General features: G+C 38.4%; 1 pseudogene; it reads right to left on the bottom strand.

The window, feature by feature from the left end:
- Positions 1–43,146: 43,146 nt before the first annotated feature.
- Positions 43,147–43,246, bottom strand: LOC138809424 (U6 spliceosomal RNA; annotated as a pseudogene).
- Between the last annotated feature and the right edge of the window lie 28,843 nt (positions 43,247–72,089).

Raw genomic sequence — 72,089 nt, 5'->3', positions numbered from 1 at the left:
CTTCACTTGTGGGAAGAATGTTAATTAGTCATTGTTTGAAGAGGCTGAGAAAAGCCTGACACTGGTGTAACTCTAACAAGTGTTTTAGGTTTCCTCCCATTGCTGGCATTTCCTGGAATATATGAAGTGGTTTTGCTGCTCACTTTTCTGTTGAATGTGTACATTCTGCCTCCGAGTCCTGTAGGCCTGGTCTCTGCACCTAGCCTGGCTTTTGAAACTGTTTTCTGTCCTTCAATTACAGTGTTACACTGGAGTTCTTTCTGCTAACGGGGCTAGGGTTTGGAGCCTGAGAACTTCATGTGAACCCAAGATGGGTCAATGTTTCTTTCCTGCTTCTATAGATCAAGAATTCTAAGAACATTTAGACTGCAAGTACTTCTCATCACCAAGGGAAACACAGGAAGCTCTTGAACATCTGACCTTTCAGAAGTGGAAGTCAGAGTCTCATAGACTTTCCTGCCCTGGCTGGCTTCACCTTGTGATCCTCAGACCTCAGTCTCCTGAGCTAGGTGACAAGCTTGAACTACTGGTACTCTGCTAGGCTCAGAGCTGTAATGACCTTGACAGTACAAGTCAAGTCAACTGCTATCACAATGGGCTTGGGGAGCATATTAAGCCTTTCAACATTGGACCTTTCAGAACCCTGTAGGACACAAGATTACTATGCTAGAGTCTGAGAGGCTGGGCATATGGATGTGTTACACTTGAACCTTAATCTCTGACTCCAATTCTGGTATGCATCAGTGTTATGAGATCATAATTAGCAAATAGGAAAAGTACCTGGATTAACCCTCACTTTTTTCCCAATAGTGTGTCTTGAACTCAAGCCTGGGCACTGTCCCTTAGCCCCTGAGGTCAAGACAAAAACTCTACCACGTGAGTAATAGCACCACATGGGGTCTTTGGGTGGTTCACTGGAGATAAGAGTCTAACAGGGTTTCCTTGGCTAGGCTGTCTTTGAACTCTGGTCTTCAGCTCTCAGCCTCCTGAGAAGCTAGAGTTCCATGTGTGAGACACTGGCATCTGGTATAATGTTTTTGTTAGTCCTAGGGCTTGATCTTAGGGCCTAGGTACTCTCTCTGAGCTCCTTTTTCTCAAGGCTAGCCACTTGAGCCACTCCACAGTTTCTACCTTTTTCTGAGTATGTGGCACTGAGGATTTAAACCCTGGCATTCATGCATGCTAAGCCAGCTCTTTACCACTAAGCCACATTTCTAGCTCCATCCTTTCAATTTTATCCCTCACTTGCCTATCCTAAGGAAAAGGTTTCTGACTATAAATCATCTAAAGAAATCCCAATAGGAAGAAGTCCAAAGATTGGACAAAGCTCATACTTGGAAAAGACTCTAAACATGTGAAGACTGTAACAAATGCATCCATTTAATTATGTATTATGTTTCAACACTTAATAAAATATTAATGAAAAATGAGTCAATGTCCTAAATTGTTGCATAGAATTTTATTATAAGTGTGCAAAATGTAATAAATAGTATGTGTATAATATGCTAAATACAATTATTGTATTTAGCATATTATATGAATGAATCAAAGAAAAATAAAATACAAAATCAATAATAAAATCATAATATGAAATTAACATACATAAGTGTATATCATATGTTACACATGTATAGAAATATTTTTTCAATTGCAGGGCCTTCATTCACGCCCTGGGAACTCTAGCCTGAATTTCTTTTCCTCAAAGACAGTGACCTTCGCCTTCACCCATAGTGTAAGAGTTACCTGGATGGTGAGCTCAAATCCTAGCAATGGCAGAAATACTGGCCCCAGTTTCGACAGTGACTTACTTTTTTTTAATGGAAGCAATCATGTTTACTCAGTTCCATAATGAACATTTAAAAAAAGCAGTGTAGAATTTTGTACAGCTATTCAGACATCCTTTCCTTACCTCTAAAGTGCTTCTCTGAGAACTATATTGTTTCTCTTTTTTGTATTTTTTTATTGCAAAAACGTTTTACAGAGGGGTTACAGTTACAGGAGCAAGGTAATGGGTACATTTCCACTTGAGCATTGTTGACTCCTCCTTTGTTTTCTCCATACCATCCCTTGCCTCCCATTTCCACAACTACTTCACCCTGCCGAGGTCAGTGACTTAGTTTTTCACTTTTGGTTGGCACTGGGTTTGAACTCTAGCAGTGGCAACTCTTCCCTCACATTGCTACAAGTTTACCTAGACCCTGAGTTCAAATCCCAGGCTAGGAAAGAAAACTGGCAGAAATTCCAAACCACGGAGCTTTATATTTTTTTTAATTTACTTAAATAATGTTTTTTCTTTATTCTTATTTTTTACAACCATGGGGCTTGAACTCAGTTCATTTAAACTCTGCCTCAGCTTGGATCTCCCATAGCCGACCCTGAGATCCTAGGCCCAGAGTTCTTGCAAGTAGAAAAAAAAAAACCTAGAAAGCACAAAACGTGGCAAGCTGTAGAGGGCTGGGGTTTTATGATTTTTTCTTTGGACGGTAACCATCCTGGGTCTGAATGATATGGCTGCAATGTGGACCTGACCTGCCCTTGCTGATGGCTGGTGGGCTATCAGTGAAGCCATAGGCCAACCTGTCAACATATGCCCTGGGTTAAAATCCCAGTCCTGATACCAATGGCAGGAGATCACAAGCAACTCATTCCTATGCATAGGGATACTGATTAAAAGAGTAGTTCATGCATCGGTCTTGTCTAAAATTGGATGCAATACTCCTCTAATGCTGATTGGTCTTAATGTTATTAAGCATGAAAAGAATAATATTCCTTCAATGTTGGGATAGTAAATACCTAAGAATTGGGAGGAAAGTAGTAATTGTCATTCAATCATAGATAGACGGCTCTGGCACTCTTTACCAATATATATTTATTTGTATACCACCATCTGCCTATTCATGTATTGCTATTTTGGCCAAACCTGGGGGTTGATCTCAGTGCTGGGCAAACACCTGACAGCTTTATTGTCTAAAGGCTTCCATGCTGAAACTCACCCATTCATGAATTGGGCCGGCTAGACACCGAGTTCATATCCTCACACTGCCAGACATGATGGAGAACACATCTAAAATCTAGATTCTATGTGGTAGGATGTAAGCAATGTAATAAATGGTATAGGTGTCATCAGAGTCAATAAAAAAAGGTAAACAAATGAATAAAACAAGAAATAAAATGAATAACCACACCAAACACAATATGGACTGAACATCTGTATGGAAGTATAAATCCCATCGTTAAAATGTATATAAGGAGTACCTTTTCCAGGCATGAGGCTTGAATTCAGCCCCCCTACGAAGAGGTAATGGCGGGAGATCCTGAGATACTCATTTCTGGACCTAAAAAGAGTCATAGAATGAAATCGATCTCATCTTTGAATGAGTACTTCGTGCATGATGCAAGTAGGAAATGATAGGCAAGACTCATGGGGTATAGATTATTTGTAAAAGAGAGTTGATGAAGCGTGACAATAATCACAGTCATGAAATGGAGGCATCAGGAAAGATCCAAGAATCAGTAGTCACAAAGATTGGATTCCATCACAGGTCACTATCAATCAATCCTACTCTATACAAATATATACTTATTTGCATACTACCTTCAGTTTATGAATGGGTCACTATTGTGCTTGCCACTCTCCCCCCAGGGGGGCTCAAACTCAGGTACTGGGAAGGCTTAGCTCCTTCATTGCTAACAGGCTGGTGTGCTAATGTGGAACCATTCACCAATGGTGCTTGCTAGGCCTGAGTTCAGATCCCAGCCCTGCCAAAAGATTCATCTTGATGCCAGAAGCCAATCGTTGCACCTGTTTCATTTCCTGTGCAAGTACTGGGTCCCAGCTAGGATGGCGAATGCATGGGCCACCCTGTAGTCATAGGAATGAGTTGTTATCCATGTCAGCCGCGTTATACCTGTCATCATATACTCAAGAAAATACATAATACATTTATGAATAGCATACAAATTAAAGACAATAAGTACACTCAGTGCATGATGCAGTCCACACACGGATGTGAATATACATCCTATGTTTCAATGATGCATTGAGGACTATTTTGGCCTCCCTAGGACTCGATCTCAGTTCCTGGGAACAACCCAACTCCTTACTGGCTCACAGTCTAGTGTGATCACATGGACCCACTGTGCAGTTGGGCCTCTTAAGCCCCGAGTTCGAGTCGCAGCCCTGCCAAAAATTCACCCTGATGTGAGAAGACAGTTGTTGCACCTGTTTTAAAATTAAATTACTGCACTGAATGAAATCTAGTCAACATATGTTTATAAATATAAATCATATATGTAAATTGTACATGAATAAGATGTTTTCTAGTGGTGGGGATCTATTTCAGGACTAAGGAACAGACTTGAATTTCTTGACTTCAAGGAAACCAGCTTTCCCTTCCCACATAGTGCATCAGAGTTACAAAGACCTTGAGTTCCTAAACCAGTCTTGGCAGAAAAATGGCACCTTTTTAGTATGTGAGACCCAATTCTTAGTTATTTCATTATGCCTCCATTTTATTAATGTGATTGTTTAAATGCTCAATAAAATATTAACTAACATTGATCAGTGTCCTATAATAAAATTGTGTATAATTTTATACTGGAATCATCCAAGAACTGCTCATTCAATCATGACACACATCACATTCCGTTGGTAATCATATGGATAGGAGTAACTTTCTTAGGATCTCCCGCCATTTGGAGGTGGCAGGACCAGGATTTGAACTGTGGGCTACAGCTCCCACCACTTAAACCCAAGGATAGGGAACTCACCTGGCTGTCCAAGAACATCAGCAAGACCAATGATTAAGCAGGCACCTGTGGCTCTCAGCAGTCCTCCTTGATACTTACAAGGCTGTGATTGGAGGACCATGGTTGAAGTCATCCTAGGCAGGAAAGTCCTTGATACCCCTTTCCAACTTCAGTGACAACAAAGCCAGAAGCGCTGTGGCTCCAGTTTGGAGGGCCAGCCTTGAGCAAAAGTAGTTCACAGACTGTGCTCAGATCCTGAGTTCAAGGTCCAGGACTGGCAACAAACAGACATACACAATAATCTGTGCAGCCATCCGGTTAAAGCTGGTCACCCTCTTGTCTCCAACTGAATTGACATTCTTCCCTGGGAAAAGGGCTGGGGAGATGCTAACTTCTTGACTCTGACCATGCTGCTTGCATCACAGGATTCCGGCCACACCCCCATTCTTTCATGGTTCTTTCAGACCAATGGGATACAAGAATGGTGGCCACACCCACTTCCATGCTGCCTGGTAGCACTGGGATTCCCAATGTTAGTTTACACCACTACCAGCAGTTGAGGAAGGTGAGGTGTTTGAGCGGTGAGGAAGAGACTCAAGGTGACTTGGGAGTATAGTAGGAAATTGAGAAGCCTGCCCACGACCCAGCCACTTTCTCCCTTGCCCAAGTTTTGAGATTTCAAATATCAGGCAATGGCGAGCTGCCATCCCGATTAAAGCCCCAACCTGATCCCTGGACCTGGTTCTCTACTTTGGCCCCATTTGTCCACAACACCACTGCCATCACTGCTCATCCCACCTGGAAGAGCCTCCAGCAGCTTCTTCCAGCAGTACAGGTGAGTGGCTGCCCCCAAACCACCCCTACTGAGGTCAGCCACCCCCTTGGGGCACCATGAACCCTGTTTGTTTCCTTTCCCTGGCTCTGGGGAGCCAACTTTCTGTCTTGGGCATTTCTGAAACAGAGACTCAATATATGCTCTGGCTGGGCTGGATCGAGGTCCTCCTATCTGTGACAGGTATGCTCCTCCAGGCCTGGTCCTCTGTAGTTGGGATGGTAGACATATAGCAACATGCACAGTCATCAATTTAGATGGATTATCCCCAACTTTTAGTCCACAGCAGCTGATTCTTGACCATAGGTGAAGCTCTGGGTAGGGCCGCAACCATCAGACCTCATTTTCCTCACAGGACAGTTGTTAGAAAACAAGGGATTTATGCAGAGGGATCTCTGGAACATGGCTAGCACAGAGCGAGCAGCCTTCAGATAAGGTTCTCTACAGGTCTGTGAGCAAATGATAAGAAGATACCCGGAAAGGGCTCAGATGGAGCCTTTTATCAATCATGCAACAGATGTGGGATTATGAAACAAAACATGGCTCTCTTTCATCATTACCCTATCCCCGTATGGTAGGGGATCCTTCATTCTGTGGAATTTTGCAGCTGGGGAAACCGAGGCTCAGAGAAGCCAGGTGACCTACTTATGACTTCAACTTCACAGGAAGCTCAGCCTGACTTCACTACCATGTTCCCTAAGACAATGGTTGTTGTTCAGTAGACTTCTGGTGGTAGGAAGTCCACTTCTTGTCAGTCGTGGGGCTTGAACTCTTGGTCTGGGCACTGTTCCCAAGCTCCTCAGCAAAAGGCTAGCACTCTACCACTTGATCCCACAGCACCATTTCCAGTTTTCTGGTGGTTCTTTGGATATAAGAGTCTCACAGAAGTTCCTGCCGGGGCTGGCTATGAACCATGATCCTCGTATCTCAGGCTCTTGTTTAGTTAGGATTAGAGTTCTAAGCCACCAGCAACCTTCTTAATTGTAATTGTGACTTTTTTCTCTCCCTCTTTCACAAGAACTGGTTGAATGGGTGCTGGAGGTGGGGGTTCAGCATCCCCATGTGGCTAGAACCCAAGGTGGCCCTCTCATTCTGGAGGTGGGCTGTAGGTCAGGTGCTGTCTTCCTCAGCCTGTTGAAACAGCTACATGAGATAAGCCCCTCTGTGCCCTGGCTAGACCATGACAGTTCTTCATTGTCCATCCAGCCTTACTGGACTTATTGTATTGTATTGCTTTCGACATCATTTCTAGCACCTGGCCAAAATTATGATACACAGTTACTGAATAAAAATGTAATGCCATCTTAAGAAAGTCATTTATGGCTCTGGAAATGTGGCTTCATGGTACGGTGATTGCCTATCATGCATGAAACCCTGGGTTCAATTCCTCAGTACACATAAAAAGAAAAATTCTGGAAGTGGTACTGTGCCTCCAGTGGTAGAGTGCTAGCTGTGAGCAAAAAAAGAAAAAGAAAAAAAGAAAAAAAGAAAAAAAAACTCAGGAATAATTTCTTACCCCTGAGTTTAAACCCCTGGACTGGCAAAACAAAAACAAAACAAAACAAAACAAAAAGATTTAGTTAGTAAATGCATAATAAAGAACCCATACTTGTAATATATAATTGCTCCTTCCATAATGACACTTGACAATAGTCACTAATTCATGTACTTATATTAGGATACTGTGTTGAAAAAAGTTTTGTTCATTAAGTCACAGAGATTAATGCCAGGAATGTGCTTAGATGTCAGGGGAAGATTAATTCTGGAAATTCGATTCCAGGATTTTGTGTCATCACTGTTAATCACAAAGAGAAGGGTAGTCTAAGTGTGATTTTGAAACCTTTTGGTCAGTAATGGAACCAAAAAGGCAGAGGCTAATTAAGTGTTGTGATAGAAGATAAAGAATAACTGCAGATGTAAGGAATAAATGATAGTAACTAAGGTATACCAGAAACTGTTATAGAGAACCATTTTTGGTTATTGAAGAACTTGTCAACTAGGCTTGTCCTCATTGTCTTTAGCATTCTAAATCTCTTAGGCTAGTTCTTAATCTCTGTGTGATGAATGTATCTCCTCCTATGCTGTTCTTTCATAGGTGATCTCCTTTGCTTTCTAAAAATCAGTATTTCTATATTTCTCTATGAACATTTCCTGATACTAAATTCACCTATACATATGTCAGAGGATGCTAATGTAAGGGTCCCATAGCTCATGAGTCATTAATGTAACAAAATGGAAATGGAGTATATTTATTGCTATCTCAATTTTTCTGAAAAGTTGCAATGTCATCATTTGGTTAAAATTTCCATTCTTTGTCTACACAGTGTCATTAAGTGCACATAAATGCAAATATGAGCCAGGTGCTGGTTGTTTACACTTGTAATCCTAGCCACTTAGGAGGTTGAGACCAGAGGATTGTGGTTCAAAGTCAGCCTGCTCAGGAAGGTCCATGAGACCCTAATCTTCAGTTTACCACCAGAAACCCAGAAGTGGTGCTGTAACTAAAGTGGTAGTGCACTCAAGTTGAACTGAAGAGCTGAGGGACAGCACCCAGGATCAGAGTACAAACCCCACAGCCAACAAAAAAGGTGAAATATGACTTTAAGTTTCCCCAAAAGGAACGAAAAGACCAATAATCTTCCCAAGCAATACAAATAATTCCAAAATGATTCAGTGCACCCAATTTTGCTGAGTAATGTTATGCATTATTTGCTGGACATATTCTCTAAAAACAAATCGTTTATCTAGGGATACAGTTTGACCCATTGCAACAATGAGAGGTACAAGACGTAACGTCGAAAAAAGAACTTTACAACTTTGGTGGTGGGGGGCGAGGACCTGGAGGGGGGAGGGTTGTAGTACGAGAAGGGATGGGATGGGAAAACAAAGTGGAAGAAAAAATGCTTGATTAGAAATGTACTTGTTATCTTGGCAATGTAATTGTAACTCCTCTGTATGGTATTCTCACAATAAAAAAAAGAAAAAATTGTCAAATATTAGCTTTAAAATAAACTTCATCTAATATTTCATGTTTGAAAAGAGAAGTCTATACAGCTGATGTCACTTGGCTTTCTTATTATCTTACTTCAAAGTCCCCCAGGCAAGAGAGTCTGTCAAACTCATCTGTAATTACACAGCAAAAAAGCCAGAAGGGGAGTTTTGGTTCAAGCATTGAATAGTAGATTTGAGGGCTGATGGGCAGGAAAGAAAACTGTTCAGGGACAGGGTCCGGGTTCAAGCCCCAGAACCAACACAAACTAAAGAAACAAGCAAATAAAAAAACAGATATTTCATTGGAACCCTCCTTAAAGGAGTACTGTTCTGAGAAGAGGCTCCTTTTCCTGATCATACTGGAGGCTTCTTTGGAATCGTTCTTGCTCTGGAGAACTCAGGACTAAATTAAAGGAATTGATAACTGACTCCTGCAACAAGAGAATCATTTCAGGGGTGAAATATACATCCATAAGGCATTTTAAAACCTCCATGTCTTTGTTTCTTTGCAGTAGAACTTTCTTTGGGTGGGGGGAGGGTTCAGTCATGGGCCTGAATTCTAGCCCTGGGTACTGTCCCTCAGCTCTTCGACTCAAGGCTAGCCCTCTAACAATTGAGCCACAGCACCACTTCTGGCTTATTTTTGCTTATGTGGTGTTGAGGAATCGAACCCGGGCCTCATGCATGCAAGGCAAGTGCTCTACCACTGAGCCACCTTCCCAGTCCCTGGAGTAGAATATGTTTAAAACAAAATTATTTCCTTTTGTTTTATGCTGGCCTTCAAATGGCACGGTATTACTTTTTTTAATTTCTTTTTTATTGTGAAAATACTGTACAGAGGGGTTAAAATTACATGGGCAAGATAATGAGTACATTTCTTAGCAAGCATTACAGCCTCCTCTTTGTTTACCCTTCACATCCCTTCCCAGCCTCCCCTCACCCCCCCAACCTCCCCACCCCACCAAAGTTGTAAAGTTCGTTTTCCACATGACAACTTGAACTTCTCAATGTTGCAATGGGTCCACCTGTATCTTTATTTAAACGACTTTTTTTCCCTTTCCCATCCACAAATTATACCGACATCAAAAACAGTGAAACCAGGATTTATACTGAGAGGGAGGGACATAAAAAGCAACAAATCCTATAAATGCGTTAGAAGCAAATGCATTAAAGAAAAAAACATTTAAATACATATTTAAGGGTTCATTTTCCTAACATCACGTTATCTGACCTTTTCTGCTTGACTCATACTTACACTAAATATTGCAAATAAGGAAATCCATGGGACCTATGTTTCTTTGGGCTTGGCTTACTTCACTTTATATAAATTTTTCCAAGTCTTTCCATTTCCTAACAAATGGGGCAATGTCATTCTTTCTGATGGAGGATAGAATTCCATTGTGTATACATACCTCATTTTCTTGATCCATTCATCCACTGAGGGGCATCTAGGTTGGTTCCATATCTTGGCTATGGTAAATAATGCTGCAATAAACATAGTTGTGCTGGTAACATTAGTGTGGTCCTGTTTGTAAATATTTGGGTAAATGCCCAAAATTGCGATTGCTTAGTCATAGGGGAGCTCTATGTGAAGTCTTTTGAGGAACCTCCATACTGCTCTCCAAAGTGGTTGAACAAGTTTAGACTCCCACATCGATGAAGTAAGGTTCCCTTCTGTCCAAATCCCCTCCATTATCTGTTGTTATTAGAGTTCTTGATTTTTGCCATTCTAACTCGGGTGAGGTGGTATCTCAATGTTGTTTTGATTTGTATTTCATTTATGGCTAGGGAAGTTGAGCATTTCTTCTTGTGTATATTGGCAATCCTTCTTTCTTCTTCAGAGAAGTTTCTCTTTAAACCTATGTCCCACTAATTTATAGGGCAGTTGTTTCTTTGAGGATTTGTTGTTGGGGGATTTAATTTTTTGAGTTCCAAGTATATTTCAGATTTGAGACCCTTGTCCGTTGTATGGCTAGTGAAAATTTTCTCCCAATCCATGGGCTTTCTATTGATCTTGCTAGCTATGTCCTTTGCCATGCAGAAGCTCAGCAACTTCATGCAATCCCATTTGTCCAACCATTCTTTGATTTGTTGTGTTTCCGGGTCTCTATTAAGAAATTTTTGGCCTGCGCAAAGGAGACCTAGGGTTTCTCCTACTCCATCCTGTAATGTTTTCAGAGTGTCTGCTTTGACTCTGAGGTCTTTGATCCATTTGGAATTGATTCTGGTGCAGGGTGATATATAAGGATCTAGATTTAGTTTTCTACAAGTAGTTAACCAATTTTGCCAGCACCATTTACGAAAGAGTCTGTATTTCTTCCATTCTATTTTTTTAGCTCCCTTATCGAAGATTAGATGGCTATAGGTCTGTAGGTTCATTTCTGGGTTTTCAGTTCTATTCCATTGGTCCTGAAGTCTGTTCTTTTGCCAGTACCAAGCTGTTTTGATTACTATGGCTTTATTGTAGAGTTTGAAATTTGGTATTGATATTCCTCCAGCAGCGTTCTTTCTGTTGATGAGCGTTTTTGCTATTCGGGGTCTTTTATTGTTCCATATAAATTTTGGATTACCTCTTCTATTTCCTTGAAGAATGATTTAAAGAGAGACCTCTCTGAAGAAGAAATATGAATGACCAATGGACACATGAAGAAATATGGAACATTTCTGGTCATAAAAGAAGTCCAACTCAAAGCAAAATTGAGATTCCACCTCACCCCAGTTAGAAGGACAATTATGAAGAAAATTATTAATAACAGAAGCTGGGCTGGTTGGGAATGGGGCCAAAATGGAACATTACTGGCCTGGTGGGGAATGTGGCCAAAAAGGAACATTACTGCACTATTGGTGGAAATGTAAACTTCTTCAAATACTTTGTAAAGAAGTACAGATGTTCCTCAATAGAGTTCTCCTATCACCCAACAATGATGGATCAAGAAAATGTCATATATATTCACAACATAAATCTCTGTTTCCACCAGATGAATGACATTGCCCCATTTGTAAGGAAATGGAATAATTTGGAAACATAACAAGTCAAACAAGCCAGACACAAAAAATCATAGGCTACATATTTTCACTCATTTGGAAAAACTAGAATATGTCTAGGATATTCACAATAGCTCAATAGTAACATGCATATCACCATCTAAAATGTTGCTTATAGAAATGAGCTCCAAGAAATGGATACAAGATGATGGTATAGAGAACTGTTTTTAGTTGTTTCTATTTAGATTTACCCTTTGGCTTATTCCCTCTAGTCACTGTTTTTGATTTATGCACCCTTTGTTTTATACATGTTAATCTGATTTGGGGAAGAGGAGGGAAATCACCGAAATAGTGGGACAAAGATTAACCAAAGCAACAATGATATACACTAGACCCTATGTTACAAATGAACTTTACAACTTGTGGGAGTGGGATGTCCGGTTTGGGGGAAGCAGGCAAAAATGAACAAGGGGTAACACTGTTAAAAGTGTACTCATTACTTATGTAACTGTAACCCACCCCTCTGTATATCACCTTCATAATAAAAAAATACCCAAAGCAATAAGAGAACTCATCCAAATAGAGAAAATTAAAGACAAATATGAGACCAAACGACAGATATAAGCAAAATAGAGAATGATATAAGAGAGAACTTTGAAAACCTCATGCCAATCTCCTCGAGAATCCTGGAGAAATTGATGCTTTCCTATACTCGATCTGAACCAAGGAGTAACACATAAGAAGAAATGAAAATGAAATGTCAATAAACCACATCCCATTCAAGAAAAATCTAAGACTCAATGAATGTACCATGAAATTAATGCCTGCAAAGAACTTACAATACACAGAAATAAGTCTTTAATGGAATAGAGAGGGAAATGGAATTATCAAACACATTCTATGAAGCTAGAATTAGATCTTCGCCAAATCACATAGGGACTCACCAAAAAAAGAAAACTATGAAACCAACTCTTTGACAAGCAATGATGCATAACTTCTTAATAGAATTCTCACCAACCAATTTCAGCAACTAACAGAAAAGTTATATTGTATAATCAAATAGGATTCTTCCTAAGATACAATTGGATTCAATATTCTTGTCAATAAACATCATACAAACCATCAGCAGAAGGAGGGACAAGAAACACATGATTGTCTGTAGGGATGTAGAAATAGCTTTTAACAAGCTCCAATACATCTTTATGATTAAAAGATCTGAGAAGCTAGAAATACATGGAACATTCCTCGATATAATACATAGTATATATAGGGCAGAGATAATTAGCATTTACCTAATGGTGGAAGCATGAAGACATTAAAATCAGGAATGAGAAAAGGATGTGCACTCTCTCAATGTGCACTCCAATATGGTAGTGGAATTTATAGCAAGAGCAATAGGCAAGAGAAAAACATAAGTATTCAAATATTTTTTTTCCTTTCTTGCAATTGTTTCTAACATATTTATAGGATGATTTTTTCTTGCTTTGTATGTCCCTCCCCCATGGTAAAACCCATGCTTTAACTGTATTTGATGTTGGTATAATTTGTGGAGGGGAAGGGAAAAAAGAAATTGTTTAACTAGGGATGCAGGTGGACCCATTGCAAAATGAGATGTACAAGTCGTTATGTCGAAAATTGAATTTTACAACTTTGGTGAGGAGTGGGGTGAGGTTTGGGTGGGGTGGCGGGAGTATGGGAAGGTATGGGAAGGGGAGACATAGAGGAGGCAACAATGCTTGATAAGAAATGTATATGTTATCTTTGCCCATGTAATTGTAACTCTTCTGTACGGTATTCTCACAATAAAAATATAAATAAGTAAATAAAAAGAAAAACATAAAGGGGATCCAAATAGGGAAGAAGTAAACCTATCCCTTTTTACAGATGAAATGATACTGCATTTAAAGGACCTGATAACTTATTTCAACAATCTCCGATGAGTTAATTGCTTTCAGAAATATTCGTTTGTGCCATGAAATACAGATATCCTTTGATTTTAATTAAAGTCGGCTATTAGGACTCCCACAGAAACCAAAATCAGAGGATGCTAATTAATCTGATAAAATGCATAATAAATTTTTATAATTAATATAACATGAAGAATTTAATATTAATAACATTAAAAATAATTGTATTCACATTACATAATGTATTGAAATCCTTTAGTTTCATCAATTTTTAGAATGTTTATAACTAAATGTAAATTATTTGCAAATGTTATTTGATGATGTATAAAAAATGAGGAAAAGATTTACATACATATTACTACAGATGCAAACAGATTCACCTGGTTCTTTATGATCCTTCATTTGTTGGTTTCATTCATGCATGGAGAACATGCAAAGAAGTGAAAATTGCAAACTTGACTTTACTAAAGGATTAATTACATGGAGGTTATGTAGGGCTAAATAGATTTTATGAATTAAATTGTTTTGACCCATCCTTTCTCCCTCCCTTCCTTCCTTCCTTTCTTCTTTGCTTCCTCTTTCCTTCCATCCATCCCTACCTCTTTCTCATTCTCTCCTTCCTTTCTTCCTTTCTTCCTTTCTTTCTTTCTTTCTTTCTTTCTTTCTCTTTCTTTCTTTCTTTCTCTCTCTCTGTCTCTCTTTCTTTCTTTCTTTCTTCTTTCTTCCTATATTCCTCTCTTCCTTTTACTCAGAATATCTCTTATGGCTATAGAAAAATCCCAACTGTTGTACTCTAAATTATTATGAGTAATTATAAATAATAACTAGATTAAGATTAATGTTAATAACCTATGTTATATCTTAAGACAAATTATACTAAAATCAACTTCTCAAATGTTCCAAGATAAGTAACAAATTTACTTTTCATGATATTGTTTATTTCTTCAAACTAAAATAAGCATTTAGACATAATATTGTGTGTGTGTGTGTGTGTGTGTATGTGTGTTTTGTTCTTGTGATTTTAACTCAAGAACTATCTCTTAGTTGTTGCTGTTTTTTTCCTCAAGGATATTGCTCTATCATTTGAGTCACCATTCTATTTCTGGCTTTGTGTGTGTGTGTGTGTGTGTGTGTGTGTGTGTGTGTGTGTGTGTGTGTGTTTGTGTTGTGATGTGTGTGTTTGATTAATTGAGATGTGTCTCACAAACTTTCTTGGCAAGGCTGACTTTGAACCCCAGCTTCCTGAGTAGCAAGGATTACAAGCTTGAGACACCCATATTTAGCACAGATTTAATATATGTAAGAATAAAATAAATTGTATTTTTTGAATTCTAGAGTCTCAATTTAACAAATTAACATTTAGATATTTATTGTTATTAAACCTGAACTTGCATTGTGAAAAATATTTTTCATTTTTATGAAAAAATATGCACTCTAAGGTTTAAATGGCAGAATCTTTAAACAAATTGAAATATTCTATTATTCAAAAGCAAAAAAGTGATCATTAAAAATTTCTCATGTAAGCTTAAAACAAAAGGCTCTGTAAGGCTGAATAAAGCATTTTTTCATTAAATTAAATATTATATACTGTGGTCACATGATTTTATGTTCTTTTAAACCTAATCTTTTTTAGCTTTTGTAGATTCATACATTTTGTGAGTATATAAATATCTTTGTTACTAGTCATATATTTTTGAGGTTTGATTACCAAGTCATTTCAGAGAAACACTGAATTTCATGTATTTTATGTCAACAGTGATTTTTAGAAATTGAATCAACCTCAGTATAAGATAACTAAATCAAGATATTTAATCACTTATCCAATTATTCCTATAGACTTGAAGATAACAAATTTTTGAATGATAGGAAATTCATATTATACCTACTCTTTAAAGAATAATTCTGATAAATGATCGTGATAGTATTTATTTTTCCTTCAACTTGAAGTAAAGAACCTCACTATCGATGACAAATACTTGATGGAAATGCCATAAATTATGAAAAATTCAAGTCATTATGAGTTAGATAAATAGTCATTTTTGAGTGATCACCAAATGAAACCTCTAGGAGCTTCCTTATCTGTTAAATAAAATGTATTTAAGCTCAAAATATTTCATTCATCTCTCCAGCAATGGTATAAGCAAACCAACTCTATGCCAAATAGCATCACAATTGTATAGAAAGATCTACCCAGAAATTAAATCTGAAATAATAAAGGATTGGGATTAATAATTAGGTTTCACTATGTTGTCATAAAGAGGTGAATCCTTTCAAATGGGCATAGTTATAGAGATTAGGTCACTGAGAACTTGTGATCAAAGAAGATTTAAGATCAAAGTCCTTTCTTCCTCTTCCTTCGTTTACTTCTCTGTCTCCTTCTACTTTTCCTTCTTCCTCTCCTTCATCCCCTCCTCCCTTTTCTCCCTATCCTACTCCTATTCTTCTTTTTCTTTACTTCCTAACTTCCATGAATACACATACTCCATCACATGTTCCTGATATGTGGTTCTGTACCACCACCAACCAAAAGCAATGAAGATAAGAAATGTAAATTGAAATGTATAAAATCAGAAACCAAGATTAATGTTTTGTCCTTTGAAGTTAATTTTATAAAGTATTTTGTCATATTAATAGGAGACTGACACAGCATGTTCTCATTTATTATAAGGGATAAGATTTACTGGAAATAAATCTGGCCAACATTGTCCTAATGAAATAATTGATTAACCTAATATTATATTTGGACAAATCTACATTAAAATATCAGATATACTTCAATAAGAAGCCAAAAATGTGTTCAGAGGGAGAGAGTAGAGGCGAAGCTAGAGGTGAAACAAGCTCTCGCATAGAAAGCAGTTTTACTGTTCCAGTGTACAGTCGTGGCTACAGAATCACAACAAGTGTCCCATCACAGTACAGAGAGTTTGGCCAGAGAAGGAATATCCAGGCAAGGAGACAGATCAGAGCACTTGCTGGTAGCCACGGTTGTGGCAGCTGTGGCAGCAGTGGCAGCTGCCATAGCCACCATACCTATAACACAGAGTCCAGGACAAAGATGCCAGACACAGCGGGACAGCAGATCTACTCAACACCAGTAAGAACTGACAAGGAGCAGATATCTTCATACTGCCGATCGCAAACCAGAGATGGCCCAGGAACCAAGACTCTGACATGACTAGAACGCTGACATCCTCACTACTTCTCAGGGAGCTGAGGAGGTAAGACCACCACCGGAGATCTCTAACTTTGATACTGACAAAGGCCCATTTGAACAGCTATCTCCAACTCAGTCCTTGGAAGAAAACAAGACACATTTAGGAGGTAACAGGAACATGACCTGACTTGCCAGGATCAGTTCCACCCAAGAGAAGTCACCCAGCCCAGGCAAAGAAGCCCCATCCTTGGAGGAGTGACTTTCTTGACTGGGTAAACCGAGCCAGAGGCTGCCCCTCCCTACAGCAGCTGAGACAATCAATTGAAATTCAGTAAACATAAACCCTGAGATTGGCTCCAGGCTGGGCTGTGTGTGTCTCAGGAGGTAGCACCTCAGGGAAAAGCTACTGTTTGCTGAAGGGCCTCAACCCTACCCAGAAGCTAGCCTCATTACGGCATCTCAAAATTAGAAGAAACAGCCATCTCCCTCTTTCGTGATACTCAAGGCAGATCTCCCTCCCAATGAACTAGCCTGAGAGGAGGATCTCAAAATTCTGGGTAATAACGAGCAATTTTCTGCCAGCTCAAACGAACTGACTTAAGCAACTAATCAAGCCACAGGAAAAACAAACACCACAAGTAGACCAGAGACTCCACCAAGAGACTGATTATGGACACAGGGGAAATACACCATCTTCACATTCTAACCCCCCCCCAAAAAAAATCAAAGAACTCTTTTTTTGTACCTTTATTTTAATTTTTTAAATAATATTTTCTATTAATTTTTTTCTTCTCATCATTATTATTTTAGGTGTAAATGTGTGTGTGTGTGTGTGTTTAAAAAAATCTCTTCTGAACCTTTTGGTCCTTATTTTTTTTTTATTCTTTTCATTTTTTTCTCTTTCTTTTTTGTGAGACTTAATTGCTATTCTGATCATCCCCAGATATTTACCCATCGTCAAATATTAGACCTTATGCCCCGTTGTTTACATACTTAATCCAGAATTTTATTACTCAGTTCACAACCTCTTAGGCTAAAATTCTTTAAGAGCAATATTATGCCTCTTTATAACTATATAATTTTCAAGTAACTTCTTTTAAGAATTTTTATTTTTTAGTTTTTTATGTCTCCTTTCTATCCCTCCTTTCCTCTCATCCTATCCTTTTCTTCTCTCAATAACGTCTTTAAACACATAATTTTTAAGTGTTTCACTTTTTAAATTTAAATTTTTGTATTTCCATTTTTTCTTTTTTTTCTAAATCGCGCTTCTATCATTCTGTCTAATCCATTTCCCTCTCTAAGATTAGGACTTGGTTTAATTCACTATACTTTTACCTCTCCAAATCCCACTAATCCTATTTTTGCCCACATTTCTCACTAAAATAAATAATTTGTGGTTTGCCAAATTCTTCTTTGCTGTTCTTAACTCATTAAGCCATAGTTTTTTGATGTTGAGTAGATTGTATCTGTTGAACTAGATTGTATCTGCTGACTTTTGTCTGTGCAATTACAGAACTTTGATGATGCTTGCCTTAAAATTTTGTTCTAGCAAAAAATTGGTGTTACTTTTATACCAAATAGGCAGAACAAGCAGGAAAAACACAAGGAAAATGGCAAGTCCAGGTATCTGAATTCCCACTCATGAAAATCAGTTGACAGAATAGTTAATGAATAATCCAGAAGAGAGTTCCCAAAAACCTCCACAAACACTACTGGTAAACATGATCAATGAAAAGATTGAAAACCTACAAAGGATTCAATGTGAGCGTGATAGGGAGAGAGAGGCAAACCAAAGATTAATACTGGAATCTCATGAGACTGAGGAAGCTACTCAAAGATTGATACAGGAATTACGTGAGCAGGTTGAGAACAGTCAAAAAGAAATACAGGAATTGTGCGAGCAGACTAAGAACAGTCAAAGAGAACTACAGGAATTGCATGAACATGAGGAAGCTAATCAAAGAGTAATACAGGACTTTGGAGAGGGGGATGACAATAGAAAAAGATCAACACAGGCATTCATGGAATCCATAAATAGAATGCTGAAAGAATTCAGGGAGACCACAAAGGGAATGATGAATAGAGCCCAACAGAAAGAATGTGTGTCCAGGGAAACCATAACCAGTCAACTAAGTGATTTGAGAATAAACACTGAACCCCAAATTAAGGAGGTAAAGAAGTTCATACAAGATCTAACACAAAGCTCCAACAAAGAATTTGAAGCCATTAAAGCTGACCAATTAGAAGGAAAAGAAATAAAAAACAAAGTAGAAAGTCTCCACAGTAGGTTAGACTATGCAGAGGAGCAAATCTGAGGGATTGAGGACAGCCAGGTTATTACAGAGAAAGAATATAAACTATCCAAGGGAAATCCAAGAAATATGATAGATCTATTCAACATTTGGAAGACACTCTCAGAAAGCCTAATCTGAGGATAATGTGTGTAGAGGAGCACCCAGAGACAGAAATTTTTTTGGGGGGGTCTGGTCGTGGGGCCTGAACTGTGGGCCTGGGCGATGTCCCTCAGCTCTTCAGCTCAAGGCTAGCACTCTACCACTTGAGGCACAGCATCACTTCCGGCTTTTTTTTTCTTTTTGCTTATATGGTGCTGAGGAATCAAACCCAGGGCCTCATGCATGCAAGGCCAGAGTTCTACCACTGAGCTACCTTCCCAGCCCCCAGAGACAGAATGTAATGGTCTAGGAAATTTGGTTAACATGATCATAGCAAAGAACTTCCCAAACATGCAAAAAGATAGGCCTATTCAGATACAAGAAACTTTTAGAACCACAAATAGACCCAAGTAGGACGGAATATCTCACCAGTACATTATAATCCACACAGGGTCAATTCCAAGGAAAAAAATCCTTAAAGCTGTCAAGTAGAATAGATCAACTACTTACAAAGGGAAACCAATTAGCATCACCTCAGATTTCTCAGTGCAGACAATTAAAGCAAGAAGAGCCTAGAATGATGTAGGCCATGTCCTAAAGACGAACAACTATCAATCAAGCATACTGTACCCAGATAAGCTCTCCTTCATAACCGAAGGTCAAATAAAAACCTTCCAGAGCAAAGAAAAACTGAAACAATATACCTCCAACAAACAAGCCCAATGAAAGACACTAAACGATGTCCTACACATAGAAAAACAACAAGACCACAATAAAGAACAAGAAACTGCACCCAAACTGAGAATCCAAGAACTATAGGAAGAATCTAGTTGCTCCAGCACCCAAGGTGGATAACTTTGCAGGAACTCCCAAACACCTCTCAGTCCTAACACTCAACATTAACGGACTTAACTCTCCAATTAAGTGATAGACTGTCTAGTTGGATTAAAAAGCAAGATCCTTCTATCTGCTGCCTTCAGGAGTCACAACTTGCTCATACAAACAAACACATTTTGAAAGTGAAAAGCTGGAATAAATTCTACCAAGCAAATTGCCCCATAAAGAGGCTTGAGTGGCAATCCTAATATCAGATAAACTAGACTTCAAATTACAATTAGTGAGAAGACATAAAGAAGGTTGATACATACTAATTAAGGGATCTCCCCTTCAGGAGGATATTACAATTCTAAATCTCTATTTGCCAAACAACAGATCACCCAGATTAATTCAAGAAACACTATTTTCCCTCAAAGCTCACATATACCCAAAGACATAAATTGAAGAAGTTAAGTCACCACTATACCCACAAGACAGATGAAGTCGGCAAAACTTAACAAAGCAACTGCAGATCTAAACAACTGCATGGATCAACTAGATTTAATAGACATCTACCGAATATTTCCCCAAGCAGCATCAGAATACACGTTTCTCTCAACCTCACACGGAACAGTTTACAAAATAGACCCCATTTTAGGTCATGAAGCAAACTTGTCCAAATTCCGAAACATTGAATTTTACCATGCATTCTCTCAGACCACAAGGGAATAAAATTAGAACTCAACACCAAAGGCCACCAAAAAAAGTCCTCTAACATATGGAGGCTGAACAACATATTGTTGAATCACCAGTGTGTCATGGAAGAGATTAGAAAGTAAATTCAAATATTCATGATCATCAACAAAAATGAAAACACAAATTACCAGCACTTCTAAGACAGAGCAAAGACTGTACTCAGAGGCAAGTTTATAGCTCTGAGTTCTTACATCAACAAATTGGAGAGATCTGAAACCAACAATTTTATGAGATATTTGAACCTCCTTGAAAAAGAGCAACAAGATAGGCCCCAATAAAGTACATGAAAACAAATAATTAAAATTAAATAGGAATTAAACGAATTAGCATTTTAAAAAAATCCATAGAAAGAATCCACAAAACAAATAGTTGGTTCTTCGAAAAAATTAAGTAAACTGAAACACCATTAGCAAATCTTATCAGAACAAGAAGAGAACACACGCAAATAAATAAATTCAGAGATGAGAATGGAAACATCACCACAGAAACAAGAAGATTCAGAGCATTATAAGGGAATGCTTCTCAAACCTTTATATTAATGTTTGAGAACTTGGCATAAATGGACCTTTTCCTAGCAAATATGGAAATGCCAAAAATAAACTAAAATGAGATAAGCCATCTTAACAGGCCCATATCAAGGATTGAAACAGAAACAGCAGTAAAAGTCCTCCCATCGAAGAAAAGCCCAGGACCAGATGGATTTACAGCAGAATTCTACAAGTCCTTCAAAACAGAGCTCATACCAATACTCCTCCAACTTTTCAATGAAATTTAAAGGGAAAATTCACTACAGAACTCATTCTATGAATCCATAATAACCCTTATTCCAAAAACAGGCAGGGAGTCATTAAATAAAGAGAACTATAGGCCCATTTCTCTGATGAATATAGACACAAAACTTCTCCACAAAATTTTGGTCAATAAACTTCAAAAATTCATCCAAAAAATCATACATCACAATCTAACAGGTTTCATTTCAGGGATGCAAAGCTGGTTCAATATACACAATCAATTAATATAACTCATCACATCAACAAAGAGCAAGGATAAAAACCACATGGTTATCTCAACAGATGCCGAAAAAGCATTTGACAAGATCCATCAAACCCTTTATGATGATGGGTCTGAAAAAATTAGAAATCCAGGAATCATTATTCAATACAAAGAAAGCTGTACATGACAAACCTACAGCCAGCATTATACTTAATGTTGGAAAAATAAAGCCATTTCCTCTTAACTCAGGAATGAGACAAGGATATCCATTCTCTCCACTTCTCTTCAACTTAGTATAAGAATGCCTAGCTACCGCAATAAGACAAGATGGAAACCCAAAGGGGTTCCAAATGGGGAAAGATGAAGTAAAACTATTTACAGATGACATGATTTTCTATTTAAAGAATCCAACTGCCTCCACTTCCAAATTACTGAAGCTGATTCAAAACTTTGGCAAAGAAGCAGGGTATAAAATTAACCCTCAATAAACAATGGCTTATCTTTATGACAACACTGAGTAAAGCCTGGGTGAAATCAGGAAGGCAACTCCATTCAAATTAGCCACACAAAATATAAAATACGTAGAAATTTACTTAATCAAAGAAGTGAAGAATCTTTATGACGAAAACTTTACAAACCTGAAAAAGGAAATCAAAGCAGAACTTAGGAAGTGCAAAAACCTCCCATGCTCCTGGATTCGAAGGATCAACATCTTGAAAATGGCAATACCTCCCAAAGCTATATACAAATTCAATGCGATACCTATCAAAATTCCAACCTTATTCTTCCACGAAATAGAAAAGGAAATCCAAAAATTCATATGGAACAATAAATGACCCCGAATAAATAAAATGATCCTCAACAGAAAGATCACTGCAAGAGGAATATCAATACCAAATTTCAAACACTACTACAAAGCCATAGTAATCAAAACAGCTTGGTACTGACACAAGAACAGACCTCAGGACCAATGGAATAGATTTGAAAACTCAGAAATGAACTCAGAGACCTATAGCAACTTAATCCTCGGTAAGGGAGCTAAAAAACTAGAATGGAAGTAAGAAGTGGAGGCAAAATTGGTTAACTACTTGTAAAAAGCTAAAGCTAGATCCTTATATATCACCCTGCAGCAGAATCAACTACAAATGGTTCAAAGACCTCGGGGTCAAAGCAGAAACTCTGAAAACATTACAGGACAGATTAGGAGCTACCCTAGGTCTCCTTGGCACAGGCCGAAATTTTCTTAATAGATACCCAGAAACACAACAATTCAAGTAAATGTTGTACAAATGGGATTACATGAAATTGCAGAGCTTCTGCATGGCAAAGAACCTAGCTAGAAAGATCAAGAGAAAGCCCACGGATTGGAAGATCTTCACTAGCCATACAACGGACAAGGGTCTCATATCTAAAATATATTTGGAACTCAAAAAATTGAATTCCCCAACAACACATCTTCAAAGAAACAACTGCCCAATAAATAAGTGAGCTAAAGTCTTTTTTTTCTTTTTTTAAAATTGGTTATTATTGTGAAAATACTGTAAAGAGGGGTTACAGTTACATGAACAAGGTAATGAGTACATTTCTTTTTCTTTTTTGGTTATTATTTTCTTTCTTTCTTTCTTTCTTCTTTCTTTCTTTCTTCTTTCTTTCTTTTTGTTGTGAGAATACCGTACAGAGGATTTATAATTACATGGGCAAGATAACGGTTCCTTTCTTATAAAGCATTGTTGCCTCCTGTTTGTTTCCGCTTCCCATCCATTCCCATAGTCCCCCTACCTCCCCCAACCCGATCTTTACCCCACCCCAACTACCCCCCGCCAAAGTTGTAAAGTTTGTTTTTTGACATAACCACTAATGTCTCTCCCCCATGCTATAACCCATGCTTTCACTGTATTTGATGTTGGTATAATTTGTAGAGGGGAAGGACAAAAACTATCAAGCTAAAGTCTTAAAGAGAAACTTCTGTAAAGAGAAAAGAAGGATGCCCAGTTGACACATGAAGAAATACTCAACCTCCTTAGCCATAAAAGAAATGCAAACCAAAACAATATTGAGATACCACCTCACCCAGTTAGAATGGCTATATCAAGAACTCTAATAAGAACAGATGCTGCAGGGGATGTGGAGAGAAGGGAACCTTGCAGCATTCTTGGTGGGAGTGTAAACTTGTTCAACCACTTTGGAAAGTAGTATGGAAGTTCCTCAAAAGACTCCACATAGAGCTCACCTATGACCCAGCAATCCCACTTTTGGGCATTTACCCAAATGTTCACAAACAAAGCTATAAGCACTACCATGTTTATCGCAGATTTATTTACCAAAGGTAATATATGGAACCAACCCAGATGCCCCTCAGAAGATGAATGGATCAAGAAAACGTGGTATAAAAATGGAATTCTATGCCCGCATCAGAAAGAATGACATTGCCCCACTTGTTAGAAAGTGGAAAGACTTGGAAAAAATTGAATTAAGTGAATTAAGCCGGGCCCAAAGAAATGTAAGTCCCATGGTTTCCCTTATTTGCAGTAAATAATTTATGTCTGAGACCAGCAGAAATGGTCAGTTAAGTTGATGTTAGGCGAAATGAACCCCAAGATAAGGATTCAATTTTTTTCTTTCTTGTGATTGTTCCTAACATACTATAAGATGATTTCTTTGTTGCTTTGTATATCCATCCCCCTCGGTATATCCCCTGCTTTCACTGTATTTGATGTTGGTATAATTTGTGGAGGTGTGTGAAAATAGAGATTGTTTAAATAGGGATACAGATGGACCCATTGGAACAATGAGATGTACAAGATTTTATTTCAAAAACTGAAATGTACAACTTTGCTGGGAGGGATGAAGGGGAGATGGGAAGGGTTGGAAAGGGGAAACAAAGGAGGAGGAAACAATGCTTAATAAGAAATGTACTCATTACCTTGCCCGTGTAATTGTAACCCCTATGTAAGGTACTTTCACAATTTAAAAAAAAAGAGAGACAAAAAAATCACCTGTATGGTTTCCTATGAAAAGAAGGAAGAATACAGTCTTGTTCCTCAAGGAAATTGACCCATAACTGGCAGTAATATCACTTTCATAAATGATGTAAGAAGAAAAGAACAAATTTAAACTCAAACTGCCTGATATAAAATTTACTTTGTCCCCTGTAAACAACCTTTCAATTCTATGTCTTGTTCCCAAAATGATTCGTATTTTATTCTTATCATATTTTTTAATTAACATTAAGTAGTTGAATGGGAATTGCTGTTTGACAAAGCAGTTTATGAATAGTGTAAAGTGAGTTTTTTTGTCTTTTTTCACTCCTGAGGTTTGAACTCTGGGTCTAGGCATTGTCCCTGAGCTCCTTTGGATGAACACCAGAACTCTATCACTTGAGGCACAGAAGCAATTTCAGATTTTTCTGATATTTAATTGGATATAAGAATCTCACATACTTTCCTGCCAGCGTTGGCTTCAAACCTCCATCCTGAGCCTCCTGAGTATCTAGGAAAACAAGCATGAGCCTCTAGTGCCTGGCTTAATACGATGCATCTTTTTTATTTTTGGCTAATCCTGGGGCTTGAACTCAGGGCCTTGGCAATGTCCTTGCAATTCTTTTCCCCATGCTAGCACTCTACGACTTGTGTCATAGTGCCAATTCCAGCTTTTTTTGTTTATGTATTACTGAGGAATCAGACCCAGGGCTTCATACATTCAAAGCAAACAGTCTACCACTAAGACACATTTCATGGATAATACAATGCACCTTGAGGTTCATTATCCCTCATTCCTCCCAATCCTATTTCATCCCTCAGTTTACATAATTTTGCGGAATATTCTCTGACTAGCAATATCACACATAGTCACTCAGAGGATATGTTACAGATAATATTTTATTGATAGTCTTATTCATCAACATACTAAACTCATTTATTACAGAATTCTCTGATTTTAAATTCTAAATTATCACTCAGGTTCACCCACTACTATCCTAAAATTTTTCCTAAAGTTAATGTAAATGCAATCTGAAATTCTTTGATAAAATACAATGATTCATAGAATGTCTAAAGTTGGACTATGAACATCACCTTCAGTTCTAGAACATTTTATCATCACTGCCTTCTCAAAATACTCCAATATTTAGTAGTAGTCACTTCCTGTCATCATTATAAAATACCCTCTACTTGACCAACCATTACTTCATAATCTACCACTAGAGATGTGCCAATTTAAAAAGCTCATATAATTAGAAAACGTAGTCTAGGGCTGGGAAGAATGCTCAGTGGTAGAGCACTTGCCTTGCATGCATGAGGCCCTGGGTTCGATTCCTCAGCACCACATAAGCAAAAAGAAAAAAGCTGAAAGTGGGGCTGTGGCTCAAGTGGTCGAGCACTAGCCTTGAGCTGAAGAGCTGAGGGATAGCGCCCAGGCCAGAGTTCAGGCCGCACGACTGGAAACCCCCCCCCCCAAAAAAAAACTACTTGTTAGATTCTTATCTCTAATTAACCACTAAAAACGGGAATTAGCTCTGTGCCTCAAGTTGTAGAATGCTGGCATTGAGCCTAAAACGGCTTAGCGATAATGCACAGGCCTTGCAAACAACAACGACAACAACAAAAATATATCACATTAATTTCACAAAAGCACCTTTTAAATGCTGTGAACATTTCTTAGAAACATGAATATATGTCCCTGAAAAATGTTGAGTTAAAAAGTATAGAATATTTAGGTTTATGTTAAAGACATGACTATTTAGTTTGTTTAAGATATTTAGGCTATGATTAGGAATTAAGAATAATGATAATACATTGGGACTGGTTTTTTATTCTATTTTACTATAGTAATAAAATTATATTTGTAATGTTATATGAAAATACTCTTGTTTGGTATTTGTGTTATATTAAATAATAAACATTCTTAATTGATTTCCATAGGAAAAAAATCATTTTCTTCATGGTATAAATTCTTTTGTAATTTCAAACAATTAAGAAAATTAGTCCAAGGCTGGTTTGCTCTCAGACTATATTTGTTTTCTTGTTTTAGTTTTTATATGTTGGTAGAAATTAAAATTTAAAAAATTCAATGGATATTGGCATTCAGGAACAGATTCATAGGTACTAATATTGGAGTCGCTTAAGTGGAATTGTTTTATTTCATTTCATAGTTTCACAAATAAATCAAGATGATTATGTATTTTGTTTCTTTTCACTGCTATTGGCTCTTCCATTGAGAATAATTTTTTTTCCTAGCGAAGTAGAGAAAAGCAATTGGATTGACTAAGTAACATATGACTTTCATAAAATGCAGATGCATAGATTTGGGTCTCCTGTCATTTGCTAAAAGTTTCTTCCAGAAAAGGTTATCAATTACTTATTAGTGATGCATAATTCCTAGATATTGCAGTTATTGCATCCAATTTTTGATTGAGTCATCTCTGTATAAACTCAAAAAAAAAAAGACCAAAAAAACTCAAATTACACAGAAAACACATCTTTGTTTTAAACGCTGTAGTTTACAATGAATTTTTAGCCAACACTGAAAACATCTTTTTAGGTATTCTGCAATTTGTGTGAAGTATTTTTAACAATAGTTTTCTTTATTTGCTGACATGAAATTCACATGCAATATATAATCTCCTTTTATTGTATATATTTTAGTGCTTCGGAAGTAAATTGGACAATAATAGGTTTTCCAAGCATAATTTTAACACACTTGCATTTCTTCAAATAGAAATGTTGTAAATTTAGAACAGACATTAAAGTAGATATAAAATTCTGTTACAGGAATATTTCCAGCATACATCCTCTATAGTGTGTATTTTCAAAATTGGTTTTTGGGGATTATTTCCAGTGTCTCACACATACTATTCAAGTGCACTGTCAATGAACTACATTCCCTGTCCAAACAAGTTTTTTACTTCTCTTTAATACATACATAGAAGTGTAATGGCTGGATCATCTACAATTGTCTTTGACCTTTTGAAGACTTGAATCTCACTTGCTAAAATGATCGCAGTTTTATACAAATCATTCTCCTATATAGAGGTTATCAATTTCTCCACAAATGCATTACTATATTTTGTGTCATCTTTTTATATTAGGGTCATAGTAGTGAGTTTTCTTTTTCTTTTTTCTTAGATACTAAAGAGGAGCTTATTTCATATGCTCCTCCTATTGACTTAATTTACATATGTTCTTTAAAGAATTATCCTATTCAGGAAAAATTTACATAGAATTAGAAGATATAAAAATACTTAAGATTCAGACTCATTGTAGCATTAACACTGTAGGATTAACAAATATTTTTCCTGTATCTGTTCGATATTTTTTAATTGGATATGTTTTAACTTTGGTTATAGTGTCCTTTGAATTATGAAAGGCTATCACTTGATATAATCCAGTTTATTCTTGCTTTCTTTAGCCACTAATGCTTTCCATGTCAAATTTTTAGAAACCTTTACTGATGCAATGTCATTTACATTTATGTTTTATAGGTTTTCACATCTCACATTTAGTTTGATAATCATTTTTTATTTTAAATTTTAGTATTAGGATGGAGGTAAGACAGGTGCCTGAGGCTCATAACTGTAATCCTAGCTACTGAGAAGTCTGAGATCTGAAGATCACAGTTTAAAGCCATCCCGAGCAGGAACGTCCATGAGAATCTTATATCCAATAAACCACTAGAAAACCAGATCTGGTGCTGTGGCTCAAGCGGTAGGGCACTCACGTTAAGCTGAAGAACAGACGGACAGCGCCTAAGCCCAGAGTTCAAGCCCCATGAATGACAAAAAACAAAACAAAACAAAAAAGGATTGAGGTAGTAGTCTAAGATCATTCTTTAAATCTTGAGAGACAATAGTGCAAATACACCGATTTTAGATTCTATATTTAATTCATAAAGTCATAGGATAGATTTCAAAATCTATTGACCATAAAAATAAGAATTTTTTGACAAATCTGTTACATTCTTCTATGTGTCTGCTTTTGTACTAGAACTATTTTGTCTTCACTACTAACATGGTAATAAGATTCAAAGCTAGTATGAAGGTTCAAGCTACACCATTTTACAAGGTTGTTCTGATTGACCTGTATTCCTTGAATTTACATACTAGTTTATTGAACAGGTGGACCAATATTCTACAGAGATATCTAGATGTTTGATAGTCACTCATATTTGTACCTTGTACAAAACAAGACCCCAGGTATTATATATAGAAAAATTTCTTTAGAGAATACATGAAACAACCAACTAAAATCAATTTAGGAATGAGTTAAGATTTAGATAATGCTGTAGCATAATAAATCTGAATGATAACAACTTGAGCTGTACAACAGAGGAGAGTGAGAGGGGAAGGAATGATGGACCATGTAGGAGCTATATGTCATTGCTATTGTGTTTCAAAAAACAGAAAGACTTCAGAGAAGAGAAGGAGAAAACTAAAGTGTCGTGAGTCAAGTTTCCTTTTAATCCATCTAATAGTTTGGACCAAAAGTCAGCGAAAATGGGAAAAAATAAAATAGAAAATGAAGCATTGTATATACCTGTTAAAAATGTAAGAATTTGTAATAAGAATATGATAATTCCCAAAGAAATAAGAGAAAGAAGAGTTAAACTCTAAAGGGAAAAGGAATGAAGAGAGAAAACAAGCAAAGTAAAACCTTTCTCAATAACAAACACAAGAGTTTGGAAGTGGAAAGGCAGTGGGAATATTCTAAGTAACAATAAAAATTGCTAGCGTGGATAGAATATGGAGCACATTTTATTGTATAATTTTGTAAAAACATACTAGGAATGAAAGTTTCAAAGTCATGATGTAAAACACTATTTGGATTATAATTAGGAAGCATAGCTCAGTGGTAAAACATTGGCCTAGCATGTGTGAAACAATGGTGTGATCTCCCAAACATTACAAAGCACACACATACAAAAACCACATAAACACACACATATACGCCACATACACACATTTGGAATATTGATATAATTATATTAAACGGAGGAAATTATCACAGATAGTAAAAGTGTGTTAATATATGGAATCATGATATTGCACATACTATTTACAAGTTTAGTAGAAATAAAACAGTCACAATATACTTGGATTTTAATAGATTAAGAAAACTGAAAATTAATAGGTGACATGAGAACCTATAAAAATAAGTTGAAATAATAAACATTTGGAAACATGTATCCTTTTATTTTGACAAAAAATTGATGTTACTGATATTTTAACTCTAGATTTAGAATATGATAGCTAGGTGCTTTATATAACACTAGCGATGGCTATACCTCTAATCATTTCACTCTGAATAGTTTTATAATAAGGTCACAGCGTTTCTCAGTATCTCCCGAATTACAAATCCTATTTACACTTCCCACCATAGCTAGAAAATGGATGCCAAAAATCACCATGCGGAGCTCAAACTTTTTTTTAATAGAAGTAAAAATATTTCCACAAAGTGACCAAGTAATGAAGCCTTTCTTAATAAAGTATGTGCTTCTTGAAAATACAGTATTTGTTACCTGGACAAATATATTTGTAAGTGTAAGAAAAAAATTATTTACAATTATTAATCATATAAAATTTAAGAAAATTTTTAATAGTCACATATTAAATATTATAAAAGCAAAATATATGTCTGAATAATTTACATGTGTAAATATCATGCAAAAATAAATTAACTAATCCTCTGAAAAAAAGAATTATCTTAAAGAAACAAAAGAAAACATTTAAGCCCAAAATTTGAAATTTAGAAAATAAAATGAAGTCTACACTTAATTAAGTGTAAACCCTCTGTATATCAATTTTATAATAAAAATGCATTAACAAAGAAAGCAAAAGAACCCATGGATCAATAGCAACAGCAAAATCATCAGTAGTTCTTGTTTTGACTGTACAAAAAAATCGATGGAAGAGATAACAATGTTCCTTCCCTAAGAAATGTACTCATTACCTTACCTTATTTATGTAACTGTAACCCCTGTGTACATTACCATTAAAATAAAATTAAATTGAAATTAAAAATAAACCCAATAATATACCAATTAAGAATTATTAGAAGCCATTGGTTAAAAACTTTGTAAAAAACTGCCTTAAGTACCCAAGGAATATATTTTGATGATACGATTTAAATACTTCAACCTCAGCAGAGAAGCAAAAATTTTAAAAACTGTTACAAAGTAAAGCAATAAATCAGAATAAATTACTATTAATAATAATCATAAGATTAATTTATAGTGGTAGTCAAAAATGTAAGAAATGAGGCAATATGCCATACATTTGAACTTAGTAAATGAGAAAGAATTTTCTAGGTCTTTTTAAATTATCATAAGTTTAATTGAAACACTATTCTGTCACATCATATGATAATCAGATGAAGCTGATATTAGAGCAAAGAACAGATTGTACTAAATTCTTGAATGTTCATGTATATACTTATTTTGGTAGTGGGAAATTGTGGGTATTTCAACTTAGGGTATATTTTTTTTGCTAAGCTGGTGTCATATCAGTGGTTAATTTTAGGATAGGTGTTACCTTTCCACAAGAACATGCACCTAATCTGTCCTTTTAGCCTTCCCATCATCAGTGGCATCAGAGATGAACACCATCTTGTCTAACCTGCTACCTTGACTGGCCTGGGTCCGCAGTCTTTCCAATCTTAGTAACTAGATAGTGAATGATGTTGGAAATGATCCAATGCACCCAGCTATAGAGTGAGAAGGAATTCCACTAACCTTTTGGCCTGGGTTCAGTTCTCAAGCCTCCTAAGTAGTTAAGAGTATCAATGGGAGCCCCTGGTGCCAAGCAGTAACAGTATTTTTAAAGCAATTAGACATATATGTGACTTAGGCTTATGATTACCTCAGGAAAAGAATAAAAGAGCAGTGAAGCATAGAGGACATTCAGAATTTTAACTAGGTACTCAAAGGCTGAATAAGCTTAGCTAGCTTCTCGGGAGTATGAGATCTGATGACCACTGTTCAAAGCTAGTCCAATCATGAAAATACTCGCATGTGCATGAACACACACACACACACTCACACACACACACACACACACACACACACACACGCACACACAAATGAGTTTTTCAATGTGAAGTTCTTTATTCTTTTACTTTGCTGTACTTTATTTTCCTGTATTAGTTTACAAAACTACAAAATCAGCTAAGGAACTATTTACATAAAATTCATTATTTTTCTTTAAAATCTACTCTCTTTTTGGAAGCCTGATTTTATTTGACCCAAAAGTAACTTATTCAGGAATTCAATTCATCACTCTGAATTTATAGTATTAGATGATTGTTTAGGTTCCTCCTAGCAATATGATTTTGTGAAATCCTGCATCAAGCAATATATTTCTTTCACTAAAAGGGAAGCCTCTGTCAAACAATTTATAATAGGTTTTTCTCCTCCTGGCATTCATCTGTATTTATATTATCTTCATACATTTAATGATCTGTCTGTGATGCCAAAGACTGCCGTGAAAGTAAAAACACCCTTCTCAGCGCTTAGCATTTGTGTACCATTCATAGATATGATGGTGTTTAAATGTTACTGAAATTGCTTTGGAATAAATAATATTCACCCTGATTATCTTGAGAAAAAAGAAATGGTTTCTCAGCACTATAGGTAAGAACTAGAAGGAAAGAAACAAAAGGAAAAGTGAGGAACAACTCAACACATAGATTCAAATGAAACAAAACAACCCAAGAAAACACAAATTAATTCAGTACTCAAGAACCTACAGGAAATGAAAGATTTAAAAATAGTCAGCTATGACAAGCTTATGAAAATCCTGACTACATGGGAGTGCACTGTTGTGAGAACAGTGGCTAAAGCCCATACCAGAATGAAAGATCTGTACATAATACAATGCACTTGTTATTCTAAATTCCAGGAAGAATAACATAAAGTGGAACGAGGCCAAGATCATACACAAGTAGGAAGCCAGTTTCTATTTGAAAATATAATCAGGATAATTTAGGGCTGGGCATAGGACAAAGTGGTAAGAACACCCAGTTAGTGGGCACAAGACACTGAATTCAAACTGTAATATTAGGTGTATTAAAGATAAAAGCTATGATTATAAATAATTGGAAAAATTGTAACACTTGAGTATTTGAGTGGAGAAAAATCCATGAGAGTGACAGAATTAACCCACGTTCCAATGCATTCTATTTTAATGATAATGTTTATTGGTACTTCAGACAAAACACAGTTACCTTGCAAATGAGCATGGATGTGCATTTGGGTGATGGAAATATTCTCCTTTCACAGGTGTACATTAAATAGATTGTTTTGGGTAGATTGTAGTTCTTGAACTAAGAGCCTGGGTGATGTCCGTGAGCTTTTTTTCTCAAGGCTACCACTCTATTACTTTGAGACACAGTTCCAATTCTGATTTTCTGTTGGTTCTTTGGAGATAAGAGGCTCATGGACTTTCCTGCCCAGGATGGCTTTAAACCATGTTCTTCAGATCTCAGCCTCCTGAGTAACCAGGATTCCAGGCATGAGCCGTTGATGTATTTAATAATTCAGTAATTGTATAGTTACAGAAGTTATAAATTATCATTGTAACCTGTGTTATATATGTGTATTTATATATCAATACATACGGATAGAAATATTTTAACATATTATTGTATCTACAGTAGATATATGAAATCATCCTTCATTATAAAATAAAATGGCAACAAAACTTAATAGGAGCAAAACAAAGGGAATTGTGACACGTTTCTTTTTGTTGAATAAATTATGAATCAGTTTGGGCAAACCATCTCTACTTTAACAAAATTTATAATTGCTATTAATTCCAATCCATCTATTTGCCCATATTGTGCATCCTCACACATGAGTGTCAAAAACAAAACACACTTTTTGCCTTTGTATTTAACTCACCTGTTATAATTTAGGCGATAGATGAAGTAATCAAATAAAGATTAAAATAATAATAAGCGAGGTTTTTAGTTAGAGTTGAAAAAGATTTTTAAAATGATAATAGCTAATTAAAATGCATATTTCTTATTTTACTCTGCTGTTATGTCTCTAATTTCCACATTAGGAAAGTACATAGAAGGTTCTCACTAAATTATATGTACAATTATTAAAAATGTATTGAAAGAATATGTGCACAGTGTGGTTTTAGCTTATTGATACCTGTATGGGGTAGTGTGTTTTTTCATCTTCATTACGTTGTAATGAAGATGAAGGGAGGGATGTACTTATTCTTTAAAACTGGCTAGAAGATTGCTCACAGAAAGATAGTGATGAATTCTTCCAAAAGGTTACAGTAAAATCACTTTCACAATCATGTTCATTACTGTACTATTCACCATAACCAAGTTATGGAAACAGACAAGATGTCCTCTGGTAGAGGGATGGTTGGCAAAAGTGTGTCATATATACAGAATTGGATTGCACCTATCCATTATGAGGACTGTTACATTATTTGCAAAAAAATGGATAGATCTAAAAATATGTTAAGTAAACGAAGTCAGAGCCAGACACACAAAGGACCCATATTCAATCTCATCTTTGGAACCTAGAACTTTATACAAGTTTACAAAATAATAGTAACCAAATCATGCTATTTGCACAGGAGCATTTAAATGGTGTATTTTCTTATAAAATTGATCTTTTAATCCAACAAAATGAATACCGGGAAACTATCACTTTGAAGATGTGAGGGGAAGTCAAAGGGAAGGAATAAAGAGAGTTATGGAGTAAGAGTGAAGACATTATATTTAATGCAAATAATATGAAACTAGAAAAAATTGAAGTGTGGTGAGGTTTGGAAGGGCAGAGAAAAGTTATATAAAGATCCATTATACTTTAAAAAGTCATTTATTGAATGGAAATTCCCATGTACAACTAGTTAAGATAAGAAAAATATGATTAAAAACAATGGATGCATTTGATCTTAAACTGTGTTCTCTTAAACCATGAATCAATATAATAGTTTCCTCCTCAGAAATTTTCTTTGAACTTTTTTTCCTCATAGTGACAGGAAAGTGATCAGTGCAATGAATATTAATACATGAAATTGCACATATAAAATCAACGTAAAAATGTTAGAATTCATCACATCGTAAAATAACAGGTAGAATGTACCAAATGCTAATTGATTGTTTTTCCAAGTACTTTACCTATTGTATCTAATTTAATCCTCACAATAATTGCATAAAGTGGAAGTACTTACATTTTTAATTCTCAGATGATGATATTGAAGTCTTCAGAGTTGTAATTACTACTACAACATTGCACACATTGTAAGTGTTAGCCTGAGGTTCATCTCCCACTGTCAATAAACCACATTCTATTTTATGACTAAAATACCAGCACTTAGTCTACAAATAATAGGAAAATTCCCCAGAATTATTGTGTACACTCATAATATTTCTCTTTAACATTGTTAGAAAATAGGGGACTGTAATATGAAAACTCAAAGTTCATAATCAATGCATACCTCCCTGGTGAAATGAACTGCTAAAGTATAAGATTCATGATTTCTAGCTCAAAATAATTGAAATCATATTTTATCCCTTCACTCAACACTGCACTGCCTGGATCCTATCTCTTTTTAACACAGTCTTACTGAAAGAATGAACTCCCCAATTCCTGATGGAAACAGACTGCATGTCTTATGGACCAATCATTTCCACATTGTAGCTCAGCTAAATTGTTTATCATTTTAAATATTTTGATTGCTTTTTATATCCAATATTTTGAGAGAAAGTTACTACTTTAAAATGCTGTTAAAGCAAGACATATAAAAATCACCTTTGACGCTAGATAAATATTTTACCTTTCCTATACCCAACAATGCACTCTGGCCTATCATTAATGTTAGGAACGAGAGGTTAAAAATCATAGACACCATGACCTAAGCATGAATTAAAGACTTTCCAACTTCTGAATACAATTGGTTTAAAAAGACGTGAAGGACTGGGAAGGTGGCTCAGCGGTAGAGCGCTTGATTTGCATGCATGAGGCCCTGGGTTCGATTCCTCAGCACCACACAAGCAAAAAGAAACAAGCCAGAAGTGACGGTGTGGCTCAAGTCGTTGAGCACTAGCCTTGAGCTGAAGAGCTGAGGGACAACCCCCAGAGTTCAGGCCCCACTAACAGACTCCCTCCCCCCAAACAAAAGACATCAATACTACCACATTTTTCAAAATTTGTTATGATACTGAAGATTCAATTATAAACTATTATTATAAAAATAACTGAAGCACAGTGACACAAAAAATAATTTAACTGCATCATATACATTCAAAGACAGTGCTAATAGAAAACAAAATTATAAGGATGTTACCCAATTCACTTACATTATTTTATTCTATTTCTTTTAGTTTCGAAAAAACTGACTTTTCATAAAATGATGCAAAAAAAAAAGCCTATATGCCCACTTACATTTTCATCTCTTAACAATATTTGTTTCAGAAATATCTTTAGCTGTATAATCAATGAACAAAATAATACTAATATTTAAAGGGTTTTCAGAAATTGCAAGACTCGCTCTGGGATATTATATTGGAAAAGATATTCAAAAAACATTATTTGTTAAAGTTGTGATAGTTACTCCCACAAAAAAACTATTAATGAAGAAACTTTTGTATGTAAAAAACAACTACAAATGCATCCACAATCTGGAGGTGACACATGTTTTTTTGTTGTTGTTTTTGAAATATATATCTAACAAGCAAAGCCACAATACTGATTTTCAGTCAATATGATGGGATATTCAAACCTAAAAAATATGGGGTTGATTATCTTAGTGTGAATAGATACGATCTTACAAAGAAAGTTACTTTCAACAGAAATCCGGAAAGAGTATATCCACCTTGAGTTTCACAGGAATAACCAGAGAGTAATAACTGTTTGGTCAAGTCAGTCAAAATCACTCCATGAGTATATCTTAAAAGTATGACCAATTTAAGAGGTCAAATACATATTTTGTATTGACAGTCATCTTATAGCAATAACTCATTACCTAATTATATGTGTTTCTTTTTACCTAACATATACTAAGACCTGAAAATGATCTCTTATATCTAACTTAATTTTGTAAATGTTTTAATTATGATGATGTTATTATTTAACAAGTAAAATGTACAGAAGGGTGGTTCCACTGAAATGACAGGACAGAACACTGATAAATAAAAAAATAAATTGCAACATAGCTCTTTTCAGCCTCTCTCTGTTCTTATTGGCAACCAACAATGCAACAACACACACACACACACACACATATAAACACACATGTGCGCACATGTACACACACATATACACACATGCCAAATTCAGGGTTTATTGTAAAAAAAAGTTCAAATACAATATTAGTGATTAGGACAAATGATAATTTGCCTTATTACAAAATAATACATAATCCAGTCACCATGATTGTTACATTTTACCTGCCATTCCACACGTGACCACTTAATTTATTTTAGGTAATTAATTAGCTAATTCATTTCTTCATTAGTTTAGTACTAATATTAGAGCTTGAACTCAGGACCTGACTCTGTACCAGAATTTGTTCTTTGTTTTGTTTTAGTTTTCTCAAGGCTAGCATCTTACTGCTTGTACCAGAGCTCCATTTCTAGCTTTTGCTGGTTACTTTCAAACCAGAATCTAATGGACTTTTTTTTCTTGGTCTGGTTTCAAACCATAATTATCAGATTTAATCTTTCTGATTAGCTAGGATTAAAGACCTGAGCCACCCGTGTGGCTCCTACTTTTTCCTATACTTATCTAATGCACATACCCAGATAGTAATTTAAAACTGAGAGTATAGAAGCAAGATGTGCAGTGATTATATTGTCCTGCCAGAAACTCGTTAGTAATGTAAATTTCTTCTTAAGACCATACACAAAAATACTTAAGAAGAAATCTGATGAAGTGTGTGTTTATGTGTGTATGTGTGTGTGTGTGTGTGTGTGTGTGTGTGTGTGTTGTTGCAATATGTTCCACATATAAGCACTGTGCAGGGGTGTCCAGCCATTCACAGTAATTGAGTGCATATCTGCCTTGAGCTACAAATTCATGGACAATGTCTAAGTGTCCACTCTCGGCTTCCCAATGAAGAGGGGTATACTCATCCTCATCCCTAGTGGCCTTATTGGAAAGTGGCCTCTGCACTATAGTAAGCTGCAAGGCATGCACTCTACCACTGAGTCACCTTCCCAGGCCAAGGATTAAGATACTTGTCTGTAATTTGGTCAAAGGTATGTTTCTTTATGTAGGCTACTAAAAATATACTTACTAATTTCAAGTAAATACATAAACTCTATTTCATCTCTTTTATCAAATAAAAAATAAAATTGTTTGCTTTGTAAATTCATCAGAAACATGGATTTTCTGGCTAGCTAAGTCATTGCACATCGGTATCTCTCTTCCTCTCTCTCTTTCATGATTCTCATAGACAATATGGTTGCTCCATAATTATCCTAATCTATTTTGCTTTCATTTTTTTGGTTGCATCATTTCACTTTCTTCTCTGCCATTTCCCAAACCAGAACCACATAAACAGAACCATCCAGAAGTGGTTCTGTGGCTCAAGTGGTAGAGTGCTTGCCTTGATTTGAAGAGCTCAAGGACGGTGCCCGCGCCCAGAGTTCAGGCCCCATAACTAATTTTTAAAAAAAGAATCTAATTCCTTGATAAATCTAGGAACAGATCTGACTGAAATCAGTTGAATCACACTTTTCCTGCACAATGAAGGAATGGGTGCAGGCTAGGAAAGCAGCTAGAGAAGGCAGGCTGATTGTATCTATGACAAAAATTTGTGGAAAATGGTATTGAGGATTACTTACTGGTATTCCACTTGCACTGGAAGCATGATGCTGAACTGTTGATTGGTGATTCTGAATTATTGCTTTGATCATTATATTCTCCAAGAGGAAAAAATGAAACAATTGATATCAAAGGACTACTAACACATTTTGACTTGTCATTAAGCATCTTCAATCATCAAAATCAACAGAAGACAATAGACAGGCTTACTTTTTTAGATGAAAACAAATGTCTTTAAAAAAAAACACGGAATTGGAAGATGGCGGAGGAGAAGATAGAAGCTAAACAAGCTCTAAAATAGAAAGCAGTTTTAGAGTTGCAGTGAATAGTCCTAAGCCAGAGAATCACATCAAGAATGCCTTCATAGGACAGAGAGTTAGGCCAGAGAGGGAAAATCCAGGCAAGGAGAAAGCTCTGAGCACTTGCCAGCAGCTGCTGCCTCGGAAGCAAAAGTGGCAGCGGTGGCCTCAGTCGCCATACCTAAATCACAGAGAGTCCGGGAAGAAGGAGCCAGACAGGGCGGGTGAGCGGATTCTACACAACACCAGCAAGAACCGACAAGGAACAGACATCTTCATCCTGCAGTTTGCAGACCAGAGACAACCCAGGAACCAAGACTCAGCGTGAGTAGAAGCCTGACATCCTCACTCTCCAACTCAGGCCTTGGAAGAAATCTAGAGTCATTTAGCATGTCACAAGAAACTAACTGACCTGGCAGACTCAGCTCCACCCAGCTAGGGCACCAGCCCCAGGAGTGGCTTTCTTCACTGGGTAATCAGAGCCATAGGCTGCTCCTCCCTTTAGCAGCCTTGATAATCAATTGAAATTCAGTAAACAGAAACTCTGAGAATGGCTCCAGGCTGAGTGCTGTGAGTTTCTCACAAACCAGCCCCCGGGAAAAGCTACTGTTTGCTGAAAGGCCTCAACTCTACCCAGAACCTATCCTCATCACAACATCTCCAAACATAAGGAAAAAGTCATATCCCTCTTTTGTGATACTCAAAGGAGATCTGCCTAACATTGAACTAACCTGGGAAGAGGATCACAAAACCCTGGGTAAGGCAGTGCATTTTTCTGCCTGTTCAAATTGACTTAATAAACTAACCAAAGAAGTGAAGGATCTCTATGATGAAAACTTTAAAAACTTTAAAAAGTTAATCAAAACAGAACTTAGAAAATGGCAAAAACTCCCATGCTCCGGGATTGGAAACATTAGCATCATGAAAATGGCAATACTTTCCAAGGCTATCTACAAATTCAATGTGATACCTATCAAAATTCCAACCTCGTTCTTGAAGGAAATAGGAGTGGCAGTCCAAAAATTCATATGGAACAGTAAAAGACCCCAAATAGCAAAAACGCTCTTCAAAGGAAAGAACACTGCTGAAGGAATATCAATACCAAATTTCAAACTCTACTATAAAGCCATAGTAATCAAAACAGCTTGGTACTTGAACAAGAACAGACCTCAGGACCAATGGAATAGAATTGAAAACCCAGAAATGAACCTACAGTCCTATAGCAAACTAATATTTCAAAAGACAACTAAAAAATTAGAATGGAAGAAAGACAGCCTCTTCAATAAACGGTGCTGGAAAAATTGGTTAACTACTTGTAGAAAACTAAAGCTAGAGCCTTATCTACCACCCTGCACCAGAATCAACTCCAAATGGATCAAAGACCTAGGAGTCAAAGCAGACATTCTGAAAACATTAGAGGATGGAATAGGAGAAACCCTAAGTCTCCTTGGCGCAGGCCTACATTTTCTTAATAGAGACCCAGAAACACAAGAAATCAAAGAAAGATTGAACAAATGGGATTGCATGAAGTTGCAGAGCTTCTGCATGGCAAAGGACATAGCCAGCAAGATCTATAGAAAGCCAACGGATTGGGAGAAGATCTTCACAAGCTATACAATGGACAAGGATCTCATATCTAAAATATACTTGGAACCCAAAAAATTAAATCCCCCAAGAGCAAATCCTCAAAGAAACAAATGCCCAATAAATAAGTGGGCTAAAGACTTAAAGAGAAACTTCTCTGAAGAAGAAAGATGGATTGCCAATAGACACATGAAGAAATGCTCAACCTCCCTAGCCTTAAAAGAAATGCAAATCAAAACAACATTGAGATACCATGGCAAAAATGGCAAAAATCAAGAACTCTAACAACAACAGATGCTGGAGGGGGTGTAGACAGGAGGGAACCTTATTTCATTGATTGTGGGAGTGTAAACTTGTTCAACCACTTTGGAAATAGTATGGAGGTTCCTCAAAAGACTCCACATAGATCTCCCCTATGACACCCAGCAATCCCACTTTTGGGCATTTACCCAAATGTTTACAAACAAGACCACACTAAAGCTACCAGCACAACTATGTTTATTGCAGCATTATTTACCATAGCTAAGTTATTGAACCAACCCAGATGCCCCTCACTTTATGATTGGATCAAGAAAATGTGATATATATACACAATGGAATTCTATGCCTCCATCAGAAGAATGGCATTGCCCCATTTTTTAGGAAATGGAAAGACTTGGAAATAATTATATTAAGTGAAGTAATCCAAGCCCAAAGAAACATAGGTCCCATGGTTTCCCTTATTTGCAATATCTAGTATATGTATGATTCAAGCAGAAAAGCTCAGATTAGGTGAAGTTAGGAAAATGAACCCTAAGATATGTATTTAAATGTTTATTTTTCTTTCATGCATTTGTTTTTAACATATTTATAAGATTATTTCTTTGTTGCTTTGTATGTCCCTCTCCATAGTATAACCCCTGCTTTCACTGTATTTGATGTCAGCATCATTTGTGGAGGGAGAGGGGAAAAACAAGTCATTTAAATAAGGATACAAGTGGACCCGTTGCCACAATGAGAAGTACATGTTGTCACGTTGAAAATGAACTTTACAACTTTAGTTGGGGGGGGAGGGAAGGATTGGGTAGGGAGACTAGGGGAGGCTGGGAAGGGATGGGAAATGTAAACAAAGGATGAGGCTACAATGCTTGATAAGAAATGTAATCACTATCTTCCCATGTAATTGTAAACCCTCTGTACAGTATTTTCACAATAAAAAAAAAACGAAAAACAAGGTATTTAAGTAGTCATGCAAAGGACTTCTATTTTACTACTGCATTACACATTTTTTTCTAATGTTGAGAACCAATAAATAATGGATGTATTAGAAAGCTCTTAAAGCTCATATATTGAATAGTAAGTTCTCTTACACTATATCATTGTATTTCCCAAATCATTTACATAGAAGGCATTGTTTCCTATTTTCTCATTCCTAGAATAAGCTGCACATGAAGACACCACTGGTCCTCATTTTCAGTCTGTGCATTTGAATACAGAGGAACGTCTTTCCTCTGCTCTCTATCAATTCCCTCCTCTCCAGTTAGAATAATTTAAAATAGTAAAAATGAAAAAACAGAAAATAAATCATGGTGAAAAAACATGCAGGAAATTCACCAGATTTTTCTGACCAGTTCAACCAACGTGAACTATTCGGGAAATACATGGACACCTCATTCCCACTGGTACTCAAAGTCTCTTGTTAGGCCATTCTGATGACGACCATCAACTAGATGAAAACGTGAGGAATGGTATCAATTGCAAGAAAATAATGGAGAAGAATGCAAGCAAATTTCTTCTTTGGGCTTACTGCAGAGCAGAGACTACTTTTCAAAAAGGCCACTCATATGAATACCAGGGATGAGGATAAGTATACCCCTCATCATTGGGAAGCCTAGAGTGGACATGTAGACATTGTCCATGAGTTGGTAACTGAAGGCAGATATTCATGCAATAACTGTGAATGGTTTGGCACCCCTGCATAGTACTTATATATGGATTAATACCTGAATGGATTCTTTCTTAATTCATCATGATGCAGATACCAATCTCCAAACTAAAGGCCTCTTGACCCCCTTGCATCTTGCTGCTGGGAATAGAAATAGCAAAGATATGCTGTTTCTCCTTCTGTTGAACCATAATTTCAAACCGGGTCTGAAGAACAACTTGGAAGAAACTGCATTTGATATTGCCAAAAGGATACGTATGTATCACTACCTCTTTGAAGTTATGGAAGGCTGTACAAATTATTCTCCTACATAGTAATGGTTTGGTTAATTTCTTAAATTTCAAAAGTGCCATTCCATCTTTTGTGTCCATACAAAATATTTTCATAATAAAAAGCAACAGCAATATCTTAATTTAAAAATTCATGGATTCCATGGTATTCTTCCATGTGAATTGCCTCACTTTGATGTCAAAATGTATTCAAGAGTTGTTTGTATGCATCTATAATGATTTCTGCAGAGTTTGGTTTTTTTTTTAATTTTACCTTATCTGTTGAAATGAATAGTATAGAAACTAAAGTTATTCCTGGTGCTTGTCTGAAAAAAAGTATATCAAAGTTTGTATAAAGTCCATAATCTATTTCATTATCTTCTAGATATAATACTTTGAAGTCTACATTTTTATAATACATAGGTTCATTAATAAATGTCTCCTTTCAGATTACATTCCATATAGAAAAAGTTAAGATTCCTTTTTTCCTAGGTCCTTATAGTATTTTATTTCTTTCGGATAAGATGACAATATTATCTAATTTCAAGTTTTGTAAAGGTTATGCTATGTAAGAGCCTTTGTAAAGTGAAGATTTAATACACTGATGTCAAACTAACCTTTAATTCTATGAATTACATGTATTGTTACACTTGTATTTTTGTAATCAACTTTTTAATAACTGCTTTTCATTTCTTGCATTTGAAGAATGAAAAATATGGAATAGTTCACGAATTTTTGTATCATCCTTCTGCAAGTGCCATGTTAATCTCTGTAATGTTGTCATTTGGTTAGGCCTGCTGCTGAAGCATGTAGTATCCTCTAAATTTAAGTAGTTAATGATGCAATCTTTATACAGGCATATATCCTTGGTTGCCTATTTGTAACAAGGAGCCCTTATTGTTCCTAAAATGCTATTGATCTTATTTCTCTAAATTTCTGTGTATAGTGGGAAAAACTTACATTGTTTGGTCGATTGCTCACATTTGCAATTTTTGTCAATGACTATTTTGTTGTTTTCATTTTAAATTTGATCATATTTTGAAGTCTTTATAGCTAAGTCCAAAGGTGATGCCTTTTCAAGTACTCACTAATCAACTGAGTTAGCTTTGTGGAGCTAATGGATTCAAAGGAAGTCTTGCTTAAGAGCTACTTCTAAACTTCTGCAGCTTAAAAGTTCGCAAAGAAGTCTCACTGGCACAAATGTCTTCCTGACGCTTTACCCTTCTCCCATGTAGAAACAAACCAACCAGAATATCTTACCCTGACAGCATAGATTGTCTTACTGGAACAAAACTAATCTTAGTTACAAGGGTCCATAGAGCGATTAACAGTTCAGACCGAATTGTTCAGAATAGAAGGTATTTTATCAAAATATAATTGTTTATTATACCTATCATTTCAAAAGTAGCTAAAGCCAAGAAGGTGAAAAAATTGTTCATATGCATGATTACCTAATATCCTGGTCTGTCTACCATCCAACCAGGCAGGAACTTACACTACTGACTTTCTATCACCAAATATTTCCATAAAACTTGGAGAAGTCCATAGGTTTCTCCTCGATATTAGGCTTAAATTATTAATATTTTAATCACAGTGTTTCCTCTTGCCTCCAGGCTTACAAATGGTAAAGTTTTAGGTCTAACTCTACCAAAAACTGAGGTAGAGATAATGGAATAATACTTTAAAACAGAGTTGCCTTTGATACCCTAACCACAACAGAACAATGCATAACAATTTCCTATATTATAAGTACTTATATATTTTATATTTCTATGTGCTGATCTTAAATTTCTAGAATTGCTATAATTAATTGATAATTTGACAAATAAATTGAAATTTATTCCCATAAACAAATTGGAATATAAATACTTAGGTTTAGAATATATATTAGAATATAAAAAGTATCAAAGCAATGTCTTCGTTATAAACTTGTGATACCTTCTAAGTGTTCTAGGTCTTCTGAATTCACATAGTAAAAAAAAAAAACAGTATTGTTTTCCTCTAATCTATAAGATATTTTATACTGCTGCTGTGTTTATTGTCTTAACTCGCTGGACCCAAAGTGTTTTTCTCCATATTTCTGAAGCATTCTTACTGATTATACCCAAATTTTGCTGATATGATGTGTAAAAACTATTATTCTTCTGTAGCACCCACAGGTTTGAGGATACCAAGTCCCAGTTATCTGCAACATCATATAACAAGGGCAAGACTTCTGACCTTGGCCCATGCAACATGCTAACGGAAAGTAATTGAAGACCCATCTCAATTTCTAATTTCCTATAATATTTCAGGGCCCCAATTCCTTGTAGGAATTAGTAGTAAGCAATTGTGAAATGTAAGGCAACTTAAAATGAAAGATGAGATCACAAAATATGAGAGAAAGTACTGTAGTTCAAACTTTCAATTTACAGATGACCAGCCCATATGAGTAAACAAATTCACAAATGTCACAAATTATTTTTATACCCCTCTCCTAATGATAAATGAAAGATTTCAGTCCAGCGTAAGTAGGCCAAAAATAATTACTGGAATGATAGATCCATAATTGTTCTACCAAGGCTAGGAAATCTTGACTTAGAAGTCAAATATAATTTAGAAAATCATTAATTGAGAAGATCCTTAGTGCTTCAAAACACTGGTACTTCAGGAAAACTTAGTTCTGTATTATAAAAATGTTGTCATTCTCAAACCAATGATAACCTACATTTAATCTTCTGAAAGTATATTCCTTTTCCAATAAACTTTTAAAAATCTTATTCACCAAAATAACACTTGACAAGTAGATAATAGTGACATTAAAAGTTTTTCAAGTGTAGGAATCAAGTTACAATAGAGATGATTTATTTACCCAGCATAAATGCCAAGTAAGTTCAACCATTCATTAAAGTGTAGAAATAGTATCTCCCACCATTTGCGTTGCTCAGTAGGTGCCTTCCAGAAATGTGTTAAATAGATCAGCCTTCCATGATTCAAACCCAAATATTAGCTAATAACGTAAATTTCTTCACATAAGAAGGTACATTTTAAAGTCACTAATAGTTGCCTTATCATGTGTTGCCTTATCATATGGTTTCCCTATCTGTCTAACATAGTAAGGAATATGACTTTAAGTTTTGCATATGGTTAATCATCAGAGATGTGACAAACATAAAATCTGTCTTCTATTTCTATCATATTCCTCTACTGTAGTAAAAATTAGATTTTTTCTTTTTCCAAAACTTAGAGGTAGTAGAAAATATCATCCCATGTAAAATAAAATAATCACACACCATTGTACAAAGCAATTTATAAAAGCTGGTAGTTAGGTATAAATTCTGAACGATTTTTAACCTTTCTTGTTGACTAAAGATTAATCTTCCAAAAAGATGAGAATAAAATCATATCTAGGTGCTTCACGTCTCCAGTCTTGCAAATTGTTATTGCAGTTCAAGTATATGCAGGATTGAAACTCCATGGAATGTAGGAATGTATATAAACCTTTCAAATTCTAAACAGACAGTTTAACAGAATGACTATCAGGAAGTTGAAACCAGAAAGGAATAATAGTAAAGACATAAAATGAATGAAAAATGGAAAATGGGCAAGTACAGCTAGAATACTAATGTACACAAGTAATAAAGGAAGTTGTAAATCTGAAATAAATCTTGGAGAAAGGGTTGGTTCAGATTGATAGAAGGAATGACTCTGAACCAGGAGCATTTGATAATTAGATGGACATATTTAATTGTAACACACTTGCACAACCTTTTGAAATTCAGTTAAAAACACAACTACAAATAAAAACACACAATAATCACAACCAAACAACAATCTCTATAGTGTATGTATATGACCTCACAAAATTTTAAGCAGTTAATGAAGGGCAGTCTTTGGAAAAGCAAACAAAGCTGTTCAAAGAATGCAGTTCGGGGTAGGGAAGAATTTTGCACAGATATAAATAGATTGTCAAAGGTTATAAATCATTTACAGGTGCTGCAAATATTTTCTTCTGTGAGTATTCTTTGTCTGAAGTGGTTACTCCAGTCCTCAGCCACACTTGATAGCTTGTGAATATAGAATGGAAGAAACAAGATCAAGAACCCATTACACCACTGGAGAGAAAACAGTCCTCCATGGTTTCTCTCATTTCTCTTCACTACTCTTTTCTCATACTTTTAATAAAGTCAAGTGATTTTGAATTATATCTTTCCTTCTTTTTCAGAGAATTACTGTTTGGTAATTAAATGACAATTCACAAATTTTGATGTCTTTTTTGTTTTTAAAGAACTTTGAATTTAAATTCCACTGCAACCTTGTTTCACACAGTGAGAGTCCATTTCCTGGGTAAGGACAATTCTCAAGGGAACCTAAAGGATTTACTGCAAGGTTTGTGAGATTTGTTTGTTTAGTGTGAAAATATGCCATATTCACCCACATTGCTCCCTCTCAGCTAAGTCTCCATGGATTTCTTTGCATGAAAGCCTATTTTCCCAGGTAACTTTAAATTTTCTTGATAGGCTAAGTTGTTAAAAAGTTTGAACAATTAAAATTTACCTGTCATAAAATTTAAAACTCTTTTGAAATTCTTTTATCAGAATCGCGAATTCACCAATCCTAATTCCACCTTTACCATCAAAAACAGTTCGCATGTGTTTTCATGATATAGTGTCCATGAAACTATTATTTTCCAGTGGCTTTGTTATGCGTATATATGACCATATAAGTTGATGCTGAGCAAAATGAACTCCAAGATATGGAGAGATATTTATTTGTGGTTGTAGTTTTTGATGTACTACGTGATTTCTATTTTCTTTGAGATTTTCTCCTATGGTTTATCCCCTGCTGTGTTTGATTTTGGTACCCTGTGTATTGTGTATACATTTACTTAATTTGGGAAGGGGACAGGAACAACAAAATGGTGAAATAAAGGACAAAGGGCAAACCAATGCAATAGCAATACTCACAAGACAATAAGTTGGAAATGTACATTACAACTTGTGAGGGATATTGGGGTGAAGGAAAAATTGTGAGAAAAATTAGAGAGGGCATAACAAGTTTGAAAAGTTATGTATTCACTACCTTACAATGGCTGTAACCCCACAACACATCATTTTCACATTAAAATTAAATTATAAAATAAGCTGATGAAATAAAATTTCACTGTTTTGGTATTGTAAATATTATTCTTTATGTAGTATTTTTTTAAAAATAAGTATTATTTGGAATCTAATTTGAATTATTTACCTCTTCTTTATCAGAGGGTAATCAACTTGAATGATATCCAACTAGATAATTTTTTCACAATATACTTGTCAATATTTTGAAAATAGAATAAATTTAGTACTTTCTTATAGTAAAACAGAAAACAGTTTAATTCTATGGAAACCCATAACTTTTAAAAGTAAATAAGTTGTTAAAAGGACAGAATGTATGTGTTCTTCAAAATTCCTATGATTAATAACTACTCATTTTCAAATTCTGAACATTCCGTACCTGAGAGATTCAAAATTTACCTGTTTGCATGTTTTGTAATTCTGCAATAGATGCATTTTCCAGTGGGGTGTTACAGACTGAGAAGTAAACAGAAAAAGAGCCACATTCTGGTATAGGATAAAACTATGAAGCATGCTATAATTAATTCTTCAAGCGTAGCAGTTGGTTCTCAGATTAAGCTATTATTTCTATGACCATCAATCACAAGATTTATGCCATAAAGTCATCCTAAAGCAACAGTTTCCAACTTGTAGGGTGCACCTCAAAATTCCCTTAATTCACATCAAGAATAGCTAATCTCCATTGTGAGAATACACTGCACCTCTGCTAATGTGATGCCCTCCGTGTTCTGGAAAGAACACCACAATAAACTGTGTTGCATCATTTTTCCTCCATTGATATTCTTGCAAATATTATTTATATTCATACTTTTTTAACTATCATACATAATCAGGATGCTAAGGTTGGAAGATTACAGTTCAAAGCCCACTGAACTAGGCCCTGAGAGAAGACTCGAGCTGGGACAGCTTCTTTACAGTTTTTGTTTTTTGTTTTAGGGATTCTAGAAAAAGAACAAAATCCTTGGCTTCAACCAGCCCAGTTCTTGGATTGAAAAGAATGCCTCTAGGTCCCCCTCCCCTTAAGAACTTAACCCATGTTTGTTCTGTTAAGGACTGACCAGTTAAACAGATAGCCAGTAATCCAGCTCATGCTGGCATGCTGGCTACATCCTGAGTTTACTATACAGTCTGCCTTTTTCACATGCTTATGTTAAACTCCACTAAACTCCTTTGTGTATGTTTACCTCAAGCTCCGCTTTATCATTGAATTCGTGAGTCATTTAAACCAAAAGTGATAGGCTGGTTTAAACAGCCATTATGTGACAAAGTGTAACTTCATTGGCCACCTGCATGTGGTCTGGTATTACTGCAATCCTTTGGGTGCATGAAAATCTCATTGGTCGCCTACTTGACCAGGCTTCACCTTGTGATTTTTGCCTTTAAAAACCTAAGCATGTGGGCCACTAGAGGTCGCAGTATCAGCTCCTGAGCCTGTCCTGCGGCCCTGGCTGGTCAGTGTAGGAACCTTCTCAATAAAGTTGCTTCTTTAATAACAACTTTGTTGCGGTGGGCTCAGTCACTCCGGACGACTAGGTGGGCTTGCCTGCCTGTGTAGGGGTCTTCCTACTACACCACTCAGGCAGGAAGATTTCCCTAGATTCTTTTCTCCAATAAACTTCTCAGCAAAAGCCAGACAAAAGTGAGGTGAGGTTGAAGTGGTAGGGCACGAGCCTTGAGAATAAACAGGCTCAGAGACAGTGTCCAGTCCCAGAGTTCAAACCCTAGGAAAAACCAATAAAACAAAAACAAAAATAAAACAAATCCCAAATCTAGCATTTTTCTCATTGTGTACATAGGCACATAATTAAGGAAATTGCTTCCTATGTTACATACAGGTTGAAGAAAGAAGATGTCACACAATTATTCTCTTCATACCATGTTATACCAAAGCCTCAAAAAATTACCCTTTTTCTAAATGTATAAATTAATTTCATCCATTTGTTGGCAACTCTGTCTACATTATTCACATTATTATTTTATACATGAGCTGTTGGAATTATCTATTAACTGAGTTCTAATTATAGAAACGACTTGTACATCTCATTGTTGCAATGGGTCCACCTGTAACCCTAGTTAAATGATTTGTTTTTAGAGAATATGTCCAGCAAAGAATCCATAACTTAACTCTACAAAAGTAGGTGCACTGAATCATTTTGGAATGAATTTTGTTTTCTTGGGAAGTTTATCTTGTCGTTACTTTTGGGGAAACTTAAAGTCATATTTCACTTTTTTATTGGTTGTGGGGCTTGAACTCTGATCCTGGGCACTGTCCCTCAGGTCTTCAGTTCAAGTTGAGCGCACTACCACTTTAGCTACAGCACCACTTCCGATTTTCTGGTGGTTAATTGAAGATTAGGGTCTCATGGACTTTCCTGACAAGGCTGGGTTTGAACCACAATCCTCTGGTCTCAACCTCCTGAGCAATTTGATTACAGGTGTAAACCACCAGCACCCATTTCATATTTGCATTTATGTGCACTGAATGACACTGTATAGGCAAAGAATGGAAATTTTAACCAAATGATGACATTGCAGCTTTTCAGAAAAATTGAGGTAGCAGTAAATATGTCCTCCTTTTCCATTTTGTTACATTAATGAGTCATGAGCTATGGGACTCTTACATTAGCATCCTGTGACATCTGTATAGGTGTATTTATAATCAGAAAATGTTCATAGAGAAATATAGAAAGACTAAGACTTTTAGAAAACAAAGGAGATAAGGTGTGAAAGAACAGCATAGAAGGAGATACATTTATCACGCAGAGATTAAAAACTAGCCTAAGAGATTTAGAAAAGCCTAGTTGACAACTAGTTCTTCAATAACCAAAAATGGTTCTCTAGACCAGTTTCTGGTATACATTAGTTACTATCGTTTATTCCTTCCATCTGGAGTTATTCCTTATTTTCTTTCACAAATATTAATTAGCCTCTGCCTTTTTGGTGCCAAAACTGACCAAAAAGATTTCAAAATCACACTTAGACAATTTTTCACTTCGTGATTAGCAGTGATGGCAGAAAATCTTGGAATCCTTGAATTTCCAGAATTAATCTTCAGCTGACATCTAAGCACACTCCTGCCATTAATTGCTGTGACTTAAAGAACAAAATTTTTTCAACACAGTATCCTAACATAGGTATAATACATGAATTAGGGTCTATTTTCAGGTGTCAGTATGGAAGGAGCAATTATATATTTCAAGTATGCATTCTTTATTTTCCATTTAATATTTTTTTTGGCCAGTCCAGGGGCTTAAACTCAAGGGTAAGTAATTATTCCTGAGCTATTTTTTTCTCAAGGCTAGCGCTCTACCACTTGCATTCCTTCCAGTGTTTTTCTTTTTTATGTATTACTGAGGAATTGAACCCAGGGTTTCATGCATGCTAGTCAATCACTGTACCATGAAGCCACATTCCCAGAGCCCTAAATGACTTTCTTAAGAAGGCATTACATTTACATTCCATAACTATGTATCATAAGTTTAGCCAGGTGCTAGAAAATGATGTAGAAACAATACAATACAATAAGTCCAGTAAGCTGGATGGAAAATATATTTAATGGTCTAGCCAGGGCACAGTGGGGCTTACCTCAGGGAGCTGTTTCAAAAGTCTGAGCGAAATAGCTCCTGACCCCCAGCCCACCTCCAGAATGAGAGGGTCACCTTGGATTCCAGCCACATGGTAATGCTAGGCCCCCTTCTCCAATACCCATTCAACCAGTTCTTGTGAAAGAGAGAGAGAAAAGTCAGAATTACAATTAAGTCGGGTGCCGATGGCTCAGAATTCTAATCCTAACTACACAGGAGGCTGAGATATGAGGATCATGGTTCATAGCCAGCCCCGGCAGGAATGTCTATGAGACTATTATTTCCAAAGAACCATCAGAAAACAAGAAGTGGTGTTGTGGGCTCAAGTGGTAGAGCACTAGCTTTTTTCTGAGGAGCTCAAGAACAGCGCCCATGCCTAGGCTTCAAGCCACACAACTGACAAGAAGTGGACTACCTGTCACTAGAAGTGGATTGAATAGCCTCCATTTTCCTAGGGAGGATGGTAGTGAAGTCATGCCGAACTTCCTGAGAAGTTGAAGTCATAAGTACTTCCCCTGGCTTCTCTGTGCCTCGGCTTCCCCAGCTGCAAATCTCAGCACAGTGAAGCATCTCCTTCCTCATGGGGATAGGGTGATGATGAGAGAAATGTTTTGTTTCATAATCCCCACCTGTTGCACAATTAATAACTGGCCCCACCTGAACACTTTCCGGGTATCTTCCTATCATTTGCTCACAGAATTGCTGAGAAACTTCTCTGAAGGCCACTCCCTCTGTGCCAAGCCCTGCTCCAGGGATCCTTCTGTTTAAATCCCTTGTTTCCTCAAAACTATTCTGTGAGGAGAATGAGGTCTGATGGTTGCGGCCCTACCCAGAGCTTCACCTCTGATCAAGAATCGGCTGCTGTGGACTAAAATTTTGGGATAATCCATCTAAATTGATAACTGAGCATGGCGCTACTTGTCTACCATCCCAACTACACAGGACCAGGCGTGGTGGAGCATACCTGTCCCAGATAGGAGGACCTCGATCCAGTCCAGCCAGAGCATATATTGAGTATCTGCTTCAGAAATGCCCAAGACAGAAAGGTGGCTCCTCAGAGCCAGGGAGAGGAAACAAGCAGGTGGTCATGGTGCCCCCAGAGGGGTGTCTGACCCCGGGTAGTGGTGATTTGGGGGCAGCCATTCACCTGTGCTGCTGGGAGAAGGTGCTGGAGGCTGCTCCAGGTGGGTCAAGCAGCAATGGCATCGGCATTGCAAACACATAGTAAGAGCAGAGAACCAGGGCCAGGGACCAGGTCAGGGCTTTAGGCGGGCTTGCAGTGCACCATTGGCTGAGGTTTGAATTCCCACACCTTGAGAAGGGGGGAAGGAAGCCGGGGTGAGGGCAGGCATCTCAATTTCCTACTCCAAAGTCGCTTGGGTCTCTTCTTCACCACTCAGCCACCTCTCCCTTCCTCAACTGCTGTTGAGTGTTGTAAACTAACAGAGGGAATCCCGGGTGCTACTGGGCAGGATGGAATGTGGGCGTAGCTACCATTCTTGTATCCCATTGGTCCGAAAGAACCATGAAAGAATGGGAGTGTGGCCAGAATCCTGTGATGAAAGCAGAATGGACGGAGACACGAAGACTTTCCCAGGGACCAATGTCCATTTTAGTTGGAGACGAGAGGGTGATCTGTTTTAGCTGGATGGCTGCACAGATTGTTGTGTCTGTCTGTGTGTTGCCAGACCTGGACCTTGAACTCAGGATCTGGGCACAGTCTGTGAGCTGCTTTTTCTCAAGGCTCGCCCTCCACACTGGAACCCAGGGCTTCTGGCTTTGTTGACACTGAAGTTGGACAGGCGACTCAAGGACATTCCTGCCTAAGATGAGTTTGAACATGATCCTCCCATCACAGGTTGTAAGTATCAAGAAGGACTGCTGAGAGCCACGGTTTCCTGCCTAATCATTGGTCTTGCTGATATTCTTGGACAGACTGGTGAGTACCCTATCCCTAGGTTGAAGTGGTGGGAGCTGGAGCCCACAGTTGGAATCCTGGTCCTGCCACCTCCAAATGGCAGGAGATCCTAAGGAACTCATTCCTATCCGTATGAATACCAATGGAATGTGATGTATGTCATGATTGAATGGACAGTTCTTGAATGATTCTAGGACAAAATTATACACAATTATATTATAGGACACTGATTGATTTTAGTTAATTCTTTATTAAGCATTTAAAAATCACATTCATAAAATGGAGGCATAATGAAATATTGAAGAATTGGGTCTCACATACTGCAAAGGTGCCATTTTTCTGCCAGGACTGGGATTGGAACTCATGGTCTTGGTAACTCTGTTGCACTGTGTGGGAATGGGAAGCTGGCCTCCTTGAAGTCAAGAAATTCAGGTCTGCTCCTTGGGCCTGAAATAGATCCCCACCACTAGAAAACATCCTATTCATGTACAATTTACATATATGATTTACATATATATATATATATATATATATATATATATTTATATGTTGACTCCATATTGCATTCAGTGTAGTTATTTTATTTTTTTGTTTCATTCATGTACTGACCTGTTATTTTATTGACTATTATTGAACATAAAACATTGATTACATTGATTACACAGGATATATGTCTGCATATGTATTCCACTTCATGCCTGACACCCAGGACTTTCACAGAAAAGGAAAAAATGTGTCACCATCATCTTCTTACTCCACGATTCATTTTTGGGAGTGCTGGCATCTGAACTCAAGGCATACAACCTACAAGGCCCAATTCATGAATGGGTGTTAGCATGCCATCCTGGGGCAAATTGAGCTGACAGGCTGTTCCCAGGACCTCAGATCAAGCACCAAGGGTTACCAAAATAAGAAAAGATTGACATGCAGATGGAAGTACGCTAATAAATATATATCTTAATAGAGTGTCAGAGATGCCTTTACCTTATTAATTATATAGACTCCATTCTTACCAATTCCTGGGTATTAATACTCCGTCCATGTAATTAATATAATTTAATTAATTAATTAATTGTATTCATCCTTAAATTACTAATGAAATCAGTGTTCTGATATTATTGTGTTCCTTTAAGTAATAATATTCTTTCAAAGCTTAATAAATATTAAATGAAACCAATCAGCCTCCTGAAATGAAGCTGTCTAATATTATAGGAGCATCATTTATGATCAATTCATTCAACCGTGACATTGACAACATTCCATTGTTAATCTTATGAATGGCAACCATTTTCTTAGTATCTCATGCCATTGGTTGGTGTCAGGATGGGGATTCCAAATCAGGGCCTATGTTGCCACTTAGCAATGCAAGGTGAAGTACCCTTTGCATCAGTGTCATTCAGACCCATGAGGGTCACCATGCAAAGGAAGAAAACAGAAAAAGGCCCTATTTTTTCTGTGCATTGCTTTCCCTGCAAGGCCTGGTGGTCTAGGATCCCAGGAGGAGCTGTAGATCTAGTGGTTGCACCCCAGGGTAGGGTGATCAAAGCTGAGGCAGAGTTGCAACGACCTGAGTTCAAGCGCCGTATTGAGAAAAATAAAATATAAACATTTAGCTCCCTGACTTGCAATTCACCCTGCTTATTCTTCCAGGCTTTGGATTTGAACTCAGGATCTGGGTAAATCTGGAGCAATGTGGATGAAGTGGAAGATCACCATACTTGAAGATAAGAAACTCATGCCTGTTCACTAGTCCTGAATTCAAGCCCCAGTTCTGGAAACATACTATTTAGATACATTGTAAAGATAGGATTTATACGTACCTATAGATGCTCAGTCCATACATGTTTGGTGTGGTTGTTCTTGTATTTTTTGTTTTATTCATTTATTTATCATTGATTGTACTATGATAAAACCCCTTTCATTTATTACATTGATGACATCTTATCACAGAGCATCTAGATTTATAGAAACATTCTACATCATACCAGGATTCTCAGAGTCACCCAGGATATTCAGAGAAAAGGAAAACAAGTTTCACACTTGGCTTCTTACTCCACGATCCACATGTTGGTAGTGCTGGGATCTTAACTCAGGGTTTAGTAGGACCAATTGACCAATAAGTCAAGGTGATCACACTATCCTGTGAGCAACTAATGACCTACGCCAGTCCCAGGATCTGACATTGATCAATAGGGTGGTCCACTATATTCATAAGTTCATAATTTAAACATACGATCTATATTGACATACTTGTATGTACAGCATCTTGTGTTCAGTGAACTTCTTCTCCTTATTTTGTATCTACTTTATGGAGGTATTGTGTATTTTACTAAGTGCGGCGCGCGCCTTCTGGACCAGCGAGGAAGAACGAACACCACACCAGGAGTCTTCTCAGATCACGCTTTATTGGAGAGCCTTTTAGTTGATGGGAGAGCTTGAGCGCGAGAGAGCGTGCACCCGAAACATGGCCGCTTATATAGGGAATAGGAACACGGGTCTTTCTATCATTGGTCGTCTGCCATTCACCGTCACCAGGTGCCACGGGATTGGCTGGGGACTCTACGTGGCTCGCGCATGCGCAAAGCCCAGGACCCACCGTCCCACCAAGCACCGCCTGAAAGGGAGTGGTTACCTCAAAGCTGCAAGGGAGTGGGCACCATCTTGTAATGGCGTTTACCCTGGCTCCCTACAGTTCCCCCTTTTTTGTTTTTTGGCAACAGGTAAGAGTAGAGGTTGGGCCTCTGTCTAAAACATTAATGAGAGGACCTTGCACTGGCCTTCGCCTGAGGGGCGCGCCTTCCCCAGTGATGACCAGGCCCGTCCGATGCCTTTTTTGCAGAGGTGGGATCTTGGGCATCAACCCACTTGCAACCCAGCATGCTCTTCTTGAGGAGATGGTTCTCCTCAAGTGCAGTGCACTTGCCTCGCACCCTGTCCCAAATTGCAAATTGCATACCTGTCCCGGTGCAATGGGATCCCCTGATCCCTCGGGGTGCTAAGGCTATGCAGGATGGTAAGGCTTAATTGCCTCTCAGGGCCGACAGCCAGATCTGAGGTGAGGATCCACTCTCCAAAACAGCTAATGCTTGCAAGATAACAACCTTGTCCCTTCTGGTTTGGGCTCGAAGGTGACAGACCAACAATAGGCAGACCACGCATCCTCCCAGGCAGCAGGCTAAAAACATTCCGACTTCCATCCACTCTTTGAAAAAGGACACCGCAGAGGCAATCCAGTCTTCCATCCTACAATCTGCGGAAAATAAGGTGGGGAGAAAAAGGGAGTCTGTATGCAGGGGCATAGGAACTGCCCAGGCCCTGGTGACAGCCCACAGCCATTGGTTTAGCTATCACAGGGGTTGCTATTAGCACTGTTGCTAACAGCAGGAAGATCAGCTGCATCAGGAGACGAGTGGATGGCATCTTCAAGAGGGGGTTCTGCTGCAGTCTCCACCGGCCTGGTCAGTCTCGTTGGCACCCAGTGAGGTACTTCTTGACTCTGTGGAAAAACACAAACAGCTCCCCTGGATCTCATTATTACCGGATCCGGTCCATACCATTTATTATTAATAACATCCTTCCACATAACCATGTCTTTAGTATCCATGGGGTCTCTTGTCATATGCCGATCTGCGGCAGACTGATCGTTGTCATTTAGAATTAAAAAATTAAGGGTAAAGAGCGCAAGAGAAAGTCTTTCCCTGGGGGACACTGACTCAGCAATTCCCCCTTTTTGTTTTTGAAGCATTTCTTTTATGCTTCTATTAGCTCTTTCCACTATACCTTGTCCTTGAGGATTGTAGGGCAGTCCGGTGGTGTGGGCAACCTGCATTTGTGCGCAAAAGGCGCGAAAACCATGGGAAGTATAAGCAGGGCCATTATCCGTCTTAAGTCTAAGGGGCTTTCCCCAAGCTGCCCAAGCTTCTAAGCAGTGTATTTTGACGTGAGACACCTTTTCTCCTGCCAGAGGTGTGGCATGAATGACACCGGAAGAGGTGTCCACAGACACATGTAAATATTTTAACTTACCAAATTCTGTCAGATGAGTAACATCCATTTGCCATAGGGCGTTTGGTCTCAACCCCCTGGGGTTTACCCCCACATGGGGAGGATGAAGAAAGGTAACACAGGATTTACAGGCTTTAACATATCTCTTGCCACATGCCTGGACAAATTATATCTTTTCCTAAGGGTATTAGCAGGTACATGATACAATTTATGAAAGTCTTTTGCCAATTCTACAGGATCAGCAGCGACCAGAGCCACAGCCCGAGTTGCCTGGTCCACCAAATCATTACACCTTGCCATCGGGCCCGGCAACATAGAGTGGGCGCGAATATGTCCAATATAAAAAGAGTGTTTTCTGTTTATGGTAAGGGACTGAATCTGTAACAAAACATTAGAAACTGTACTGGCCTGCTTAATTGAAGCAGCAACTTCAAGAGAAGCAACGGCATTTACAACATATAATGAATCAGAAAGTAAATTAAAAAGTTGATCAAATCTTTTAAAAACTTCAAGCACAATTAAACATTCAACAGCCTGTGGGTCATTAGGCCGAAAATTAAAGACTACCGGCTGTTTGTGTCCTTGAACAAAAAAGCACCTTGTCCAGATTTTGATCCATCCGTAAAGATGGTCAGAGCATTAACCAAGGGCTCCTTTGAAGTGACAACAGGAAAATACACTAAATTTTTGTTAACTATGGCAAGCAGAGGATGCTTAGGATAATGGTTATCAATTACATTTGGAAATGAGCAAACAAGAATTGCCCACATATCCACTGTAGCTGCTAAAATTTCAACTTGCTCACGGGTGTATGGAATAATTAATTTATATGGAATTTTTGCAAAGTGCATCAAACAATACTTTATACCCAAAATTGCCTGCTTAGCCACTAATTCAGGAAAATATTGAACAGTTTTTGCTCCCACAGAATTGCCGTGGAGCCACCATAAGGGGCCATTTTGCCAAAGAACCCCCGTGGGATAATTTTTTGTTTTTAATATACATAAATCGATAGGTAATTTTAAATCAACCCGTGAAAGTTGAGCCCTAGACAAAGCTGCCTCAACCTTTTGTAGGGAATTTAGTGCTAAAGGTGTCAGGGATCTAGAGGAGGTGACTTCAGGGTCGCCCTCCAAAATGGCAAATAAAGGTAACAACTCTGACCGAGGGAGATTAAGAAACCCCCTTATCCAATTAATATCTCCTGCCAATTGCTGAAAATCATTAAGTGTTTTGAGATGACCAGTTCGAATGGAAAGTTTTTGTGGTTTAATCTCAGTAGGAGAAACTATGGTTCCCAGAAATTGAACAACACTAGTCTGTTGCACCTTCTCAGGGGCAATAATCAGTCCTTTATCAGCTAAGGTCTCCGTTACCTGCCCAAACACTTTATGAAGAGTCTCTACCGAGGGAGCAGCCAACAAGATATCATCCATATAATGGACAATCCGTACTTTTGGAAATTTTTTCCTGACAGGGGTTAATCAGCCCCTACGAACAATTGACAAATTGTTGGGATATTAGCCATCGCTTGGGGGAGAACTTTCCACTGATAGCGAGAATCCGGGGTTTCATGATTAACAGAGGGCAAAGTAAAGGCAAAGCGCTCCCTATCCTTTTCATAAAGAGGTATGGAAAAAAAGCAATCCTTAATATCTAAAGCTAAAATATGCCACTCTCGAGGTAACGCAGAGACCCATGGAAGTCCCCTTTGGATGGGTCCCATAATTTGCATCTGGGCATTTACTGCTCTAAGGTCATGTAATAATCCCCTTTTTCCGGAGGCCTTTCTAATCACAAAAATTGGGGTATTCCAAGATGACACTGAAAGCTCAACATGCCCCAGCTGCAGCTGTTCCTGGACAAGAGTTTGAGCCGCTTCCAATTTTTCTTGAGAGAGGGGCCACTGAGGAACCCACACCGCCTTTTGTGTTAACCAAGATATGGGTACCGCACCTTCAGTGGAAGCTTTGTTTTCAGAGGCCCCTAAGAAAAACCCAAACCTTTCCTGTCCTGTTTAGGAAGTGGCTCTATCGGCTCCTTGCGTCCTTGGAGACGCCGACCAAGCCCCAAGGCTGGAACAGATCCTTGCTGTTTCATCATATTCTGACTGGCCTCAGAATAATCATTAGTTAAAGTTAGCTTTAGCTGTTGCTGCACATCTCTTCCCCAATGATTGACAGGGACGTCTACCACAAATGGCTGCATTTTTCCAACTTGGCCTTCGTCTGTTCTCCAAGTCAATTCTTTTGCACTTAACTGTGGGGCATCGGCATAGCCCAGCCCTTGTAAGGTCTGGGAGGATTTCTGAGTTGGCCATTGCTTTGGCCACTCCCCTCTTTGGATGATGCTTCGATCTGCCCCTGTATCCACCAGTCCCTCAAATCTTTTCCCTTCCACTTGGAGAGTTAGCATGGGTCTTTGGTCTAAAGTTATGGACAGGCATGTAAGGTCGACTCCAGTGGAGCCTAGCCTTTTATCTCCTCTCTCTATCTCCTTAGCAGGGAAGTTGCCATGAAGAGAAGGCAAAAGCAGGAGCTGTGCAATTCTATCCCCGGGAGAAATGGACACCACTCCATGGGGGACATGGCAAAGGACCTTGATAGTCCCCGTATAGTCCGGGTCAATCACTCCCGGGAAAATTATTAATCCTCTCATTGTGGAGGAGGAGCGTCCTAAAACTATTCCTACAGTGCCTTCATCTAGGGGTCCTGTCATGTCTGTCTCCACAATTGGACACCCATCTGCTGTGTTAATACCCGTCCAGAGGTGGCACAGAGGTCCAACCCTGCGGAGCCTGAGGTTGCTCTCTTTGGCTGGGGGGTTGTTGCGGGTGCTGTCCGGGAGCCAGAGTCTGAAATGCCCCATAAATTTTCGGGCCCTGGGGACAAGGGCCCTCCTTCCCGCTTTATGGCTCTGGTTCCGAATCAGAGTTTGGAGTAATTTGGGGGATAAAATGTCCATTGATGTCTCTAACTGACCTGCACTCGTTGACCCAATGCTTTCCCTTTTTACAACGAGGACACACTCCTGAAGTCCTTGGCGGCCTGGGTATGTTTTGCGCAGGACCACCATTTTTTGGGCACTGTTGTCTAAAATGTCCCAGCTGACCACACCGGAAACACCCCTTCCCTTTACTATCTTTGCGGCCCCGGGAGCCGACAAGACAGCAGCCGCCAGCCCTGCATTGGTCAGGGGACCACCTACTTCTCTGCAGGCTTTTAACCAAGCTTGTAGGTTTTGAGTTCTTACTCAAAATTGCCCTCTGACATTCCTTGGTGCTTTGTTCAAAAATGATTTGCTGTACAAATGGCATGGCTGTTTCCAGATTTCCTAACACCCGCTCGGCTGTCTCTAGCATACGGGCAACAAAATCAGAAAATGGCTCATTAGGGGCCTGCATGATTTTTGTTAGATTGCCAGCCATCTCTCCCTTGTTTGGGAGGGCCCGCCAGGACTTGTAAAAGACCTCGTTTACCTGGTGGTATACTTCAAAGGGATATCCTGTCTGGTCTACCGTGTAGGGCCCCTGCCCGAGAAGCATATCTACGGTCCAGTCCGGGTGCCCGTCACGGTCATTTTGTCTGTATTGGGCTTGAGCCTTGTCTTGAACAATAGACCGGAAATCGAAGAACTGCCCATGATTGAGACAGGTACGGGCTACCTCAAACCAGTCCGTGGGCGTCATAGCATTGACAGTCAGTCTTCGGAGCAGGGCAGTGGTATAATTAGCCTTCACTCCATAAGTCCGGACTGCCTCAACTAAATCCTTAAGCTGGAAGTAGGAAACCGGCTCAAAATTTCTTTCATTAGTAATTGGATTTTCAAAAACTGGAAAAGCGGCCGCCAGCCGCGACCAGGTGCTTCCTTTTATAAAGTGACTCCGCCCCGCCGGCGGGCACGCCCGGGGGGGCCGACGGGTGAGGGTCAGCTCCGTTTCCTCTTCCTGGCTGCTGCGGTACTCCCACTTCTAGGGGGCGCCACCCCCCATATCTGTCTGCCTCATACTCCGCCGCAGCCTCTTCTAAGTCTTCACTATCAGCTGGATCGAGCTGCTCTCCCTCCTCCTCTAACATTTCTTCCTCTGAGTCACTCACAAGATCACTGCATTCTTGGTCCCGCCCTTCCACATGTAGGGCTGAGAACCGGTTTGCTTTTAAAGAAGGGCATGGGGGTCTCCTTGAGACCCCCTCCTCCCTAAGACCCTTCTCCTTTTGTGAGGGCTGCAGTCCCTCCTGCTTTAATTCTTTAGGATCCTTTTGTCTTTTTTCCCTTTTTCTTTTAGGCCTATTTTCATCCCCTTTACTGGATGCTGCCTCTGATAGACTATCCTGATGCCGTGTTAGTACTTTGCATCCTTCCTGGATTAAATCAAACCCTCCCTCCTTGAGGCAAGTGCGCACCATCAAAAAGACAAGCCACAAGGGAAGAAGCAATGCAAGCAACCAATAAATATCTAAATCTACAGTGAACAGCATACCGGGGGATACTTACCAACGTCCCCTCTCCGCGTGTTGAGTTCTGGCTCCGGTTCGGCCTCCTGCGCGGGTCCCGGGTTTCGGCACCACTTTGCAGCGCGCGCCTTCTGGACCAGCGAGGAAGAACGAACACCACACCAGGAGTCTTCTCAGATCACGCTTTATTGGAGAGCCTTTTAGTTGATGGGAGAGCTTGAGCGCGAGAGAGCGTGCACCCGAAACATGGCCGCTTATATAGGGAATAGGAACACGGGTCTTTCTATCATTGGTTGTCTGCCTTTCACCGTCACCAGGTGCCACGGGATTGGCTGGGGACTCTACGTGGCTCGCGCATGCGCAAAGCCCAGGACCCACCGTCCCGCCAAGCACCACCTGAAAGGGAGTGGTTACCTCAAAGCTGCAAGGGAGTGGGCGCCATCTTGTAATGGTGTTTACCCTGGCTCCCTACAGCTAAGTATTGTGACAGGATGACATTTATGACAACCTGTTCCCATGGTTATAGGGTTGCCTATGAATTCCCCTTCCTAGTTGATATTCAGAACTTTCACAGGAGAGGAAAACGTGTGCAACAACTGGCTTCTGACATCAGGATGAATCTTTTGTTAGTGCTGGGATTTGAACTCAGGTTTGTATAGCTCTGTTGCACTGAGGGAGAAGGGGAAGCTCACCATCCTTGAAGACTGGAATGTCAGGCCTGGTCCAGGGCCTGATTTGAAACCCCAGCACTCGACAAAATAGCAAGCCCACCTTTTTTAAACATAGGATCTCTCTTTACCTACAGGTGTGTTGTGCATCTTGCATTCAGTGTAGTTATTCTTTTTATTATTTGACTTATTCATGGATGTATTGTGTATTTTATTGAGTATGGTGACAGATATAACTGTGCTGACATGGATGACAACGTGTTTCCATGGCTATAGAGTTGCTTATATAGCATTTTCCATTCTCAATGAGACCCAGGACATTCACGGAAGAGGAAAACATGTGCAACCCTAAGCTTTTCACATCAGAATGAATCTTTGGCAGTGCTGTAATTTGAACTCAAGGCCTAGCAGGCCAAATTGGTGAATAGGTCATGGTGAGTACATGACCCTGTAAGCCACTAAGGAGGTAGGCCATTCCGGGGACCTGAGATGGAGTCCTGGTGGGGGCCAATATTGTCATAAATTCATAATTAAACAAAGGATCTATATTTCCAAACATGGGTGGCAAAATCTTGTGTTTGGTGTAGTCATTCTCTCTTTATTTTGTGTCTTATTCATTGATGTATTGTGTATTTTCTTGAGTTTAGGTTGACAGATATAACTGTGGTGAACTGGATGACAACCTATTCCCATAAGTATAGAGTTGCCTATACCTTCTCTATTCTAGCTGAGACCCAGAATTTGCACAGCAAATGAAAACAGGTGCAACAACTGGCTTCTCACATCAGGGTGAATTTTTGGCAGTGCTGGGATGTGAACTCAAGGCCTAGGAGGCCCAACTGCCCAATGGTTCCAGTTGATCACACCAGACTGTGAGCCAGGAAGCAGCTGGGCTGTTCCCAGGAACTGAGATCGAGCCCCAGGGAGACCAAAATAGTCCTCAATGCATCATTGAAATACGGGATGTAAATTCACATCCGTGAGTGTACTGCATCATATATTAATTGTAGTTATAGTCTTTATTTTGTATGCTATTCATGGATATATTGTGTATTTTCTTGAGTATATGATGACAGATATAACTCAGCTGACATGTATAACAACTTATTTCCCTGACCACAGGGTGGCCCATGCATTCTCCATCCTAGCTGAGACCCAGGATTTGCACAGGAAAGGAAAACAGTGGCAACTATTTGCTTGTGACATCGAGATGAATCTTTTGGCGGGTCTGGGATCTGAACTCGGGCCTAGCAGGCTTAATAGGTGAATGGGTCCACATGAGCTCACCAGCCTGTGAGCCATGAAGAAGCTAGGCATTCCCAGTACAAAGAAATAATCTTATAAATATGTTAGAAACAATTGCAAGAAAGAAAAAAACCATTTAAATACTTATCTTGGGGTTAATTTCACCTATTATATTGATCTGGTTTAATCAATTCTCTGCCTTCACTACCAGATTATTTGAAGAATACATAAGATAATTGCATTGAGAAGTGATTTAGAGAATTAATTCATATGGTTTACTTTTAATTTTTGAGGTAAGTACTTGGATTCAAATTTAGAGCCTTGCATTTGCCAGGGAGGCATCTGACCACTTGAACCATGCCATATCCAGCAATTTTTTTCTTTGATTGTTTTTGAGAAAGAATCTTGTATTTGTTTATTCCTAGGCTACATGGATAGTGAACATCCTAGTTTTATGTTCAAAATAGGTAGGATGACAGCCACACCTTGGCACACCCAGCTTTTATTGATTGAGATGGAGGTCTCTTGTATGTTTTCCAGGTTGACCTTGAACTGCAACTATGGACATTTCCATTTTCAGAGTAGCTAGGATTATAGGTATAAACCACCTCATTTGACTTATTATATATGTTTACGAAAATTCTGAGAGTATGAGAAAATCCTCTAGAGTTTCTAGCCATATCCAGATTCTAGGTGATACACTAATGATGATTCTGTCAAAAACTTTTTGACATTATTCTGACAAACTTTAAATTTTTTTTTTTTTTTTGCAAAATACCATACAGAGGGGTTACAATTACATGGGCAAGGTAATGAGTACATTTCTTATCAAGCATTGTTGCCTCCTCCTGTTTCCCCTTCTCATCCTTTCCCATCTCCCCTCTCCACCCCTGCAATACCCTGCCCCTGGCAAAAGTTAAGTTCCTTATTGGACATTGTCGCTACCGCCTCGACCAGCAAGGAAGACGCAGCACCGGACTCTTCTCTCTGCAGTTTATTCAGGACCTTTGAGTAATCTTCTGACCCCAACCCCAGGGAGAAATCCCCACAGCCTTAAGTACCCGCTGGGTAGTAGCCAACCCTGATACGCCACGTGGGAACTACCAATAGGTTCAGGTGCGCGGAAGCAAGCCAGATTCTTTGCCTTAGCCATATAAGGAGTTGTTTACCACGAGAGCACTCGCCATCGGGAAGGCGGAGGGCGGAAGCCGGTGCCATCTTCCAGGTGCGGCCTCTCGCAGCTCTCTACAGTTCCCCCTTTTTGTTTAAAGAACACAGATGAAAACAGAGGTCTGATCCCTGTTGTGCAATGCAAGGACTACATACAAGCCTTCTCCCAGAGGGTACCTTCTCTAGGGATGACTCAGCCTGTCCATTGATTCGTTTTTCACAAGGACAGGAAAAGGCGAATCGAACCCGTGTGCAATCAAACATGCTCTCCTCGAGGGCAAAACTCATGCCTCTCGACTGCAGTACTTTGGTTTTGCAATCTGTGTTCATTGTTTTAGGGTGGCAAGCCACGCTTAGGGTGACTGACCTGCTCCAATGACTGTAAAGGCTTGGATAATCATGGCTGCACTGCAACGCTGAGAACCTCTAATTTGGCAAATGCACCACAGACATACCAAGGAGGCTAACACCAGGAGGCCTGTCAGGGCTCCCAAACCCGCCCCCTCCTTGAGATGATTCATAGCAGCGGAGATCCATGAAGATAACCCCTCCGCCAATCCTGCATCCACTCAGGTCGAGTTCACCATGACGATGGCAACCCTGAGCTGTTCCATCAGGCTGTCGAACTCCCCAGTTCAATTACCTAAAAGAAAGCTAGACAACTGTTTAGACAAATTTGCAGCGTTTTTTAAATAGTTTTTTTTTTTTTTTCTTGGCCTGAACTCTGGGCCTGGGCGCTGTCCCTCAGCTCTTCAGCTCAAGGCTAGCGCTCTACGACTTGAGCCACAGTGCCATTTCCGGCTTTTTTCTTTTTGCTTATGTGGTGTTGAGGAATTGAACCCAGGGCCTCAGGCATGCAAAGCAAGCACTCTACCACTGAGCCACCTTCCCAGCCCCTCTTCTTCTGGGTTAATTGCACCACAGCAGCAGCTAATCCAGCATTAGTTAGTGGTCTGCCCAGCTCCCTGCAAACTCTCATCCATGCTTCTAGTCCCCTATTCTTATATGGGGTTATGGCGGCTCTGCATTCCTTAGTGCACTGCTCGTAAACAAGGTGTTTAATTAATGGCATGGCTGTGTCTGGGTCACCAAAAATTCTGCCAGCGGCCTCGACCATACGGGCAACAAAGTCCGAAAACGGCTCCATAGAGCCCTGCAGGATTTTGGTGAGATTGCCACTCACCTCGCCTTTATTTGGTAAGGCCTTCCATGCCTTTATGCCAATTTTATTGATTTGTTCATAAACTTGAACCGGGTAGCCTATCTGCTGATTGGCGAACCTCCCTTGTCCAAGCAGCATATCTCTGTCCCAAGCTGGGTTTCCCCCAGCCTGATTGGCCGCAGCCTCTTCACTAGCAAATTCAATCAAAAAGGCCTTCCAATCTAAATACTGACCTGAGCTCAAACAAGCTCGTGCGAGCCCACTCCAATCACCAGGTGTCATGCAATGTCTGTTTAGGGCCTCCACCTGGGCTACAGTAAAGGAGGCTGTGATTCCGTATGTCCGCACAGACTCAGCTAAAGATTTTATAACCTTAAAATCTAAGGGTTCATGATACCGCTGTCCCTGTGGATCCTGAAATATTGGAGAGACTAGATGTAACTCGGTTCTGACGGCTTTCCACACGCCTGGGCTGAAAGAACAGCCAGGGCTGCCACTTCCGGGGTCCTCCGCATAGAGCGGAGGGGCCGAAGGTGTGGGGCGGTGCACGGAGGGCGTGCATTCGTCTTTATCTGGGTCCTCTCTCTCCTTCCCTTTCCTCCTCTTTCTTATCTTTGTTTTTTTCTATTTGTTCTATGAGTGATTGTAGTTCCTCTGAGTCTGTAGACTCAGAGGTCTCTAGTTCGGCAAAATCGGGGTATAACCCCCCCTGCTCTCCTCCTTTTCGCTGTCTGCCCTTTCTGATATTTCTTCCTGCAGCATTTCTAAGGTGGCCTGACCATTCTCTACCGCCTCACTGCAACGCTGGTCCTCGAGACAGCCTCTTATCAGTTTCCATATTAGTCTCATTCCGCTCTTAAGCGTTCCTTGTTCAGAGGCAAAATCTAGGTCCCTCCCTAGTTTCTCCCAAGAGGCCACCGTGAGGCTTCCAGAGACAGCGAACCACGGGGCAATGATGTCACATTCATTCAAAAATCTCTCTAAAGTACTCTTTTTTATTTTTAACTTTTTTGAGTGCAGTAGCTCATTGAGAGCCAAAAAAATTGGGTGCGAAGAAGAAGCGCCCATGTTTTAAACATTTAAAGCTGGTAAACAGACTTTTACTTTCACTTTTGGCTACTCTATTGACTAGCCCCAGGTTCTCACTCTCTCTTTATCTACCGAGAAGAGCAAAAATCCCCCCCCCACTCTTGTCGCGGATTCCCCTTTTACCTGGGAACTTACTCCCTGCTCTTGTGGCGGATTCCCCTTTTACCTGGGGACTTACCCCCGCTTTTGTCGCGGATTCCCCTTTTACCTGGGAACTTACCGATGCACCACCCTGACCGCAGAGAGTTCTGAGTCCTCGTAGGGGTTATGGCTGAGTTCCCCGTATGGGCCACCACGTGTCGCTACCGCCTTGACCAGCAAGGAAGACGCGACACCGGACTCTTCTCTCTGCAGTTTATTCAGGACCTTTGAGTAATCTTCTGACCCCAACCCTGGGGAGAATTCCCCACAGCCTTAAGTACCCGCTGGGTAGCCAACCCTGATACGCCACGTGAGAACCACCAATAGGTTCAGGTGCGTGGAAGCAAGCCAGATTCTTTGCCTTAGCCATATAAGGAGTTGTTTACCACGAGAGCACTCGCCATCGGGAAGGCGGAGGGCGGAAGCCGGTGCCATCTTCCAGGTGCGGCCTCTCGCAGCTCTCTACAGGAAATAATGATTTGTATAGCTCATTGTTGCAATGGGTCCAATGTATCCCTATTTAAATGTTGGTTTTGCCCATTGCCTCAACAAATTATACCAATATCAAATAAAATGGAAGCAGGGGTTATACCATGGGGGAGGGACATATAAAGCAACAAAGAAATAATCTTATAAATATGTTAGAAACAATTGCAAGAAAGAAAAAAAAAACATTCCAATACTTATCTTGGGGTTCATTACACCGAACATGAACTTAACTTACCTTTTCTGCTTGTCTCAAAAATATACTAGTTATTGCAAATAAAGGAAACCATGGGAACTATATTTTTGGACCTGGCTTGATTCACTTAATTTTTTCCAAGTCTTTCTACTTCCTATCAAATGGGGCAATGTCATTCTTTCTGATAGAGGCATAGAATTCCATTGTGTGTATCTACCACATTTTTTAGATCCATTCATCTAATGAGGGGCATCTGGGTTGGTTCCATATTTTACCTATGGTAAATAATGTTGCAATAAACATAGTTGTGCTGGTAGTTTTAGTATGGTCTTGTTTGTGATCGTTTGGGTAAATGCCCAAAAGTGGGATTGCAGGGAAATAGGGGAGCTCTATGTGGTCTTTGGAGGAAACTCCATACTACTTTCCAAAGTGGTTGAACAAGTTTACACACCCACCAACAATGCACTAAGATTCCTTTCTGTCTCCATCTCTTCCAGTATCTGTTGTTATTAGAGTTCTTGATTATAGCCATTCTAACAGGGCTGAGGTTGTACCTCAATGTTGGGTTGATTTGAACTTCTTTTATAGCTAGAGAGGTTGAACTTTTCTTCATATGTCTATTCGCCATCCTTCTTTCCTCTTCAGAGAAGTTTCCCTTTAAGTTTTAGCCCACTTATTTATTGGTCAGTTGTTTCTCTGAGGATTTGTTGTTGGGGTATTTAATTTTTTGAGTTCCAGGTATATTTTAGATATGAGACACTTGTCTGTTGTATGGCTAGTGAAGATGTTCTCCCAAACCGTGGGCTTTCTATCGATCTTGCTAGCTATGTTCTTTGCCATGCAGAAGCTCTGGAATTTCATGCAATCCCATTTGTCCAACCTTTCTTTGATTTGCTGTGCTTCTGGGTCTCTATTAAGAAAATTTCGGCCTGTGCCAAGGAGTTCTAAGTTTTCTCCTATTCCATCCTATAATGTTTTCAGAGTGTCTGCTTTGACTCTGAGGTCTTTGATCCATTTGGAGTGGTTTCTGGTGCAGGGTGATATATAAGGATCCAGCTTTAGTTTTCTACAATTTATTAACCAATTTTGCCAGCACCATTTACTGAAGAGGCTGTTTTTCTTCCATTCTAATTATTTAGGTTCCTCATCGAAGATTAGATGGCTATATATCTGTAGATTCAATTCTATTCCATTGGACCTGAGGTCTGTTCTTGTGCCATTACCGAGTTGTTTTGATTACTAGCACAGTTTGAAATTTTGTATTGCTATTCCTCCACTTTTCTTTCTGTTAGTGATCTTTTATGCTATTCAGGGTCTTTTCTTGTTCCCTATGAATTTTTGGATTGTCTCTTCTATTCCTTGAAGAATGAAATAGGGATATTGTTAGGTATTGCATTGAATTTGTAGATATGCTCCTGTTAAAATGTTTTAACTCATCTTTTTTTAGTTTTGGCATGTCGATATTTGCTATGAAAAGGTCCATTTCTGCCAAGGTCTCAAACTTATTAGCATAGTTTTGATAAGTATTCCCTTTTACTTTTCTTAATCTTGGTTATTGCTCTGGTGATGTTTCCATTTTAATCTCTGAGTTTATTTATTTGGGTGAGTTTTCTTCTTTTTCTGATAAGATTTGCTAAGGGTCTGCCAATTGTGTTAATTTTTTCTAAGAACTAACTCTTTGTTTTGTTGATCCTAATTTAATTAATTCTGATTTAATGTTAATTCTTTCTTTCCATCTCATGGATTAGGGTTTATCTTGCTGATCTTTTTCAAGAAGGTTCAGATGTCTCATTAAATTTTTGGTTTTAGATCTCTCCAATTAGTTGATGTAGATTCTCAAAGCTATAAACTCGCCTCTGCCTACTGTCTTGCTCTGTCCCAGAAGAGCTGGTAATTTGTGTGCTCATTTTTGTTGAATATCGTGAACATTTTAATTTCCTTTCTAATCTCTTCCCTGAATCACTGGTGATTCAACAGTGTGTTGTTCAGCCTCCATATGTTACAGGACTTTCTTTGGTGGTTTTTGGTGTTGAGGTCTAATTTTATTCCCTTGTGATGTGAGCGAATGTAAGGTATAACTTCAATGTTTCTGAATTTGGACAAGAATGCTTTGTGACCTGAAATGTGGTCTATTTTGGAAAATATTCTATGTTCTGCAGAGAAAAACTTGTATTCTGATGCTGCTGGGTGAAATATTCAATAGGTGTCTGTTAAATCTAGTTGATATATGCTGTTGTTTAGATCAGCAGTTTTAGACTTGAGCTGAAGAGCTGAGGAACAGCGCCCAGGCCCAGAGTTCAGGCCCCACAACCGACCAAAAAAATCCCTCTGCCACATCTGCCTTGCTTGCTTTGACTTCCCTCATGTTGGCATACTAGGAGGCCAGCATAAGTTGAAGCTCCAGTAACCTTTTGGATAGGAAAAGAAACCACTGCATGAGAAGTGAGGGTGTTTTAGAACAGATTTGGAGCTGAACACAGGCAGGAGGGCTCATGGCTTCAGCCTCTGCTGTCTTTTGAATCGTTGCCCAGTTACCAGCTATAAGTTTTTGCTCCAAAATCAATGTGGCAAAGTCTGCAATTCTTATTGATTCATCCCCAATCACAGACCTAGTTAGGCATCCAGAATGACTTAAAATGTAGATTTCCGAAATCAGAGAAATCTGTACCAGAGTAAATGGGCAGAAAGAATTTCATTTAATCAGGTTGAATTCATTTTTATTTGCTTATAGTTTAACTGAGAGAAAAATATCAAACTAACCAAGCTTTCACAAAATCAAAATATCCAAGCAACTACATTTTACAGGAAGTAAATATTCACAGCACTAATCCGAATTTCTGAAGAGGTGGTGCTCTTAGAAAATAAGGAATTAGGCTTCAGGACACATGTCAGACACATTTCACAACAGCATCAAAATTAAATTCATTACCACAGGTGGCAAAAGTTGCTTACTCTCAGCATGTAAGTACATGCCATTTTTTTCTGGTCCTTACTAAAAAAGATGGAAGAGTTTGATTTCCCTTCTCAATTTCAATCTTCAAATTCACATTTTCTTCTAAGGGAGTCATTTATCTCACACACCTGACAATACAGAAAATGTCTTCAAACCAGTATCTTCTGGGCATCTGGGAGCAAAATAGGAAGAATGAAACAGGCTACAGGAAGCTTGATTGTTCAGGAACAAATCATGTTTGTACTTCTGCTTTTTCTTTTTAATTGTGAAAATACCGTACAGAAAGGTTACAATTACCTTAGCAAGGTAATTAGTACATTTCTTATCAAGCATTGTTGCCATGGAAAGACTTGATGGCACAGCTAAGCTAATTTGGGAGTGCTTGTCCTTTCCAGCACCCAGGTGGGAAGATGGTTAGTTGGGAGGGGAGAAAGGTCTTAGAGTTTCAGAAAAAGGCAAAAGAATTGTGCATGGTTTTTCTTCTAAAAAAAAACCTTTAAATAAGATACATTATTCTCTTCACACACACAAAAAAAACTATACAATAGTCCCCTTCACTGTAATTTCCCCTTCTGTAGTTAGTTACATGTGCTGAACTGTGCTCTGAAAAGATTACACGGTAAAACATCTCATATTTTGAAAGAAACCACATTCACATAATAACTTTTTTTTTGGGGGGGGGGTTCTTTTGGAGATAAAGTTTCACTGTATATCTCTTTGATTACTTTCCTGCCTAGGCTTCTGTTTCCTGGAATTACAGGTATGCACTTCCACATCCATTTCACATTACTTGATTTTTTTACAGTATATTGTTACAATTTTTCTATTTTTATTAGTTACTGTTATTATTGTCTTACTGTACCCAATTTATAACTAGCTTCATCCTTTGCCATGCAGAAACTCTGCAATTTCATGCAATCCCATTTGTCCAAACTTTCTTTGATTTGTTGTGCTTCTGGGTCTCTTTAAAGAAAAATTTGACCTGTGCCAAGGAGACTTAGAGTTTCTCCAATTCCATTCTGTAATGTTTTCAGAATGTCTGCTTGGACTACAGGTCTTTGATCCATTTGGAGTTGATACTGGTGCAGGGTGATATATAAGGATCTAGCTTTAGTTTTCTACAAGTAGTTAACCAATTTGGACATCACCATTTCCTGAAGAGGCTGTCTTTCTTCCATTTTAATTTTTTAGCTCCCTTATCACAGTTTAGATGGCTATAGGTCTGTAGGTTCATTTCTGCATTTTCAATTATATTCCTTTGTTCCTGAAGTCTGTTCGTGTGTCAGTATCAAGCTGTTTTGATTACTGTGGTGTTGGAGTAGAGTTTGAAATTTGGTATTCATTTTCCTCCAGCACTTTTTTTTCTGCCTTTGATGATTTTTGCTATTCGGGGTCTTTTATTGTTCCGAATGAATTTTTGGAATGCCTCTTCTACTTCCTTCAAGAATGAGGTTGGAATATTGATAGGGGTAACATTGAAGTTGT

This window comes from Dipodomys merriami, unplaced genomic scaffold, assembly GCF_024711535.1.
Source record: "Dipodomys merriami isolate MVZ:Mamm:240054 unplaced genomic scaffold, mDipMer1.0.p SCAF_498, whole genome shotgun sequence".
In the NCBI taxonomy this organism is placed as follows: domain Eukaryota; kingdom Metazoa; phylum Chordata; class Mammalia; order Rodentia; family Heteromyidae; genus Dipodomys; species Dipodomys merriami.
The sequence above is the reverse complement of the archived record's forward strand: the minus strand, read 5'-3'. Positions and strand labels throughout refer to the sequence as shown.